The sequence below is a fragment of the Oratosquilla oratoria genome, unplaced genomic scaffold (genome assembly GCF_046742065.1).
Source record: "Oratosquilla oratoria isolate Oo_2021 unplaced genomic scaffold, ASM4674206v1 SCAFFOLD47, whole genome shotgun sequence".
Taxonomy (NCBI): domain Eukaryota; kingdom Metazoa; phylum Arthropoda; class Malacostraca; order Stomatopoda; family Squillidae; genus Oratosquilla; species Oratosquilla oratoria.
Window position 1 is genome coordinate 1398766 of NW_027467711.1, and position 72089 is coordinate 1470854.

The window sequence follows — 72089 nt, forward strand, 5'->3', positions numbered from 1 at the left end:
CCCTGCCTAACCCCAACAACATCATGGAGAGTGGTCGGAGCCCTTGGCTCTGACCACCTTCCAATCATCATCACCACCAAAACAAGATGCACCCCAGCTGGCCACAGACACACTTACACCAATTACAAGAGAGCTAACTGGGAAGCCTTTACTGAAGAGACAGAACAACATTTTGAAACACTTAACAGTACACCAATCACAAACATAAACAATGCTGTGCACGCTTTTAATACAATCATACAAAACGCAGACAAGAGATACATCCCTAGAGGCAACAGAAAATCACACAACCCCAACTTCACACCAGAAATCCAAGGCCTCATCAGACAACGTGACACACTTAAACACGATACCCCTACACCTATCCCTGTATGGACAAGTTGAATCCTTCAGTTGCAAAAAACAAACTAAACAGATTCATCCTGGAGGGGAGTTTTAAGTTTGTAGTGTAATTAAAACCCCTTTTATTCATTAGAGGTAAACCAAATGAAGAAACCAACCTTTCCATAGGAGGACTTAAACAAGGTCCAACTCTGTCCTCCACTAATTCCTTGTTAATGATAGAAAACTGGGCTCCAGTGTCTAATAAAAAGAGACATTGTGTAGTTGTCTTGCGTCTGCTGACTGGAAGGGAAACCAAAGGAACAATCGAATCTGATAACGAATGGAAATTATACATTTTCCCATCGGAAATAGGCAACTTATTAGCCATAGGACACATGGCTCCATGGTGCTCAGGTTTGTTACACACAAAACATTTATAAGGCAGAGCGGCCTTTAACCCGTGGCATTCCAAAGAGTCATGTCATTCAAACATCTGTTGCAGAGTCCTAATTGAGCTGCTCTAGCTTTTCTGTTTTCAAGGGAAATAAAGGAAGAGCACTTTGAACTTGCATGGTCAGAAGCAGGGCAAAATCTTCGTCTGTAAATAGACTTCTTAATTGAATCTAGATTGACCTTAAAGGAGTGACTAACTCCCTTGCTAGATTCAACAGGTTTTTTCAAGGAATTTTCCTTGAAGGCAAGGGAGCTGGTAGTATCACTTCGTTTGGGTTTGACACTGAGGTCATCAGATCCCATTTTAAGTCTAACTAAAACTGATTGATAAACTTTTTTAAGCTGATTAAAATAGGGGTGATTTGAATCAATCACCTGAGACAATTCAATCAAGAAAAATTTAGGCAATTTATTTAGAATTAATTTATTGATCAAAAGGAGGCCGTCGCTTCCAGCCTTAGTAAAGTCAACGCCAATTCCCTTAAGGTTCTTGTAGTTTGGAATCAACAGACCTAATGTAACTTTCTAGGTCCTTTAACTTGGAGATCTCAGGTGGATTAATAATAGAAATCAACACTTTGTCCAGGATTTCCTCCATATTAAAAAACAACTCATCAAGAAGAAGGAACGCAGTGTCATAGTTCGAATCATCCACTGGTAAATTCTCCACTAAGTGAAAAGCCTCCCCTCTGAGATATCCCTTTAAATTAATTTCTGACTATTGGTCAGATTGGGGATACCAGCAATGGCATTCAGAAAACCCTTTTTAAAATTGAAATAGGCAAAGGGATTGTGTAAATTGTTCTCAAAGTGTTGAAGAACAGTAGGAGGGAGAGGAAGTTTTATAGACTGAACTCCAGTGGACCTGCTAGATTCATCAACTTTAGAGTTAAGAACTCCCTTTAATTCTTGTCTCCATCCCTTAAAAGGAGACAATTCTAGAAGGACAGACAGGCGGTAAACCCTGGACTTTTCCATGTCCTCGTCCCTTCCTTCCTCAGGGAGTAACAAGTAAATATCTTCATCAGAATTTTGTATTTCTGTTAGGAAATTTTCAATCTGACATAATATGCTTTCATGGACTATTAGCGATAAAGATTGGAATTAAATTTTTTTAAGAGCTTTTATGTCCTTTGAGATAAGACCCTTTTTATGGGCTCTTTGTCTTAGGACTTTTTTTAAGTCCTCGGACTCAGAAAATGACTTTTCGTCGCTAGCCATTTTGAAACAACAACCCCAACTCAAAGTGTACGACTATCGTACCGAAAACTATTTTATAGTCCAACCGATAAGATTTATCTTAGAGAAATTTCATCAAGATAATAAGTAAATACAAAATTTTTTAAACTGTAAGGAGCATAAAGAGCAGACAAGGCAAGGGAAACCCCGATTTTAAGCAATAGAGACCACCAATTTCAAAGAATAATTTGATAAACTTCGGAAGAATATGGGTATAATAGTGCCCCCTTGTGCCAGTAACTTTCCCTCAAAGAGAAAATAAGGGCCTCAAACGAGGAAATTACCAAGAATCCGAACAAACTAGGTATGAAGAAACATCAGGAAACCGGACCTCGTAACCACCTATCGTAACTTTAAATAAAGTGCTAGATAGCGGCTTATGACATAAGGGGGGATATAATTCAAAGTCGAAATCGACTGCGAAAGAGAAGTTGAATTAGAATATTAAATATTAAATTCTCAAATTAGAGAAAATTGACTAAGTTTGAAAGAATTAAACAATTGTCTGAGAAAACTAAACCTATGGTAATTACGGTTTAGCAAATACAAGAATGTCTGAGAACTTACTTGGTAGCGTTCTCAGACTATTGGTCTGAAATAATGTAGAACTTGAAGGCTTCTTATGTGAAGACGTAAGAAGGTCCCTTGCCAACTGGTTTCAAGAGTGGTCAGACTGGTACCAGAGCTCTGGGTGTTCTGTTCAGGCCGACAATAGTGGCCATATTCAGCGGGACTCTTATGTGTTAAAAAAAAAAAAAGCTTGAAGCCACGGGTTAACTTTTACCTTAAGCAAATTCTCAAAGTTTTCCAATTTTTAAACCAAAATTACTTCATAGATTCAATAAATAAAAGGGAGAGGAATTTTAATTGTCATCCCTGCACCTTGTCCACCAGGGCAGTGGACAAGGTGCAGGGATGACCCGTCATCCAGGAGGTGCTAAGATGAGAGGGAGGGTGGAGGGGTGTGGAGTGAATTCAGGGATGGAATAGTTGGAAGTAATTTTTTGCCTTTTCCTTTTTGGCTATTTCCCTTGTAAGGGGGAAAAACCCTTGGTATATGTATGTATTTAAAGTTACGATAGGAGTGGTTCAAAGTCTCAGGAAAGGCTCCTGAATCGAAAGAAATTGATACTTTGAGGGAAAGTTCCTGAACCGAGGTAAGCACTAATGTTCCCCCCCCCCGAGGCCCAGTACTTTGATGTAGTGGGGGGGCTTGCGTGTAGTAAGGACGGGCTGAGCTGTGCCAGCCAGGTGCAACCATACTGGAGAGGTCAGCCCCGAGCTACCAGACAAAAACTGAGCCAAAAGATTTTTTTTTTTTCTAGGGTAGTGAATAGATAGGGGGTCCCTCACCCTTTTCCTTTGTGAACTCCCCTATCCCTATCCTTCATATTTGCTACCCTACTCTCCTTTTTCACCATCTTTCTCTAATACTTGTTAAGGAAGGTTCTGGTATCTTGGTGCCTCCCAAGCTACATGTCTGAACCCAGTCAAATGGGGATGTATACCGCGAGGTCACTACTCCCTGCGAGGGCCGAAAGCTCACCGACTGGGGAATGCATGTTTGCGAGGCAGGTACTAGGCTACCGACTTCCTTTCTCCCTAGCCAGTACACATGCAGAGTGACTACGCCACACCCATCCTAAATGGGACAAAACAAAAGAGGACAAACTTCCGGGTTGACAAAGTCTCTAACTCGCCTCCGAGACCCTGCATGTGTAAATAGTCGTTTCTGGAACTTCCCGACTCTGCAGAGACTTTTCTTTTATTGCTTGAGGCATCAGGCAACTGCAGTATCTTCTTCTATGTACTGATCCTTCTCAATATATGGTGTGGCTTATAAATATATACGATCATGGCAGCTGTTGATGCTACACATTCTAAACCCCCACCACTACCTGATCCTCCTCCTAAACCCCCTGATCCCTCTCCTAATATTGCCACCCCAGGAGTAGGAGCTCCTAAAAAAACCCAAGATAACCTGCCATGTACTGTACCAAATGGAGACGAAAAAATTCTTTATATTAATTCTCTCCCCTCAAACTTGAATTGTTCCAAATTTTTGGAGGTGTTTGGAAAGTTCGGAGAAATTAAAGTTATAAAGTATTGTGAAACTAGAAATTTTGAATCTTGGGGAATATGGATAGAATTTGCTTCTCATAAGGATGCCGTTAATGCTTTTAAGCATACATCTTCGGAGAGCTTAAGATGCAATTTAATTCAAAAAGTTCCCTACAATATTAATGTGGACTTATTTTATCTAGATAGAGTTAATGAGGAAACAACAGAAAGAAGTGCAGAGAGGATACCTCTACCTGCCAGGTGGCTAATTGTTTCAACAAATTCAGAATTTTGTAATATCTTCCATTTCAAAAAACATTTGAGATCAATGGTAGGAACAATTAACAACTCTGATATTACCAGGTTAGGAAAGAACAGATTTTTGGTTTCTACAAGGTCTTATAGACAAGGGCACATGATTTCTAAACTTAAAAACACAGATATAATAAAAGAGGTCAAACCACACTATAATTTTAGTTATGCCAAGGGAGTAGTTTTCAGTCAAGATTTATATGACCTGTCTGATGAGGAACTACTTGAAATATGTGATGATAAAATTTGGAAATTTTTCAAGGTACCAAAGTCAAAAATGATTAATTTTACATTTAAAAATGATCAAGTTCCAGAATATATATACACTGACAGAGAAAGATTTCATGTCAGAACTTTTAAGCATAGACCACTACAATGCTTCAAGTGTTTTGGCTATGGTCACTCATCAAAGGTATGCACAAAAGATCAGCTATGTGCAACCTGTTCATTACAAAAACATGAAGATGATTGTTCTAATCCTACATTATGTATAAATTGTAAGGGAAATCATAGTGCTAGATATAAAGAATGTGAGTCATTTAAAAAGGAAAAAGCAGCTATAGAGAAAGCTCAAGCAGAACATCTAAGCATTGGCCAGGCAAAAAGACTTCTGTTCAGTAGACCTCAATATAGTGATGTCCTAAAAAATGGAAATTCAATTAAGAATCAACCTATAAAATCCAATCCCAATCCAAAACTTCAGTCTTCCCCCTCTGAGCTTGAAGTGCATTCAACTTCTCAGACTTCATCTCGGAAAACTCCTTCCTCCCCTCTCCAGGGGACTCCAAAGGCCTCTCAGAAGGCCTCTCAGGCAGCTATACTGCCTGATCTGGGTAATTCCCAGAATGACACCTTGATCAAAACCTCTCTCCAGGGGACTTCTCAGGCCTTACTAGACCTCCCAGGCAGCTTTACCGCCTGATCTGGGTAATTCCCAGAATGACCCCTTGATCAAAACCCCTCTCCAGGGAACTTCTCAGGCCTCACTAAAGACCCCCCAGGCAGCTTTGCTGCCTGATCTGGGTAATTCCCAGAATAACCCCTTGACCAAAACCCCTCTCCAGGGAACTTCTTAGGCCTCACAAAAGACCTCTCAGACAGCTTTACCACCTGATCTGGATAACTCCCAGAATGACACCTTGATCAAAGGAACTCGTACAGCTCAGGTGCAAGATGTGGAGATGGAGCCTCAAAGACAAAAGAGACCCCGTACTCCCTCACCATCAACTAAATCTTCACATCATGGTAGGACACCAAAGAAAGGAAATAGCAGAACTCTCGAGAACCTGTCATATTTCTCTACAAAACGTAAACCGAATCTTCCCAAAACAAACCATTCCATACCTGGAAAACCAAATAAAAAACCATCCAATAACAAATAATGGCCCTATGTCAATGGAACATGCGAGGTTTCCATTCAAATAGAGAACAGATCCGGGTTCTTTTTAAAGAACATAATTTAGCCGCCATTTGTCTACAAGAAACTAAACTGGGCAATGTTGTACCCAACTGTGGACACAACTTTACATTCTACAAATCTCCACCTCCTGTAGGTGAACGTGCTCATGGTGGCACAAGTATTATTCTGACCAAGTCATTTCCACAAAAAGCTGTACAATTAAACACGATACTACAAGCTTGTGCAACACAAATCTTCATTAATAAATGGATCACTTTGTGCTCCCTATATCTAGAACCTGACTTAGAATCTCAATTAGTGGACAGAGATGGTAATCCAAGGCAATTAGAAGTTAACGATTTACAATCACTTTTAAACCAACTACCTCAACCTTTCATTTTAATGGGGGATTTTAATGCAAAGCATACATTATGGGGAGAAAATAGATGCGACCATCGTGGACTTTTAATTGAAGAACTACTAGACTATAATGATATAGTTTTAATGAAAGATGGTTCCCCCACAAGGTTTGATGTAGTCCAAAACTCCAATTCTGCAATTGATCTTACAATATGCTCATCATCTTTAAGACTAGATTATCAGTGGTCAGTGGATGATAATCCCTATGGAAATGACCACTTTCCCATACATCTTAAGTATGTCCAAAATATACCCTCCCCATGTTTGCCCAAATGGAAGACAAAGGAAACAAATTGGCAACACTATGAAAGATCCACCAAAGTCACTCGTAAAGCTAATGATTTCCCTAGTCCTTCAGCTGCATATGAATATCTAACTAGTATAATGACTGGAGGAGCTATGCTATCAATTCCCAAAACAACAGGGAAACCTCGACGTCCACTGATACCATGGTGGAATAGTAATTGTGCCTTGAGCAGAAAAATTACTAGAGCCTGTTACAAATGTTATCGAAGACATCCAATCCTGATAAACAGGTTGATATATAAGAGAAACCTTGCTAAACAAAAGCAAATTTGCAAAGAAGCAAGGAGAGAGACGTTCATAAGATACATATCAGAATTAAAGTATAATTCCCCACTTATTTTAGTTTGGGACAGAATACGCAAACTATCAGGGAAATTTTCCCCCTCCCCCCTGCCCATTCTAAAAATCAATTTAGTTGTTATATCAGATACAAGAGAAGTGGCAGAGGCATTTGCACAGCACTACTCAAATATCTCAAGTGCCAGTCACTACTCCCCTGAATTCCACAGTATAAGGAACACAACAGTAGTTACTCCGCGTGCTTGCACTAATGCTGAGGCATATAACACTCCATTTAACATAATTGAATTTGAACATGCCTTATCTTTATCTTCACCAATAGCACCTGGAGAAGATGATATCACATATGCAATGATTTCCCATCTACCCCAGGAGTCTAAAAAATTCTTTATTGATGTTTTTAATGAATTTTGGTGTTCAGGAACCTCTTATAAGTTGTGGAAAAACTCTGTTATAGTTCCACTTTTGAAACCTAGAAAAGACCCTAGTGATCCCAAAAGTTACAGGCCTATAGCTCTTACCAGCTGTATTTTTAAGATCTATGAATGAATGGTGAATATTCGTTTGGTGTGGCTCCTAGAATCAAAGAATTTATTATCAGAGAGGCAGTATGGCTTCTGCAAAAACAGAAGTACTTTGGATCCCCTATTATATCTCACACGTGAGATACAAAATGCTTTTGCAATCCGAAATCAGACCATTTCAGTGTTCTTCGATTTGGAAAAAGCTTTTGACACTACCTGGAGAGCCGGTATTTTAAAACAGCTAGCAGATTGGAATATCGTTGGCAATATGTTTAACTTTGCCAAAGATTTTTTATCAAATCGATATTTAAAAGTGCGAATAGGCTCTACCCTATCATCAGAATATCTACAGGAAGAAGGTACCACAAGGAAGTGTCCTTAGCCCAACCTTCTTTAGTGTTGCCATTAATGGATTACTTGAACAACTCCCTGTCGGAGTAATTGGCCAAGCATTCGCAGATGATATTGTTTTTATATGTAGTAAATCTACTGCAGTTGAAGCCTGTATCAAAATTCAGAATGCAATTAATGCTGCTACTAAATGGGCAAATAACAAAGGATTTATATTCTCTACCGAAAAAACTAAAGCTATATGCTTTTGTAGAACACAAAAAAGGGAAGTACATTATTTGTAGAAGACTCAATTATAATATATGAAGACAAAGTTAGATATTCAGGAATTGTTTTTGACAAAAAATTAACTTTTGCTGACCATATAAATGAGACAGCAATTAATGTCAAACAACAATGTAACATTCTTAAAGTTGTTAGTGGCATGAATTTTGGAGCTGACTGTACTACACTATTAAGATTATATCAAACCATATGCCTAAGTAAGATTGATTATGGCTCTCAGGTTTATGCCTCAGCATGTAAGACACTATTGAAAAAACTGGATGTAGTACACAACATGGCGCAACGTATTTGTACTGGGGCTTTTAAGACTTCTCCTGTTGAAAGTCTTTATGTGGACTCTGGTTTTCCCCCTCTTTCCATTTGAAGGGAAGAACAGGGTCTCAGATATATGTCAAGAGCACTAACTACACATTCTAATCCAAACTACAAGTATATAAAACAACCTATCAGCAGAGCACCCACTAAACCTACTTTGCCTAAGCCCCTTGAAGTGAGATTAAACAATATTACAAGAGAGGTAGGCCTTATTCCTCCTCTAGTTATGGAAATCACTTTTGCAAAATACCCTCCGTGGTGTAGGCCACCTATAAACATTTGCCAAATGGAAACCAAAAACATCAACTCAAGTGCTCAACTGAAAAGTAACTTCTTAGCCCATATTTCTGAACACAAAAACTCGATTGCTGTATACACTGATGGGTCAAAAACGGCTACTGGAACTGGATGTGCTATCATCCTTGGAGAAAAAATAATTAAAAAGAGCCTTCCCAATCAATTCTCAATTTTTAATGCAGAAATTTATGCTATCTATAGCTGTCTAAAATTTATTTTTAACACAAGCAGAAATGAGGATTCATATATCATTTATTGTGATTTCCAAAGTGCATTAACAGCGCTACAAGGATTGATACCCTCTAATCAACTTATCCAAGAGGTGCAGAATTGGCTGGTCCTCCTGCACTCTGGAAAACAAGTTGACATAAAGTTCTGCTGGGTTCCTTCACACGTGGGAATTCATGGAAATGAGCAAGCTGATACAGCTGCCAAACAGGCAGCTTCCACCCCGGGTACCCGCTCTATAAAGGTTCCCTGCGAAGACCTAAATTTTTTTATTAGATCATACTGTAGGGTCAGGTGGCAGGACCAATGGTCCAACACGAACAATAATTTTGAACTAAAATCAATCAGACCTTCTGTCAGCCCCTGGACCTATACAGGGATGGACAGAAGGTCCAGCATAGTTTTAACACACCTACGTATAGGGCACACATACCTAACCCATAAGTACCTCCTAACTAGCGGAGCAGAGAGACAGGTCCCCCAGTGCTCCAATTGTAATATTAACATCACAGTGAGGCATATACTTACTGAATGTCCTCTCTATTCTGATCAAAGAAGAAAATTCAGTTTAGCCAATAAACTGCTAACAAGTATTTTAGGAATAGATGCCCCTGTAGGAAAGGTTTGCAAATTTTTAAAAGAGACAAATTTATTTTATGATATTTAGTTATATAGTTTATGTTTGTTGTGAATGATTAGGATATACTTCTGTTTGTTGTAGATGAGTAGAGAAGTAAACCTTACTTGTTATGAATGTGAAAAATAGCATCTACATATTTTAAATATATAGAATAACTTTTATGATTTTATAACTAAAATAGATTGTATATTAGTATTTTAATGTATAGATAACTGGTTGACATATATGCGCTGAATGGCCTTTGGCTCTGGCGTGTGGTAAATAGCCACAAACTTCATAAATTCAATTCAATTCACTAATGTTCCCAATAATAATTACCACAAAGTGTTATTTTCTTCAATTCAGGAGCCTTCAAACCATGCCTATCATAACTTTAAATAAGATACAATTAAACTCCCCTCCTCTTTATTTTGTGTATTAAATCTATGTAACAATTTTGGTTTAATAAATCGGGAATTAACTTTGAGAAATTACTTAAAGTAAATATTAACCTGTGGCCTTCTTTTTTGGAAACCTGTAACCAAGGGATCACATCTTTGGTTCAGAAGGCCTTAAAGAATTTTAGAATTTCTAAAACATCTACATTTAGAGAATTTACGCTGGTTAAAACAAAGGTGACCAGTAAGTTCTTAAATGTAATTTCTGAAATGTTAAACTGTAATTTTCATAGGTTTAATCTTCTCTAAATGTAGTCAATTTAATCTTCTCTAATATGAGAATTTAATCTACAATGTTTGAATTTAACCTAATTTATTTGCAGTCAGTTTTGACTTTAACTTAATCCCCCTCCCCCCCTTTGTCGTAAGCTACAATCTATCGCTTTATTTAAAGTTATGACAGGAAAGAATCGTAGTGGAGAGTTGATGGTGGAAATGTGTCTAGAAAGAGAGTTGATGATAGCAAATACAGTGTTTCGGAAGAAAGTCAAGCATAAGTACACATGGGAGAGGGTGGTGGAGGGAAGGGTGGTAGATAGAGCGCTAATGGATTATGTAGTGGTAAATAGGATTATGATAGGAAGAGTTAAGGATGTACATGTGCTAAGGGGAGAGGGTGGGGGAATATCAGATCATTTTTTGGTGGAAGGTAAGTTGAGAGTGGAGGATAGATGGAGAAGGAGGAAAGGGAGAAAAGGTAGGGAGGTTCTTAGAGTGAACTCCTTGAATGAAAAGGAAAAGGAGAAGGAGTACGAAAAGAAGCTGAAGGAGGAGTGGGAGGGAGTAAAGGATAGAGCAGAGATGGGTGTGGAGGAGGAATGGGGATGGTTCAAGGAGGGAGTCTTAAAGTGTGCAAGGATGGTGTGTGGAACAAGAAGGACAGGGGGAAATAGAAGAAAGGGTAGTGAATGGTGGGATGAGGAAACAAAGAAGGTTGTAGAAGAGAAGAAGCGAGCATTCACAGATTGGTTACAAAAGAGGACAGGGGAGTCATATGAGACGTACAAAGAAAAGAAAAGAGAAGTAAAGCAAAAGGTAAAGGAGGCAAAGAGGAGAGCAGATGTGAAATGGGGTAGGAGTATGACAGAAAATTTTGAAAGTAATAAAAAGATGTTTTGGAAAGAAATTAAGAGAGGAAGAGGAGGCGAATCAAGTAGGGAAGAAAAGGTAAAAGGTACAGATGGAGAGTTGATAATGGAAGAGATGGCAGTGAGGGGAAGATGGGCAGAATATTTTAGGGAGTTGCTGAATGTGAAGGAGGATAGGGAAGGAAAGATAGCTGCAGTGGGAAATACGAAGAAAATGAGAGTGATGAGTGAGGAGAATGGAGGAGAAATAAGGAAGGATGAGGTGAAGGCAGTTGTAAAGATGATGAAAGCAGGTAAGGCACCTGGTCTGGATGGATGTCATGCAGAATGTCTGAAAAAGGGAGGTTCAGTGATGGTGGACTGGTTGGTGAGATTATTTAATGTTTGCTGGAGAGAGGGTAGAGTACCGGAGGACTGGAGTAGTGCCTGTATAGTTCCTCTTTACAAGGGAAAAGGGGACAAGTGTGAATGTAGTAATTTCAGAGGGATTAGCCTGTTGAGTGTAGTAGGGAAGGCTTATGGGAGAATCTTAATTGAGAGGATTAGGAGAGGAACAGAAGGAGTAATTGGTGAGGAACAGTGTGGATTTAGGACGGGTAGAGGTTGTGTAGATCAGATCTTTGTGGTAAGACAGATATGTGAGAAAGCTATAGGAAAGGGGAAGGATGTTTTTTGGGCTTTTATGGATCTGGAAAAGGCTTATGATAGGGTAGACAGAAAGGCACTGTGGGAGGTTATGCAGATTTATGGGATAGGAGGAAAGCTTTTGGGAGCTGTCAAGAGTTTTTATGTGAGTATTAGAGCATGTGTTAGGATTGGAAATGAAGAGAGTGAGTGGTTTGAAGTAAAGGTGGGACTTCGTCAAGGATGCGTTATGTCGCCCTGGCTGTTCAACTTATACATGGATGGGGTGGTGCGAGAGGTGAATGCTAGGGTAGTGAGTCAGGGATTGGAGATGGTTAAAGAAAATGGAGAAAAGTGGGAGGTGAGCCAGCTGTTGTTTGCGGACGACACTGCGCTTGTGGCAGGGTCAGAGGAGGGATTGAGGAAGCTGGTGGCAGAGTTTGGGAGAGTATGTGATAGAAGAAAGCTAAAGATAAATGTGGGTAAAAGTAAGGTGATGAGATGTACAAGGGGTGAAAGTGGCAGTAGACTGGAAGTGAACATTAAGGGAAAGCGACTGGAGGAAGTGGATAGTTTTAGATACTTGGGTGCAAGTGTAGCAGGAAAAGGTGGAGTGAAGGTGGAGGTAGAATGTAGATTGAGAGAAGCGAGTAAATGCCTTGGTGGTTTAAAGAGTGTAATGAGAAATAGACATTTGGGAATGGATGCGAAGAGGAGACTGTATGAAGGAGTGATTGTGCCAACAGCACTGTATGGGGCAGAAACGTGGAACATAAGAGAAGAAGAGAGAAGGAGTTTGAATGTGTTTGAGATGAAGTGTCTGAGAAGTATGGTGGGGGTTACTAGGCTAGATAGAGTGAGAAATGAGGAGGTGAGGAGGAGAATAGGGGTGAAAAAGGATTTGGGAGAGAGGGTTGATGAAAGAATATTAGGATGGTTTGGACACATGGAAAGAATGAGTGAAGAAAGACTAGTAAAAGAGGTATGGAAGGCAGATGTGGCGGGAGTGAACATGAGGGGACGTCCTAGGATGAGGTGGATGGATGGGGTGAAGGGGGCTTTGGGGAAGAGGGGAATGTCTGTTGAGGAAGGAAGGGAGAGGACGGAAGACAGAGGTGAGTGGAGAATGGTTGTATATGGATGATGTTGTGACTGCATGAGGAGAAATGGGCGGGGTGGGGGGTGGGGTAGTATGTGTGAGTAAATTTTGACGCAGCCCGAAGGGATTTCTCCCCGTCCTCTCCTTATATGCAAAGGGGGACGGAGAGGGGGGGTCGACGATTAAATGAAGCGGCCTTGCTGTGGATGTACTGTGTCCTGCGACACTGCTTCTGACCCAGGGCGGTGGGCAGGGTGCAGGGATGACCCGTCATCCAGGAGGTGCTCAGATGAGAGGAAGGGTGGGAGGGGTGTGGAGTGTATTTAGGGATGAAATGGGTGGGAGTGTTTTTATGCCTTTCCCTTTTTGGCTACCTCCCTTGGAAGGGGGAAAAAGCCTTGGTATATGTATGTATGTATGACAGGTGGTTATGAAGGCTGGCCTCCTGATATTCTCTCGTTACGAGTTTGTTCAGAACTTGGTCATTTCCTCGTTTGAGGACCTTATTTTCCCTTTGATGGAAAGTAACCGGCACTGAGGGGGCGCTTATTATTCCCATATTCTTTTACGAAGTTTATCGAATTGTTGTATTGAACTTGGTGGCCTCTATTTTTTCTAATCATGGTTTCCCTTGCTTTGTTTGTTCTTTTCCATTTAAATTATCTCTTGGTGAAATTACTCAAAGATCTGTCTTATTGGTTGGTCTATAAGACAGTTTTCAGTACGACAGTTGTATACTTTTGAATTGGGGACGAGTCTTTGTTTGGGTTGTTGTTTCAAATGGCTAGTGACAAAAAGCCATTTTCTGAGTCTGAGGACTTAAAAAAAGTCCAAAGACAAAGAGCCCATAAGAAATGTTTAATGACTAAGGACCTTAAGGCATTAAAAAATTCACAACTGACACTTTGTGTGTCTGTCCTTGATTCTATGTTATCCCAAATTGAAAATTTCCTCACGGAAATTCAAACATTTGATGATGACATTTACTTGTTACTCCCTGAATAAAGAAAGGATGAGGATATGGAAAATTCCAGGGATTACCGCCTGTCTATTCTCCTAGAATTGTCTCCTTTCAAGGAACGGAGACAATGATTAAGGGGAGTCCAAGGTTCTAAGGTTGGTGATTCTAGCAAATCCACTGGAGTTGATTCAGTAAAACTTCCCCTCCCTCCTATTGTTCTTCAACACTTGAGAGCAATTCTCACAATCCCTTTGCCTACTTCAATTTTAAAAAGGGTTTTCAGAATGCCATTGCTGGTATTCCCAATCTGACTACATACATAAATACATATATCAAGGCTTTTCCCTCTTACAAGGGAGGTAGCCAAAAAGGAAAAGGCATAAAATCATTCCCACCCATTCCATCCCTGAATACACTCCAACCCCTCCCCCCTCCCTCTCATCTTAGCACCTCCTGGATGACGGGTCATCCCTGCACCCTGTCCACTGCCCTGGGTCAGAAGCAGTGTCACAAGACACAGCACATCCACAGCAAGGCCGCTTCATTAAATTGGCGACCCCCCCTCTCCGTCCCCCCATTGCAAAAAGGAGAAGATGGGGAGAAATCCCTTCGAGCTGCGTCAAATTTTGCTCACACATACTACCTCACCCCCCATCCCCCCACCCATCACAACATCATCCATATACAACCATTCTCCATTCACCCCTGTCTTCCGTCCTCTCCCGTCCTTCCTCAACAGACATTCCCCTCTTCCCCAAAACCCCCTTCACCCCATCCATCCACCACATCCTAGGACATTCCCTCATGTTCACTCCCTCCACATCTGCCTTCCATTCCTCTTTTACTAGTCTTTCTTCACTCATTCTTTCCATGTGTCCAAACCATCCTAATACTCTTTCATCAACCCTATCTCCCAACTCCCTTTCCACCCCTGTTCTCCTCCTCACCTCCTCATTTCTCACTCTATCTAGCCTAGTAACACCTCATCTCAAACACATTCAAACTCCTTCTCTCTTCCTCTCTTACGTTCCATCTTTCTGCCCCATACAGTGCTGTTGGCACAATCACTCCTTCATACAGTCTCCTCTTAACATCCATTCCCAAATGTCTATTTCTCATTACACTCTTTAATCCACCAAGGCATTTACTCGCTTCTCTCAATCTACATTCTACCTCCACTTTCACTCCACCTTTTCCTGCCACATTTGCACCCAAGTATCTAAAACTATCCACTTCCTCCAGTCGCTCTCCCTTAATGCTCACTTCCAGTCTACTGCCACTTTCACCCCTTGTACATCTCATCACCTTACTTTTACCCACATTTATCTTTAGCTTTCTTCTATCACATACTCTCCCAAACTCTGTCACCAACTTCCTCAATCCATCCTCCGATCCTGCCACAAGCGCAGTGTCGTCCGCAAACAACAGCTGGCTCACCTCCCACTTTTCTCCATTTTCTTTAACCATCTCCAATCCCTGACCCACTACCCTTGCATTTACCTCTCACACTACCCCATCCATATACAAGTTGAACAGCCAGGGCGACATAACGCATCCCTGACGAAGTCCCACTTTTACCTCGAACCACTCACTCTCTCCATTTCTAATCCTGACACAAGCTCTACTACTCTCATAAAAATTCTTGACAGCTCCTAGAAACTTTCCCCTATCTTGTATATCCGGAAAACCTCCTATCTCGTATATCCGCTAAACCTCCCACAGTGCCTTTCTGTCTACCCTGTCGTAAGCCTTTTCCAGATCCATAAAAACCCAAAAAACATCCTTCCCCTTTCCTATAGCTTTCTCACATATCTGTCTTACCACAAAAGTCTGATCTACACAACCCCTACCCATCCTAAATCCACACTGTTCCTCACCAATTACTCCCTCTGTTCTTCTCCTAATCCTTTCAATCAAGATCCTCCCATAGGCCTTCCCAACTACACTTAACAAGCTAATCCCTCTGAAACTACTACATTCACACTTGTCCCCTTTTCCCTTGTAAAGTGGAACTATACAGGCACTCCTCCAGTCCTCCGGCACTCTACCCTCTCTCCAGCAAACATTAAATAACCTCACCAGCCAGTCCACCATCACTGTACCTACTTTTTTTAGACATTCTGCATGGCATCCATCCAGACCAGGTGCCTTACCTGCTTTCATCATCTTAACAACTGCCTTCACTTCATCCTTCCTTATTTCTCCTCCATTTTCCTCACTCATCACAGTCATTTTCTTAGCATTTCCCACTGCAGCTATCTTTCCCTCCCTATCCTCCTTCACATTCAGCAGCTCCCTAAAATATTCTGCCCATCTTCCCCTTACTGCCTTCTCTTCCATTATCATCTCTCCATCTGCACCATTTACCTTTTCTTCTCTACTTGATTTGCCTCCTCTTCCTCTCTTAATTTCTTTCCAAAACATCTTTTTATCACTTTCAAAATTTTCTGTCATACTCTTACCCCATTTCACATCTGCTCTCCTCTTTGCCTCCTTTGCTTTTTGCTTTACTTCTCTTTTCTTTTCTTTGTACCTCTCATATGACTCCCTCGTCCTATTTTGTAACCAATCTGTGAAAGCTCGCTTCTTCTCTTCTACAACCTTCTTCATTTCCTCATCCCACCATTCACTACCCTTCCTTCTATTTCCTCCTGTCCTTCTTGTTCCACACACCATCCTTGCACACTTTGTGACTCCCTCCTTGAACCATCCCCACTCCTCCTCCACACCTAGCTCTACTCTATCCTTCACTACTTCCCACTCCTCCTTCAGCTTCTTCTTGTACTCCTTCTCCTTTTCCTTTTCATTTAAAGAGTTCACTCTAAGCACCTCCCTACCTTTTGTCCCTTTCCTCTTTCTCCATCTATCCACCACTCTCAACTTACCTTCCACCAAAAATTATCTGATATTCCCCCACCCTCTCTCCTTAGCACATGTACATCCTTAACTCTTCCTATCATAATCCTATTTACCACTACAAAATCCATTAACGCTCTATCTACCACCCTTGCATCCACCACCCTCTCCCATGTGTACTTATGCTTGACTTTCTTCCGAAACACTGTATTTGCTATCATCAACTCTCTTTCTAGACACATTTCCACCATCAACTCTCCACTACGATTCTTTCCTGGAACTCCACATTTCCCAACCACTCCATCAATCGGACCATTTCCTACCCTAGCATTAAGGTCTCCCAATACTATTACATTGACATTTCTCCCTAAATCCTCTATGCACTCATTTAAATCTATCCAAAAGGCCTCCCTTTCTTCTACACTCTTCTCACTGCCAGGCCCATATGCACTTACAAAGACCCACATCTCCTTTCCCAGTTTCACCTTCATCCACATTATCCTTGAGGAAACCTCCTTCCACTCCACTACATGTTTACCTATCTCTTCACTTACTAGAATAGCCACCCCTTCCCTCCCTCGCCCTCTCTTCACGCCTGATAACCTCTCACTTACACTCACCCTTCCCTTTCAACTTAGTTTCAATCAAAGCCAACACATCCATCTTTCTTCTTACAAACATACTACCTATCTCTTCCCTTTTACTCTCATCTGTACCACATCCACGCACATTAAAAGACCCAAACCTCAGGGTGCTGGTCGGAAAAACTCCCACACCCTCTTATGCCTTTGCTTTTTCTTTTAGGAATGTCCCCGTCCCTTTCATCTCACCTCTTATGATCCAAGTGGAATAACTTGGTGGCAGTATTCTTTTCCCCCACCTTACTTTTACCCATATTTATCTTCACCTTTCTTCTATCACACACTCTCCCAAACTCTGTCACCAACTTCCTCAATCCCTCCTCTGATCCTGCTACAAGCGCAGTGTTGTCCGCAAACAACAGCTGGCTCACCTCCCACTTTTCTCCATTTCTTTAACCATCTCCAATCCCTGACCCACCACCCTTGCATTTATCTCTCACACTACCCCATCCATGTACAAGTTGAACAGCCAGGGCGACATAATGCATCCCTGACGAAGTCCCACTTTTACCTCGAACCACTCACTCTCTCCATTTCTAATCCTGACACAAGCTCTACTACTCTCATAAAAACTCTTGACAGCTTCTAGAAGCTTTCCTTCTATCTCGTATATCCGCAAAACCTCCCACAGTGCCTTTCTGTCCACCCAGTCGTAAGCCTTTTCCAGATCCATAAAAACCCAAAAAACATCCTTCCCCTTTCATATAACTTTCTCACATATCTGTCTCACCACAAAAGTCTGATCTACACAACCCCTACCCATCCTAAATCCTCACTGTTCCTCACCAATTACTCCCTCTGTTCCTCTCCTAATCCTCTCAATCAAGATCCTCCCATAAGCCATCCCAACTACACTTAACAAGCTAAACCCTCTGAAACTACTACATTCACACTTGTCCCCTTTTCCCTTGTAAAGTGGAACTATACAGGCACTCCTCCAGTCCCTCGGCACTCTACCCTCTCTAAACATTAAATAACCTCACCAGCCAGTCCACCATCACTGTACCTACTTTTTTTTAGACATTCTGCATGGCATCCATCCAGACCAGGTGCCTTACCTGCTTTCATCATCTTAACAACTGCCTTCACTTCATCCTTCCTTATTTCTCCTCCATTTTCCTCACTCGTCACAGTCATTTTCTTAGCATTTCCCACTGCAGCTATCTTTCCCTCCCTATCCTCCTTCACATTCAGCAACTCCCTAAAATATTCTGCCCATCTTCCCCTTACTGCCTTCTCTTCCATTATCATCTCTCCATCTGCACCATTTACCTTTTCTTCTCTACTTGATTTGCCCACTCTTCCTCTCTTAATTTCTTTCCAGAACATCTTTTTATTACTTTCAAAATTTTCTGTCATACTCTTACCCCATTTCACATCTGCTCTCCTCTTTGCCTCCTTTACTTTTTGCTTTACTTCTCTTTTCTTTTCTTTGTACCTCTCATATGACTCCCTCGTCCTATTTTGTAACCAATCTGTGAAAGCTCGCTTCTTCTCTTCTACAACCTTCTTTGTTTCCTCATCCCACTATTCACTACCCTTCCTTCTATTTCTTCCTGTCCTTCTTGTTCCACACACCATCTTTGCACACTTTGTGACTTCCTCCTTGAACCATCCCCATTCCTCCTCCACTCCTAGCTCTACTCTATCCCTCACTCCCTCCCACTCTTCCCTCAGCTTCTTCTTGTACTCCTTCTCCTTTTCCTTTTCATTTAAAGAGTTCACTCTAAGCACCTCCCTACCTTTTGTCCTTTTGTCAGAAATTAATTTATTTAAAAGGGTATCTCAGAGGGGAGGCTTTTCACTTAGTGGAGAATTTACCAGTGGATGATTCTAATTATGACACTGTGTTCCTTCTTCTTGATGATTTGATTTTTAATAAGGAGGAGATCTTAGACATGGTGTTAAATTCTATTACTAATGCACCTGAGGTCTCCAAGTTGAAGGACCTAGAAAGTTACATTAGGTCTGTAGATTCTAAACTACAAGACCTTAAGGGGATTGGAGTTGACTTTACTAAGGCTGGAAGCGAGGGCCTCTTTTTGATTAGCAAGTTAATTTTAAATAAATTACCTAAATTTTTTCTTGATTCAATTGTCTCGGGTGATTAATTCAAATTACCTCAATTTTGATCAACTTAAAGAAGTTTATCAATCTGTTTTAGTTAGACTTAAAATGGGATCTGACGACCTTAACGTCAAACCCAGACGAAGTGATGCTACCAGCTCCTTTGCCTTAAGGAAAATTCTTTGAAAAAACCTGTTGATTCTAGCAAAGGAGTTAGTCACTCATTTAAGGTCAAACCAGATTCCGTTAAGAAGTCTATCGTCAGATGTAGATTTTGCCCCACTTCTGACCATGCAAGTTCAAAGTGTTTTTCCTATATTTCCCTTGAACACAGAAAAGCTAGAGCAACTCAATTAGGACTGTGTGACCCATGTTTGAATCATGGACATGACTCTTTGGAATGCCCCGGGTTAAATGCTGCTCTTCCTTATAAATGTTTTGTGTGTAACAAATCCGAGCACCATGGAGCCATGTGTCCTATGGCTAACAAGTTACCTCTTTCCGAAGGGAAAATGTTTAATTTCCATGGTTTATCAGATTCAATTGTTCTTTTGGTTTCCCTTCCTGTTAGCAGAGGCAAGAGAACTGCCTAATGTCTCTTCCTATTAGATACTGGAGCTCAGTTTTCCATTATTAACAAGGAATTCTTGGAGGACAGAGTAGGACCTTGTTTAAGTCCTCCTATGGACAAGTTGGTTTCTTCATTTGGTTTACCTCTAATGAATAAAAGGGGTTTTAATTATGCTGCAAATCTCAAACTCCCCTTTGGGTTAAAACTGTTTAGTTTGTTTTTTGCAGTAGAGGGGCTCAACTTGTCCATACAAATTCCTTCATTATCCTCTGTACTTCAAATTATGAACAATCATGAATTTTATGTTTCCCCTAGTTTTCCCAAGGTGAAGGGAGATCAGCTGAAGGTTTTAGGCATCATTGGAAATGACATTCTGCAAAACTTTCAGCAGTTTTCTATTGAGAGAGCCCCCTTATATGGTAGCCCATCTTGCAAGGTTATTAAACTTGGTGATGGTTTCTTTCCATATGGGACCGGGGTTCAATATATCCCTCCTAGTGAGAAACCTTTCTATATAAGGAGAATGATAAAGGGGGTTTCTGAAATGCCCTCTAATGAAGTACAAAATTCTGATAGCTTCAAATTTAAGGAGGAACCTTTGGGGATAAATCCTGAATCTGACCTTGGAGTCGATTTGTTAAATTGTATTGAGGAATACAATGGGGATTCTCTTATTTTCCACAATTCTTCTTTAAAGGCCAATGGAATTTCTCTAAAGAAACCTGAGAAGGAAGTTTCCCATACTCTGTCTAAAAGGACTGTTAAATACTTTCCTCCCAAAAGGTTAGGCAAAGAAAAGTTACTTGTCAATTTCTGGTTAGAACCAGTAAGTTTACAATTTGATCCTTTGCAGGAAGTCTTTGTTAACTCTAATGTAGAGTATGGTCTTGATAATTCTTATTCTTTAGAAAACATTGGCATTAAAGAAGAACAAACCCCTGACATTGATGCTTTGGAAGTTGATAAATTTAAACAGTCCATTTCCTTCGAGGATGGGCACTATTATGTAAAGATCCTGTGGAAAAAGGATTTGGTGCACCTTGTTCCCTCAAATCTAAAGATAGCCTCGGCAGTGGCACAAAAGGTCTATGACAAGCTTGAGCAAAGGGGCCTTAGGGAAGAGTATGAAGCTGTGTTTGACCAGCAAGAGACCTTGGGTATTATTGAATCAGTTATTAAAAGAGTCCCTAGCCAACTTTTTATACCCGATAGACATGTGCTCAAGAATAATGATCTTGCCACCTCTAAAATAAGACCTGTTTTCAACTGCTCTCTCAAAATAGGAAAAGCCCCTTCCTTAAATGAAGCTGCATTCCCAGGAGTTGATTTGATGAACAACCTCCTCTCTCTCTTATTGTACTTCAGAACCAACAATTTTGTCATTTTAGCAGATATTATGAAAGCCTTCTTGCAGATCAGTTTGAAGGATGAGGGTGATCGTAATAGGTTCTGTTTCTTTAGGAGGATTAACGACCAATATATTCCTTACAGATATAATACTATCATTTTTGGTTTCATCTGCTCTCCCTTCATTCTGAACTTCATTATACAACATCATCTTTCCATGCAGCCCGACACTCTAACCAGGGCTGTGGAGTCGGAGTCGGAGGGAGTCGGAGGTTTTAGCTGGAGTCGGAGTCGGAGTCGGATTTCTAAGAGTACTAGGAGTCGGAGTCGGATTTTTTTTATCCGACTCCGACTCCTTAAGTCCAATAATATATATATATTTTTTTAACATGGTTTCCCTGTTTGGTTTTACCAGTTGCACAATTTAACATTTTTTGTATGGTTTTGCTTTTATTTTTGGAGGCAATAGTGAGTGTGTGCAGTGTATATGTACACTAAGTGGTCTCTCCAGATGGAAACAAAAAACAATCTATCAATAATAAAAAAAAAAAATACACAATACTGACAAGCTATCGTTGTCAGTCTGGGTAAAAGTGTTTGTGGTCATGTATTTGTAGTTGTTTCCTGTAAGGAGAGTGAAAATATATATATATATATATATATATATATATAATATTTTGTACTATACTGCAATGCTTTTACTTCAACATAAATAAACATCAATTCGTGCTGCCACCATGTGACGGCATTGTGTGCTACTAGTACTAACTAATGTAAAAAAACAGCTGCAGATTCTGCCTGAAGCAGTGTCTCCCAGTGAATTTACTTTTCCTTCATTTTCGGTAGTTTTATCGCATTTTCCTTTAATAGAAATATGCTAGATTATGATAAAGCTACTTCAGAATATGAAAATCATACATTTATCAAAGAAATTTAGTGGTTTGAAATATACGAAAAAGAAACAGGCTACTGATCATGGTTACTAGTGAATACAATAGGCCTACAAGTGAAGCAATGAAAAATAGAAATCAGAGTAAAGAAAATCACGAACCATTTTAATCTAATTCAAAACTGATTATGCTATAAAGACAATTGCAAATTAGGCCTAAGTGTACCAGATATTTATGCTTTAACTCATAACCATAATTCTATCTATCTATATACAAAAGGCTTTTTCCCCCTTATCAGGAAGGTAGCCAAGTCAAAAGGTATAAACCCACTCCCACACATCATATATCCACTACGTATGCACTATGCACGTACGTCTTCATGTATGTAAAAGTCAACGGAAGTGCCCTGAGATAAACTTTGACCAGTCTCAGAGGCCAGATAGGAATGACATTAGAGCATATGTCACAGCATTTGATGATGACTGAAAAGGGGAGGAACAACAGCAGATATGAACAGTGTGCACAGGGGAAGGTTGTCTCTCTCTTTCCTGAACTGATTCCTGGTTTTTATGATAACATGGTGAAATTAATTCTGCAGTAACTACTAAGTAGGGCATCCTCCATTAACCTTTCCTCATCATGATTTGTCACATTTTTTTCCTAATATTGTGATAGAAGGTTTATGAGATTGGACAAATGAAATAACAGATGATTTTTTTTTTTGGGGGGGGAGGGGAGGGGCACAAAGGAAAAAGAAAATATCTAGCTTGAAGTGGCAACTCTGCCATGACAGATCTGAAAGTGCTAATAAGCTGGTAGATGATCATGAGCATAAATAATACCATTATATATTTAATATATATATGTTTATACGAATATACGTGCTTGTGTGCATATACATATATAAAGCTGGTTGAGTGTATGTGTGAGCATATTTATCATACAAGTGAATGTTTCACGTAAAAAATAATATACATGAAAAATATAAAATGCTTGCTGAATAGGTGTGGGAGGCTGGTATATGGATCTGCAGAATAGATTTCCACATAGGGGTCAAGGAGTTAAGGAGTCGGGAGTCGGAGTCGGAGGAATCAAAGGAGTCGGAGTTGGAGGAATCAAAGGAGTCGGAGTCGGACCTTATACCATCCGACTCCGCAGCCCTGACTCTAACTGCCTCCTTAATTAAGGATAAATTGTATGTAGACAATCTGGTCTACACTACCAATGAATTTTGTTCCCTCCCTGCTATGGTCGAGAGGATTAATGAGATCATGCTTAATGGAGATTTACCTCTCAGGGAGTGGACATGCAACCAGACTTCTGTTCTTTCTGTTCTTGAACAAGAATTCATTTGCAATAAGGAAGAGGTAAAGGTGTTGGGATATATTTATAATAAAAATTATGATACCTTAAGAATCAAGGAAACAAACACACCATGCTCAGATAAGAGGGAGGGTGGAGGGGTGTGGAGTGTATTCAGGGATGGAATGGGTGGGAATGATTTTATGCCTTTTTCTTTTTGGCTACCTCCCTTGTAAGGGGGAAAAAGCCTTGGTATATGTATGTATGTAAGAATCAAGGATGTTTCCCTTAACAAAGATGCCTCGACCAAAAGACAAGTTTTGTCTTCTTTGGCTTCTATATTTAATCCATTATGTCTTTTTTCTCCTGTGTTATTACAAGGAAAAATTCTTATTAGAGAGATGTGCCAGAAAATGGTAGATTGGGATTTGAAATTGGATAGCGAGTTGCTTACAAGATGGAAGAAGTTATGCAAAAAATTTAGGGAGGTTAATGACTTATTCTTTAAAAGGAAAACTTTGTGTTCTGAATCTCCCCTTAAGTTATTTGTTTTTGCTGATGCTTCTAAGGAAGCCTATGGATGTGCCATCTATGTAGGGCAAGAAAGAAGAGAGTTAAGGGAGTCTAATGGATCTCTTCTACTTGCCAAGGTCAAGGTGGCTCCTATTAAACAAAGAACATTACCTTCTTTGAAGCTTATGGCAGCTTTACTATCTTTAAAATGCCTCAAAACTATTTTTGAAGAAGGACTGGTGTCTCCCCCACTGGTTGATTCTGTTGTACTCCTTGTTGATAGTCAAGTTGCTCTTTCTTGGATCCTGACCAACAAAGCTCCTAAGAAGAATATATTTGTTAATAATAGATTGAAGGAAATTTCCAATCTTTAGGAAAATTTCAAAGCTAAGTATACTCCTATTTCCTTTACCTATGTTCCTTCTGGACATAATATGGCTGATTTTATAACCAAACCTTGCGGTGCTAGGGTGTTCAAGGATAAGTTTGATTGGTGGGTTTATGGACCAGAATGGTTAATGTTGCCACCTCATACATGGCCAAAGGGTCACTTGGGATGTATTCCCTCCAGCATCAAGGGAGACATTGTCAATGCGGCTGTTGTGCAAGTTGACACTCCTCCTCTAATTGATGTCTTAAAGCTTTCCTCTTACAGCAAACTTTTACATCACACTTCTTTGATCTTTAAGGCTGTCTTTTTGTTTAAGCAGTCTAATGCTGACTCAGTTAAGGTCGCTTCTAATTATTTGATGGGTATAATGCAAAGGGATTCCTTCCCTACTGAAATGGCTTATTTACAGAACTCCAATACTAATGACATACCTCCTTTAGTAAGTCAAATGAACTTGTTCAGTGGCAATTCTAGGACTATGAAAGTGGGAGGGCCAACTGAAAAACTGGGGGGGGCCAACTGAAAAACTGGGGTGGCCATGGTTTTTACAAAAAGCCCTTAGTAAGGCCAAAATTAGTTTTTACAAATCAGATTCTCATTCTGCCATGAATCATAAGTAGGATAATAGTTGTATAAAATTACCTTATAATAAATCAATTAATGACTTGTCTCATTTGTTACCAAAAGAAAAAGTAAATTTTATCTTCAATTATCCTAACAACTTGTTCAGTAAAGTTGTCAATATACATCATAGATCCAAGAGTAATACAACTCCAGGAGTTTATAAGTTACCTTGTTTAGAATGCAAGGATGTATATTGGGGACAAACGGGTAGAGACCTTACCACCAGGGTCAAAGAACACAAGAACTCTGTAAAATATGGGCAAGAAAATTCCTTTGTATTTCAGCATGTCACCAACAAAAACCATCAGATAAATTGGGATGCTGCTGAAATAATTTACAAATCTAAATGCAGTTTCAGAAGAAAAATGGTAGAATCCTCTTTGATGAATAATTTTCCAAATTATGATATTTCTTATGGTCAGTGGTCACCAGATTGTATATCTTCATTTGCAATAAATAAAATGTTACCTTCTACATTAGCAGTGGACAAAATCCACCAAGGTCCATGCAACGCCGGACATGTGACCTGAGCCATGTCCCTTCCTGCTTACCTCACTACTTCTGTATAAATACACATTGTTCTCTACTCTGTAATTCACATCTGCTGAAGAGGATCACAGTTAGTGATCGAAATATACAGATCTTATACTTTCGCTTATTCTTCTCCGAAAGTGAGCTGCTCAGATGGGGTGGGGGGGGTGGAGTGTATTCAGGGGTGGAATGGGTGGAAATGATTTTATGCCTTTTCCTTTTTGGCTACCTCCCTTGTAAGGGGGAAAAAGCCTTGGTATATGTATGTATGTATGTTCTCCGAAAGTGGGTTATCAGTATTATATATATATACAGGTACTCCTCGTTTAACGACGACAATTGGGACCAGCGAGCCGTCGTTAAGCGAAAGTGTATACATATACGTACATGTACTGTATGTACAATGTCCAGCAATACATGTATCTTTATTTTCGTGTATTTTCCCTCTTTTATACAGTACATTAAAGCTTTATTTACTGTTTATTTACGGTGGTTAGATTCCTGAAATTACCGTATATGACCAAATCCGCATATGCTGACATTCCATATTGAATACCGGGGTATTTTTTTAGTTTCGACCATGGACGCAATATAGCAATAGAAATTTAATTATTAATTTTGTAAATTAAAATGTATCAACGTAATATGCAATTTTGTGGGCGGAAATGAAAGTAAAAAATACCATGCTACAAGAAAATATGCTAATGAACGAAGTCGGTAGCATAGGATCGGGACGCCATCTTGTCGTCTGCCAACGTCTCTGACGAGGACGAGCCGGATGACATTTAATTTGCAGGTAATGATTTATCAAACACTGGTTAGGTTAGTTTAGTTTAGGTTAGAAGGATTTATCATCCTTTCATTTCTTCAACATCGGCATCTATCATAACAAACATGGTGTACCATTCGTCCGACATGACTTCGTTGCTTACAAAATTTGTTTTAGCACCTATTTTTTCCGCTCACAAAATTGCATATTACGTTGATACATTATAATTTACAAAATTAATAATTAATTTTCTATTGCGCCCTTGGTCGAAACTAAAAATTTACCACTACTGGTATATACTGTACCCCAGGTAGTTTTTTCAGCTTGCAGGATGGTAATGTAGACCTAAGCTTCAGAACACTTTACCTCACAGATAATATCCACCGTTTAAGTTCATTTATAACATCATACAAATTTGCCTCAGCCAACTTAATTATCGTACACGACGTCGTAACTTCGGGAGATTTACGTTAAACGAATGTCATAAAGCCCGTCGTTACTCCGAGTTGTCGTTAACCAAGTAGGTCGTTAAACGAGGAGTACCTGTATATATATATATATATATGTATGTGTATATATATATGTGTATATATAATTCAAAAATAGGATATGCAAAAAAAATAGGGGGGCCAATCTGGGGGCCAGCTGAAAAACTGGGGGGGGGGGCACTGAATTGCCACTGAACTTGTTCATGGACAAGAATGGTTTCATAAGGTCCAAGGGCAGAATTGACAAGAACATTGACCTCAAATATGAGGTAGTGAATCCCCTTTTTTTGTCCAAATCCCATCATTTGACTAAACTCTTGATATTATTTGCTCATTGCCAAGTAATGCACATGGGACTGCAAGCTACTCTTAATTTCCTTCGCATGCATGGATTGTGTATCTTTAAAGCCAGACAAGCTGTTTTAAACATTTTGAAGGGTTGTATAGTTTGTAAGAAATATAATTCCTGTGCTGTTAACTATCTTTCTCCTTCCTCTTTACCTGCCTCTACAGTAAATTTAAGTGTGCCTTTTGCCTATACTGGTGTGGATTACATGGGGCATTTATGGGTTAGAGACAGAAATGGAGATGAAGTCAAGGCTTACATTTTGATATTTACTTGTTTTAATACTAGAGCTGTCCATTTGGAAGTTGTGGATTCTATGCCCACTGCTGAGTTCATTTTGGCTTTCATTAGATTTACTAACAGATGGAATTCCTTCAGTAGTTTATTCTGATAATGCCAAATCCTTTATATAAGTGGGAAGTATTATTGGACAACTTCTATCATCTTCTGAATTTGAAGAGAAGTTTAAAACTTCCCCTGTTCAGCATAGAACCATCCCTGTTTATGCTGCCTGTTATGGTGCCACATGGGAAAGGTTGATTCAGACAGTGAAACAATGTCTCTATAAGGTATTGGGTAGGTCTGTTCCTTCCCTGACAGAGATTACCACTTTTTTGTCCGATGTTAAAAAAAAATTGAACAATAGACCTCTCACTTATCGTTCCTGTGAGAACGAAGTAGATGTTATTACCCCTAATCATTTCCTTATGGGAAGGACCATTCCTTCCTTGATGTTCGGCGACGTAGAAACAAATCCCTGAATGGGAATCGGGAGAAGACTATCCTTCTCTTCTTAACTTAGTCATGGATTGTAGGGATTATTTTTATGAAGAGTTTAAGAAACGATGACTGACAGAGTACTTGGTCAGCTTAAGGGAAATGGATAGAGCTGTGCACCACAGTTCTAGAAGCTGGGAAAAGGGTGACATTGCTTTTTTAAAACTGCCTTTCAAAACCAGACCCTTCTGGCCCTTAGTTCATGTAGTTGAAACTTTTCCTGACCAAGACCATGTGATACATACAGTCTCTGTCATTAAGCCCGATGGAAACTATCAAAGTTAACATTAGACTTTTAATCCCTCTAGAGCTCCATGCTGAGTTACATTCCTGTCATGAGGATGAATATCCTGGGGATCCTATTTTGCAGGCTAGCGAGTTGGAGCCCTTTGAAGAGGACTCAAACTTGGAGGAGGTTATTTCTTCGGAAAATGACTGTGTTGCTCCAGAACCTACCTCTTTGAGACCTTCTCGTAAGACTGCGCTATCCTCTAGGGACCAAGTAAGGTCTCTAGCTCTTAAAAGGTTATTGTAAATTTTCCTCGAAAGTGTTGTATTCATTAAGTACTTTCTTTTTGTTGTTGGAGAGGTTGTGGTAATTGTTATTAGGAATTTTAGTGTTTACCTTAGTACGGGAAACTTTCCCTCAAAGTGTTATTTTCTTTGGTTCAGTAGCCTTTCCTGAAACTTTGAACCACGCCTATCGTAACTTTAAATAAGATACAATTAAACTCCCCTCCTCTTTATTTTGTTTATCAAATCAATGTAACAATTTTGGTTTAATAAATCGGAAATTAACTTTGAGAAATTCCTTAAAGTAAATATTAACCCATGGCCTTCTGAGCTCTTTTCGAACTCGTAAGAGTCCCTTGGAACACTGTGTGCACTAACGTCAGAACAGTGATCAGATTACCCTGAGCTCAGGACGAAGAAGGACTTCTTTTTTGGAAACCTCTAACCAATGAATCATGTCTTCAGTTCAGAAGGTCTTCAAGAATTTTAGAATTTCTAAAGCATCTACATTTAGAGAATCTATGCTGGTTGAAACAAAGGTGACCGGTAAGTTCTCAAATGTAATTTCTGAAATGTTAAACCGTAGTTTTCTTAAAGGAAACAAAGAATATATAGAAGATGTAGAAATGGCTGAAGTAATGACCAGACACTTTAAGTCTGTATTTACAATTGAAAGCTCACAAATGTGGGATGAAGGGCAGCGAGAAGGATCCCTCAAAATGAAAGAAAAAACGGTGACACAGAAATAAGGGACCAAATAAAGAACCCTGACATCAGAAAGTCATATGGGCCTGATGGAATAATGAACTGGATATTGAGAGAGTGTATCGATGAATTTACAGATAAAATTAACAAGATAATTGACTTCTCACTCAAAAAAGGAAGGGTGCCACAAGATTGGAAAATTGCAAACATTGTACCAATATACAAAGGAGGAGATAAAGAAAATCCAACAAACTATAGACCAGTGTCCCTTACAAGCACAATTGCAAAAATATGTGAGAGTTATTAAAAATAAATGGATTAAACACTTAGAAGAGAACAACATACTAAGCCCCAAACAATTTGGATTTAGAAGTGGAAGATCATGTACTACAAACTTAATATGCTTTTACTCAAGATTAATAGAAATAATACAAGGAGATGATTTGGCAGACTGTGCCTTCTTGAACTTACAAAAGGCTTTTGACAAAGTACCACACATAAAGCTACTAAAAAATTGAAACAATAGGTGGAATACAAAGAAAATTATTGGAATGGATGAAAGATTTCTTGAACGGAAGAAATATGAGGGTGGTACTTAGAGATAAGAACTCAAATTGGGTAGATATGATAAGTGGAGTCCCTCAAGGCTCTGTATTGGCTCCAATAATGTTTGTTGTTTATATAAACAACATGGATGAAGGCGTGGAATGTTATATGAACTTTTTTGCAGATGATGCAAAACTATTGAAGAGAGTAAGTACAGAAGAAGATTGCAAATCTTTTCAAGAAGACCTGGACAAAGTCTGGAAATGGAGTAAAAAGAATGAAGTGAATTTCAACATTAAGAAATGCAGTATGGAATTTGGAAAAAGCAAAAATAGAATATCGGGTCAATATAAAATTGGCACAAAAGAAGTTATAAAAGTAAACTTAGAAAGGGACATAGGAGTAATTATCTCAAATGACATGACACCAGACAAACGTGTTAACAAAATAGTCGGAGAAACTTGTACATACATATACCAAAGGCTTTTCCCCACGTACATGGGAGGTAGCCAAAAGAAAAAGGCATAGAAACCACTCCCACCCATTCCATCCCCTACATACTCCACTCCCCTCCACCCTCTTCCCTCCCTCTTATCTTGGCACTTCCTGGATGATGGATCATCCCTGCCTCTTGTCCACTGCCCTGAGTCAGAAGCAGTGTTGCAACTTATAACTTAATAAAATCAATGAAAGTGGCCTTTGACTACATGGATGAGGAAATGATAAAGAAGATACCAGTTACAGTGGTAAGACCCTAACTGGAATATGCAGCATCTCTATGGACACCTAAAAAAAAAAAATAAATAAAAAAAATAAACTAGAAAGAATTCAAAGAGCAGTGACAAATATGGTACCAACACTTTGTCACTGAACAGAAATTGGACAAATTAACTTGTAAACCCTGGAACAAAAAAGAGAAGGAAGTGATTTGTTAACCATCTACACAATTATGAAAGTGATGGAAATTCTTGATAGGGATGACCTATTAAAATGGGACAGAAGAAATACAAGAGGACACGAGAAGGAACTTAAAGACAGTTACAGAAGAGATCTAAAAAGAAAAAACAGCTTTTCACACAGAGTAATACATGGAACAAACAGACAGTTACAGAAGAGATCTAAAAAGAAAAAACAGCTTTCCACACAGTAATAGATACATGGAACAAACTGAAAGAGGAAACAGTGAGTACTAAAATTATACATGAGTTTAAGAAAGAACTGGATGCAGAAAGATACAACTGTGGGTCACTACAAGCATAGCTCTCCTCCTGCAAAATACAACTAGGTAAATACATATACCAAAGGCTTTTTCCCCCTTACAAGTGAGGTAGCCAAAAAAATTAAAGGCATAAAATCCACTCCTATCCATTCCATCCCCACACACTTCACACCCCCATTCACCCCCCCCTCCCTCCCTCCCTTTTATCTCGGCTCCTCCTGGATGATGGGTCATCCCTGCATCTTGCCCATTGGCCTTGGTCAGAAGCAGTGTCACAAGGCACAGCACATCCACAGCAAGGCTGCTTAATTTAATCAGTGACCTTCCCTCTCTGTCCACTCATGCAGAAAAAGAGAAGACAGGAAGAAATCCCTTCGGGCTGCATCAAATTATTTTTCACACATACTCCTTCACCCCCCCATTGCCCACCCACTCCCTTTCATGCATCACAGCATCATCCATACACAACCATTCTCCATTCACCCCTATCTTCTGTCTTCTGTCCTTCCTCAACAGACATTCCCCTCTTTCCCAATGTCCCTTTTACCCCATCCATCCATCTCATCCGTGGTTGCCCCCACAGGTTCACTCCATCCACCTCTGCCTTTCACACCTCTTTTACCAATGTTTCATCACTCATTCTTTCCATGTCTTCAAACCATCCCAATACTCTTTCATCAACCCTATCTCCCAACTCCCTTTCCACCCCTGCTCTCCTCACCTCCTCATTTCTCACTCTATCCAGCCTAGTAACCCCTATCATACTTCTCAGACACATCATCTCAAACACCTTCTCTCTTCCTCTCTTATGTTCCATGTTTCTGCCCCATACAGTGCTGTTGGTACAATCATTCCTTCATACAATCTCCTCTTAGCATCCATTCCCAAATGTCTATTTCTCATTACATTTTTTAATCCCCCAAGGTATTTACTTGCTTCTCTCAATCCATATTCTACCCTCACCTCCACTACTCCCTTTCCCACCACGTTCACACCCAAGTATCTAAAACTATCCATTTCCTCCAGTCTCTCTCCCTTAATACTCATTTCCAGTCTGCTGCCACTTTCTTCCCTTGTACATCTCATCACCTTACTTTTACCCACATTTATTTTCAACTTATACATGGATGGGGTGGTGCGAGAGGTGAATGCTAGGGTAGTGAGTCAGGGATTGGAGATGGTTAAAGAAAATGGAGAAAAGTGGGAGGTGAGCCAGCTGTTGTTTGCGGACGACACTGCGCTTGTGGCAGGGTCAGAGGAGGGATTGAGGAAGCTGGTGGCAGAGTTTGGGAGAGTATGTGATAGAAGAAAGCTAAAGATAAATGTGGGTAAAAGTAAGGTGATGAGATGTACAAGGGGTGAAAGTGGCAGTAGACTGGAAGTGAACATTAAGGGAGAGCGACTGGAGGAAGTGGATAGTTTTAGATACTTGGGTGCAAGTGTAGCAGGAAAAGGTGGAGTGAAGGTGGAGGTAGAATGTAGATTGAGAAAAGCGAGTAAATGCCTTGGTGGTTTAAAGAGTGTAATGAGAAATAGACATTTGGGAATGGATGCAAAGAGGAGACTGTATGAAGGAGTGATTGTGCCAACAGCACTGTATGGGGCAGAAACGTGGAACATAAGAGAAGAAGAGAGAAGGAGTTTGAATGTGTTTGAGATGAGGTGTCTGAGAAGTATGATGGGGGTTACTAGGCTAGATAGAGTGAGAAATGAGGAGGAGAACAGGGGTGAAAAAGGATTTGGGAGAGAGGGTTGATGAAAGAATATTAGAATGGTTTGGACACATGGAAAGAATGAGTGAAGAAAGACTAGTAAAAGAGGTATGGAAGGCAGATGTGGAGGGAGTGAACATGAGGGGACGTCCTAGGATGAGGTGGATGGATGGGGTGAAGGGGGCTTTGGGGAAGAGGGGAATGTCTGTTGAGGAAGGAAGGGAGAGGACGGAAGACAGAGGTGAGTGGAGAATGGTTGTATATGGATGATGTTGTGACTGCATGAGGAGGAATGGGCGGGGGGGGGGGTAGTATGTGTGAGTAAATTTTGACGCAGCCCGAAGGGATTTCTCCCCGTCCTCTCCTTATATGCAAAGGGGGACGGAGAGGGGGGGTCGCCGATTAAATGAAGCGGCCTTGCTGTGGATGTACTGTGTCTTGCGACACTGCTTCTGACCCAGGGCGGTGGGCAGGGTGCAGGGATGACCCGTCATCCAGGAGGTGCTCAGATGAGAGGAAGGGTGGGAGGGGTGTGGAGTGTATTTAGGGATGAAATGGGTGGGAGTGTTTTTATGCCTTTCCCTTTTTGGCTACCTCCCTTGGAAGGGGGAAAAAGCCTTGGTATATGTATGTATGTATTTTCAACTTCCTTCTTTTGCACACCCTCCCACACTCCATCAACAACTTCTTCAATTCCTCCTCTGATCCTGCCATAAGTGCAGTGTCATCAGCAAGCAACAACTGGCTTATCTCCCATTTTTCTCCATTTTCTTTAACTATCTTCAATCCCTGACCCTTGCATTTACCTCTTGCACCACCCCATCCATGTATAAATTGAAAAGCCAAAGCAACATAATACATCCCTGATGAAATCCCAACTTTACCTCAAACCACTCTATCCATATCTGATTCTAACACAGGCTCTACTACTCTCTTAAATATTCTTGACTGCTCTTAACAGCTTTTCTCCTATCCCATATATCTGTAATACCTCCCACAGTGCCTTCCTGTCTACCCTGTCATAAGCCTTTTTCAAATCCAAAAAGTCCCCCCAAAAAATCCTTACCTTTTCCTAAAGCTTTCTCATATATGTCTTACCACAAAAATCTAATCCACACAACCCCTACATGCCCTAACCCACACTACCCTAAACCCACACTGTTCCTCATCCTCTGTTCCTCTCCTAATCCTCTCAATCAAAACCCTCCCATAAGCCTTCCCAACTATACTTAACAAACTGGTCCCTCTGAAACTACTACACTCACACTTGTCCCCTTTTCCCTTGTACAGTGCAGCTATACAGGCACTACTCCAGTCCTCTGGCACTCTACCCTCTCTTAAACAAACATTAAATAACCTCACCAGCCAGTCCACCATCAATATACCTCTCTTTTTTAGACATTCTGCATGACACCCATCCAACCCATGTGCCTTACCTGCTCTCATCATCTTAACAACTACCTTCATTGTATCTTTCCTTATTTCCTCACTCATCACTGTCATTTTCTTAGTGCTTCCTACTGCAACTACCCTTCCCTCCCTATCCTTCTTCACATTTAACAATTCCCTAAAATACTCTGCTCATCTTCCTCTTACTGCTGTCGCTTCCATTGTCATCTCTCCATCTGCACCTTTTACCTTCTCTATTTGATTTGCCTCCTCTTCCTCTTTTAATTTCTTTCCAAAACGTCTTTTTACTACTTTAAAAATTTTGTCATACTCTAACACCATTTCACATCTGCTCTCCTCTTTGCCCCCTTTATCTTATGCTTTACTTCTTTTCTCTTTTCTTTGTACCTCCCATATGATTCTCTCACCCTATTTTGTAACCAATCTGTGAATGCTTGCTTCTTCTCTTCTACAACCTTCTTTGCCTCCTCATCCCACCACTCACTACCCTTCCTTCTATTTCCTCCTGTCCTCCTTGTTTCACACACCATCTTTGCACACCTTGTAACTCCCTCCTTGAACCATCCTCATTCCTCCTCCACTCCTAGTTCTACTCTATCCTTCACTCCCTCCCACTCTTCTCTCAGCTTCTTCTTGTATTCCTTCTCCTTTTCTTTCTCATTTAAGTAGTTTACTTTAAGCTAAGCACCTCCATACCTTCTGCCCTTTTCCTCTTTCTCCACCTATCCTTCACTCTCTGCTTTCCTTCTACCAAAAATTTATTTGATATTCATATATGTGAACTCTACTTAAGTATTTGCTCACACATACTACCTCACCCCCCATCCACCCGCCCATTCCACCTCATGCAATCACAACATCATCCATATACAACCATTCTCCATTCACCCCTGTCTTCTGTCCTCTCCCGTCCTTCCTCAACAGACATTCCCCTCTTCCCCAAAGCCCCCTTCACCCCATCCATCCACCTCATCCTAGGATGTCCCCTCATGTTCACTCCCTCCACATCTGCCTTCCACACCTCTTTTACTAGTCTTTCTTCACTCATTCTTTCCATGTGTCCAAACCATCCTAATATTCTTTCATCAACTCTATCTCCCAGCTCCTTTTCCACCCCTGTTCTCCTCCTCACCTCCTCATTTCTCACTCTATCTAGCCTAGTAACCCCCATCATACTTCTCAGACACCTCATCTCAAACACATTCAAACTCCTTCTCTCTTCTTCTCTTATGTTCCATGTTTCTGCCCCATACAGTGCTGTTGGCACAATCACTCCTTCATACAGTCTCCTCTTAGCATCCATTCCCAAATGTCTATTCCTCATTACACAAGGACAAGGTGCAGGGATGACCCGTCTTTCAGGAGGTGCTAAGATAAGAGGGAGGGTGGAGGGGTGTGGAGTGTATTCAGGGATGGAATGGGTGGGAATGATTTTATGCCTTTTTCTTTTTGGCTACCCCCCTTGTAAGGGGGAAAAAGCCTTGGTATATGTATGTATGTATGCCTCTAAGCATCCATTCCCAGATGTCTATTTCTCATTGCAATTTTTAATCCATCAAGGCATTCACTTGTTTCTCTCAATCTACATTCTACCTCCACCCCCACTCCTCCCTTTCCTGCCACATTCGCACCCAAGTAAAAAACTTATCCACTTCCTCCAATCTTTCACCCTTAATGCTCACCTCCAGCCTGCTGTCACTCTCTTCCCTTGTACATCTCATCACCTTACTTTTGCTCACATTTATCTTCAGTTTCCTTTTTTCGCACACCTTCTCAAACTCTGACACCACATCCATGTATAGATTGAACAGCCAGGGCGACATAACACATCCCTGATGAAGTCCCACCTTTACCTCAAACCATTCACTCTCTTCAGTAAAAGAGAACAACATTTTGAAACACTTAACAGTACACCAATCACAAACATAAACAACACTGTGCACACTTTACAATCATACAAAATGCAGACAAGAGATACATCCCTAGAGGCAACAGAAAATCACACAACCCCAACTTCACACCAGAAATCCAAGGCCTCATCAGACAACGAGACACACTTAAACACAATACCCCCACACCTATCCCTCAAAACATAGCAGACCAAATACAAACACTAAACACTGTGATTGCCAATAAAATACACGACTAAAAAACACAAATTTGGCAAAACTTTATCAATACACTTGATCACAAAACAAACACCAGCAAATTGTACAAAACACTCAACAGCATTACACTATCCAACAGTAACACAACATGCTCACACGCAGCAATAATCACAACAACAGACAATCTACCCTCAAACAGACAACAAGCAAACACACTCATAAATCATTTTGCACAGACAAGCCATCTCACTTCTCACCCTGACAACCGACGCACTATTCAACGTAAGAAAGACTTTCCCACAGACTCAGACTATACACCCTTCATAGACAGTCAGACACACTCACAAACATTGTGAACTACAGCTATTCACACATCACTATACCCGACATCTGGAAGCATGGTAAAATAATCACCATTCCAAAATCGAACAAAGACCCAACAATCCCAACATCGTACCGCCCAATCACACTTCTCTGCACCCCCTCTAAAGTCATTGAACGCCTAATACTTCAACTTGTCACACCACATATTCCCCTTGCTGACTCACAACATGGTTTTAGGCCACTACACTCCACAAACACTCTTCTGATAAACCTCACACAAAGAATTTTAGATGGCATCAATTCAGATAGGCCCCACCACAGAACATTTCTTATAACATTAGACATTAGTAAAGCTTTTGATGCTATCCCCCGCCACAACCTAACAAATAAAATATATAACACAGACATGCACAATAACACCAAAAGATGGCTGGCCAATTATCTGGCAGGTAGGAATGCTTATGTGTCATATAATGGCCAATCATCGCACATCAGAAACATTAAGAATGGAGTACCACAGGGCTCTGTTCTATCCCCCACGCTCTTTAATCTATACCTTCATGACATACCCACACCAGACACCTCAGAAATACAAATCTCTTCTTACGCAGACAATATAACAATCACATGCACACATCGTAACACAGACAAAGCTGCAGAAATAATCCAGCCATACCTTGATACACTCAACACATGGTTCATCACAGACTCAAAATAGCTCCAACCAAATCTACAGCAACACTTCTCACCAACTGGACACAAGAACACAAATACATACCACATCTCTACATCAACAACACTCTAATACCACACACAAACACACCGAAAATTCTTGGTGTAACATACGATACATCCATGTCTTTCAAACAACACATCACAAACATAAAAAACAAATGCACACCTAGACTTAACGCACTTAAGTCAATCACTGGAACAACATTTGGACAAAACAAAGAAACTAATACAACAATATACAAACAATGCATACGCTCATTGATGAATTATGCGAGTCCTGCATGGGCTCCTAATCTCAGTGAGACACACCACAACACCCTTCAAATCATACAAAACAAAGCCCTAAAAACAATTACAGGCTGCACAAATACAATACCTACAGACCATTTACACCATGAAACAAAAGTCCTCAAAGTCAAGGACCACCTCAACATGAGTGGCATACAAACACTTGCTGCAGCCACCACAAACACATCACACCCGCTACACTACCTGGCAGAACACCCACACACACCAAGAAACATTAAAACAACACCCAAAGACCTGTATCATACACAGATACTCTCTTCTCTTCCTCCACATCCACCAAATACTAGCCTCCGGAAACATATTCATAATCATATCACTCACCGCTCCATTAACACACTGAAAGACAACACACTGCTGCATGCCAGACCCCCTGATATCCACCCTTCTGAATCCTCTCTCCCACAAAAGGACAGAGTCCACCTGGCCAGACTGCAGTGTGGCCACCACCCAGCACTTCTAAGTTACCCGAAGAGGCTGGATGACCGCATTGTGAACAGCTGCCCAGGATGTAACACTTCACCCCATACCATACAACACATAATGGAAGACTGCATTATACACAATCATGCACGCAAACAACACAACATACACTCTATAAAGGATTTGTGGGAAAACCCAGTTTCGGCTGTGACATTCCTTGGGGAGACGGGACTGCTCGGACAGACATTCTAGGGAACGACGACAACAACAACAACAACAACCATTCACTCTCTCCATTTCTAATTCTAACACAAACTCTACTACTCTCATAAAAAATCTTGACTTCTCTTAACAGCTTTCCTCCTATCCCATATATCTGCAGTACCTCTCACAGTGCCTTCCTGTCTACCCTGTCATAAGCCTTTTCCAAATCCATAAAAGCCCAAAAAACATTCTTACCTTTTCCTATAGCTTTCTCACATATCTGTCTTACCACAAAAATCTGGTCTACACAACCCCTACTTGTCCTAAAACCACACTGTTCCTCACCAATTACTCCCTCTGTTCCTCTCCTAATCTTCTCAATCAAGACCCTCCCATAAACCTTCCCAACTACACTCAACAAGCTCCCTCTGAAACTACTACACTCACACTTGTCCCCCTTTCCCTTGTAAAGCGGAACAATACAGGCACTCCTCCAGTCCTCCGGCACTCTACCCTCTCTTCAGCAAACATTAAATAACCTCACCAGCCAGTCCACCATAACTGTACCACCTTTCTTTAGACATTCTGCATGGCATCCATCCAACCCAGGTGCCTTACCTGCTCTCATCATCTTAACAGCTGCTTTCACTTTATCTTTCCCTATTTCTCCTCCATTTTCCCCACTCATCACTCATTTTCTTAGCATTTCCCACTGCGACTACCTTTCCCTCCCTATCCTCCTTCACATTTAGCAACTCCCTAAAATACTCTGCCTACCTTCCTCTCACTGCCTTCTCTTCCATTATCATCTCTCCATCTGCACCTTTTACTTTTTCTTCTCTACTTGATTCACCTCCTCTTCCTCTTTTAATTTCTTTCCAAAACATCTATTTATTACTTTCAAAATTTTCTGTCATACTCTTACCCCATTTCACATCTGCTCTCCTCTTTGCTTCCTTTATCTTATGCTTAACTTCCATTCTCTTTACTTTGTACCTCTCATATGATTCCCTCGTCCTAATTTGTAGCCAATCTATGAAAGCCTGCTTCTCTTCTACACCCTTCTTTGCTTCCTCATCCCACCACTCACTACCCTTCCTTCTATTTCCTCCCGCCCTCCTTGTTCCACACACCATCTTTGCACAGCTTATGACTCCCACTTTGAACCATCCCCATTACTCCTCCACTCCTAGTTCTACTCTATCCTTCACTACCTCCCACTCCTCTTTCAGCTTCTTCTTATACTCCTCCTTTTCTTTCTCATTTAAGCAGTTCACTCTAAGTACCTCCCTACCTTCTGCCCTTTTCCTCTTTCTCCACCTATTCTCCACTCTCAGTTTACCTTCCACCAGAAAATGATCTGATATTCCCCTCCATTCTCTCCCCTTAGTACATGTACATCCTTAACTCTTCCTACCATACTCCTGGTCACCACTATATAGTCCATTAACACTATCTGCCACCCTTCCATCCACCACCCTTTCCCATGTGTACTTATGCTTGAATTTCTTCCTAAACAGTGTATTTGCTATCATCAACTGTCTTTCAAGACACATCTCCACCATCAATTCACCACTACAATTTTTACCTGGAACTCCATACTTCCCAATCACTCCGTCTATTGGCTCGTTTCCTACCCAGGCATTAAGGTCTCCCAATACAACTACATTGACATTTCTCCCTAATTCCTCTATGTACTCATATCTACCCAAAAAGCCTACCTTTCTTCTACGTTCTTCTCACTACCAGGCCCATACGTACTTACAAAGGCCCACATCTCCCTTCCCAACTTCACCTTCATCCACATCAACCTTGAGGAAACCTCCTTCAATTCTACTACATGCTTACCTATCTCTTCACTTACTAGTATAGCCACCCTTCTCTCCCTTGTCCCCTCTTTACTCCTGAGCACCTCTCAACTACACTCCCAAACTCACACTCGCCCTTCCCTTTCATTTTAGTTTCACTCAAAGCCAGCACATCCATCTTTCTTCTCACAAACATACTGCCTATCTCTTCCCTTTTACTCTCATCTGTACCACATACATGCTCATTAAAAGATCCAAACCTTAGGGTACTGGTTGGAAAACTCCCAGACCCTCTTATGCCTTTACTTTTTTTTTTTTTTTTTTTTTTTTTTTTTTTTTTTTTTTTTTTTTTTTGGGGGGGGGGGGGTACAGGATTCCTAGTCCTAACCCCCGTCCTGTTTTTTGTCGCCTTTTATGACTCAAGTTGGAAGACTTGGTGGTAGTATTCTTTTCCCCCACCACAGGGTAGGCAAAAAAAAGGAAATGAATATTCAGAGAAATGGTACAGGACAGTAACAAGGGGTTGGGGGACAGCAAAACGGAGGGACAGTCATAGTATAAAAGTGTCATTATTTCTCTATGAACAGAGTTTTCCTCTATCACATACAAATTTATGTGTGGCTCTGGTTCATAGGGGCACCCCATATAGACCCTAAAGTATAAACTGCATGCTGCTTTGCCACAATAACATGCAACCAATACCCAATACTACTTTAGAATATATATTTCAGTGTGATTAATTTTGTAGGGACACATTGATCTTTCTTTGTAGAAATGAAAGAGATAGATATATTCTTTTGCTTGCTTCCCTTTACCCTGGCCTATGCTTTACCTCCACAGGAGACTTATTTGAAAAGGAAGAAGACATTGCTGATGAGACGATTTGGAAGTATGTAGCTGGCAGTGAGAACCCTACACAGCAGGCCAAACACAGGAGGCATATATTGAGTATTGCAGACTACATTGTACCAGGGCATGGTCCTATGTTCCCTGTTACACCAAATATGCGGAAAAGTGTCAGTGAAGTTAATCAGGACTGAAAAAATATAATCCCAGTGGAGATTCATAGATCTTGTGATTATTAGAAACCATGGGAAAATGTGAGTTATTAGAACGACTAAATTAAATAGTATTGATTAACTTATGTAATTTTGTTGTCCTTGCAAAGACATTTAAAACCATACCAACTGTACAGAATGATGTATTGGGAATGTGTACATAAATCAAAATCCTGTCCATAGAACACCATATGAAAATGATAGATTTCAAAGTTTTATGCAAGAGCCCTCAACCTTATTTGCCCATATCGTTAGGTCACACAAGCACAACAGCTGAATACAACAGAAAAACTAAACTATACTCGCTGCATCAAAAACTGGCCGCTAGGGCGGAGCACGGGGATTCCCCTTGTGTTGCCACATATCTTATAATTTTATCTTATTATCATATAATTATAATTTTTTGTCACACACCACCACTGAGGTAAAATAAAGCAATGTTTTCTATACAAAGGTTTCATTTCCTCAAGTCGTGGACATGGCATATGAGTGGGAGAGAGCGACATTGCCACTCCATCCCTTCTCTGGCCACACCCCCACACTGCATTCAGAAAGCATTGCTTCCACACGCACGTTCTCGCCATGGATAAATACATTATATATATATATATATATATACATATATATATATATATATATGTATATATATAGAGAGAGAGAGAGCGGGCGGGTGGGTGGGTGAGCCGTGCGGACCGTGTTATCTGTGGAGATGTGGCAACACCGGGAAATTCCCTAACCCCGCCTTAGCGGCCACTTCTCGTTGTGTCTACTATAGCACCACACTACTTAAACATCTACAACAAACTTACTCCTTCACCACACAGTACATCCACATAAAAACACTTTTAATCTCAGATCAAAAAAACAAAGGCCAACTACCAAACACCCCACTCCATGAAACCCCTCCAGACATTAGCTATTGTATCTGTATATACCAAGGGCCTCTTTCCCCTTGTAAGGGAGGTAGCCAGCCAAGGCATGCACCCACCTTATCCACTGCCCATTGTTTCTCTCTCAGCTCTTTATGGATGAAAGTTCATTCCTTCCTCCTGCCCACTGCCCAGGTCAGAGACAATGCAGCATGACTCAGCACATCTACTATAATAATTTGAAGGACTTCTGTAGGACCCATCATTGCAGGTAAAGTATCCAATAGACCTATTCAACTATTTATTGATACGGGATCTGTAGTAAATGTTATAACCAGTAAAGTTTTAAACCAGTTGAAACTGTGAGTGAAATTTTGGAACTTCACTCCTTCAAAAGTGAAATTGTAAACATTGCCTTACATGTGTCTCATTCATTGATGAAGTAGAAAAGAAATCCCAGTAAAAGAAAGGGAAACCTTACAGGTCAAATAGATGTGTTTTTAAGAATTTATACACTGGCCAGATAAAGATTCCTATGAAAGATGCCAGAACCTGTTTTCCCTTCTCCCCCTCTCTGTGCATAAGTTTATTGATTTTAAGGGAATTGATAGTAATATGAATGTGTACAAATAAACAGACACTTCCATCGAGATGGAAGTGATGGCATCCAGGGTAGGGGAACCAAGTGTGGTTACATTTTGAGTACTTCCCTGGCTGCAATGAAGGCTGTGTCAGTTTTCAAGTTCCAGGTGAGTGTGATGGAACATCCTCTTTTGCAAGGAATCATCATGGAGTAGAGTGATTGGAGGCAGAGGGTGCAGCATGGGATGAAGTAATTGCAATAATATAACATTCGTAAGAGCTGCTTGAGCTGGCACTGTGTTGTTAGCTTTGAAAATTCCTGGATGGCATCTCGAAAGCAGCAACTCAATGTGACGTGACGCGACGTTCCTTGAATTGCCTTTGATAGACAAAGCCAGAGTGAAATACTTACTAATTGAGTGAGCAGGGGCAAGCAATGCTATTTCAGGGTTACAATAGGGACAAAGTATTGCAGGTTTCAACTTTAAGATAGATTTGGAGTTTCTCCACCCCTTGTCACCACTGTCACCACCACTATCGGTCCTTGATCATTACGCTTATATTTGACTTATAATACCACTCGTCTCGAGTCCCCTTGCCTTCGTTACGTGAGTTTCACTAAATATTCAAGTTCCTCTTAAGCAGTAGGCCCAATGCCTTGTATTTCCTGTAGTCTCACTATTTTCTAGGCCCCGTGCCTAGTTCTCTCGTCCTTTGGGTTAATAAAAGGGTGGTGAATTTTCTTTCTTCTTTCACTGTAATTTCACCGTCTTGTTACACTCAGGATCTCTTTCTCTCGTCTCTACATCGTCTCTCTCGATCGTCTCCCTAGATCGTCTCTCTAGATCGTCTCTCTAGATCGTCTCTCTAGATCGTCTGACGAGATCCCGTATCCTACGCTAAGCTACCTTCGTCTGACGTCACTAATTTTTCTAATCCAATCTCCTATGTCTTTTCAAATAAATGTCACTCCTTATGGGCGTGACTTTGAATTCATGCACCAATAGTTTTTTTCTCCTTCTCCACCTTGCACCAATCCGGAAAGCCATTGCAATGCCACTAGCAAAATCGTTTACCTCAGCATTAGTCAAACGAAGCTAACCTGCGCTTACAGAGTTTTGATTACATCATCGATTATAAAACAGTCACCACCGTCGGTGTGTTTACATAGACATAGCGTCACCTCAATGTTATCAAAACAGCAGGCGAGCAGGCAGGCTCATTTCCATTCGTACAACTACCGGCCTCTTACAGGAGGAAAAATAGTGATCTTTGTCACGACTTGACGATGGTGATACGAATTGACCACTAGATTTGCTTATCAAGTAAAGCTAGATTAAAATGATTTGTGAATTGAATAGATAGGGGGAAAACAAAGCTATTCAGGGTCACAGTAGAGCTAAAATGTTGCTTATTTCAACGTTTGAAAAGAGAAAGGGAAGGAAAATAGTGAGTGGCCTTCATCTCCGAAGTTGCTCACAATAGAAAATAAAAAGATAAAATTTAAATTCTAATTTTGTTTACATCACAAAGTGTTGTCTTTCATTGCTATATCTACACTATAATGAATGATTTTGAAGGCTTCACAACCAAAAAGGTACATACATATACCAAGGCTTTTTCCCCCTTACAAGGGAGGTAACCAAAAAGGGAAAGGCATAAAAACACTCCCACCCATTTCATCCCTAAATACACTCCACACCCCTCCCACCCTCCCTCTCATCTGAGCACCTCCTGGATGACGGGTCATCCCTGCACCCTGCCCACCGCCCTGGGTCAGAAGCAGTGTCGCAAGACACAGTACATCCACAGCAAGGCCGCTTCATTTAATCGGCGACCCCCCCCTCTCCGTCCCCCTTTGCATATAAGGCGAGGACGGGGAGAAATCCCTTCGGGCTGCGTCAAAATTTACTCACACATACTACCCCACCCCCCGCCCATTCCTCCTCATGCAGTCACAACATCCATATACAACCATTCTCCACTCACCTCTGTCTTCCGTCCTCTCCCTTCCTTCCTCAACAGACATTCCCCTCTTCCCCAAAGCCCCCTTCACCCCATCCATCCACCTCATCCTAGGACGTCCCCTCATGTTCATTCCCTCCACATCTGCCTTCCATACCTCTTTTACTAGTCTTTCTTCACTCATTCTTTCCATGTGTCCAAACCATCTTAATATTCTTTCATCAACCCTATCTCCCAGCTCCTTTTTCACCCCTGTTCTCCTCCTCACCTCCTCATTTCTCACTCTATCCAGCATAGTAACCCCCACCATACTTCTCAGACACCTCATCTCAAACACATTCAAACTCCTTCTCTCTTCCTCTCTTATGTTCCACGTTTCTGCCCCATACAGTGCTGTTGGCACAATCACTCCTTCATACAGTCTCCTCTTCGCATCCATTCCCAAATGTCTTTTCCTCATTACACTCTTTAAACCACCAAGGCATTTACTCGCTTTTCTCAATCTACATTCTACCTCCACCTTCACTCCACCTTTTCCTGCTACACTTGCACCCAAGTATCTAAAACTATCCACTTCCTCCAGTCGCTCTCCCTTAATGTTCACTTCCAGTCTACTGCCACTTTCACCCCTTGTACATCCACCTTACTTTTACCCACATTTATCTTTAGCTTTCTTCTATCACATACTCTCCCAAACTCTGCCACCAGCTTCCTCAATCCCTCCTCTGACCCTGCCACAAGCGCAGTGTCGTCCGCAAACAACAGCTGGCTCACCTCCCACTTTTCTCCATTTTCTTTAACCATCTCCAATCCCTGACCCACTACCCTAGCATTCACCTCTCGCACCACCCCATCCATGTATAAGTTGAACAGCCAGGGCGACATAACGCATCCTTGACGAAGTCCCACCTTTACTTCAAACCACTCACTCACTCCATTTCTAATCCTGACACATGCTCTACTACTCTCATAAAAACTCTTGACAGCTCCCAAAAGCTTTCCTCCTATCCCATAAATCTGCATAACCTCCCACAGTGCCTTTCTGTCTACCCTATCATAAGCCTTTTCCAGATCCATAAAAACCCAAAAAACATCCTTCCCCTTTCCTATAGCTTTCTCACATATCTGTCTTACCACAAAGATCTGATCTACACAATCTCTACCTGTCCTAAATCCACACTGTTCCTCACCAATTACTCCTGTTCCTCTCCTAATCCTCTCAATTAAGATCCTCCCATAAGCCTTCCCTACTACACTCAACAGGCTAATCCCTCTGAAACTACTACATTCACACTTGTCCCCTTTTCCCTTGTAAAGAGGAACTATACAGGCACTTCTCCAGTCCTCCGGTACTCTACCCTCTCTCCAACAAACATTAAATAACCTCACCAACCAGTCCACCATCACTGAACCTCCCTTTTTCAGACATTCTGCATGGCATCCATCCAGACCAGGTGCCTTACCTGCTTTCATCATCTTTACAACTGCCTTCACCTCATCCTTCCTTATTTCTCCTCCATTTTCCTCACTCATCACTCTCATTTTCTTCGCATTTCCCACTGCAGCTATCTTTCCTTCCCTATCCTCCTTCACATTTAGCAACTCCCTAAAATATTCTGCCCATCTTCCCCTTACTGCCATCTCTTCCATTATCATCTCTCCATCTGCACCTTTTACCTTTTCTTCCCTACTTGATTCGCCTCCTCTTCCTCTCTTAATTTCTTTCCAAAACATCTTTTTATTACTTTCAAAATTTTCTGTCATACTCCTACCCCATTTCACATCTGCTCTCCTCTTTGCCTCCTTTACCTTTTGCTTTACTTCTCTTTTCTTTTCTTTGTACGTCTCATATGACTCCCCCGTCCTCTTTTGTAACCAATCTGTGAATGCTCGCTTCTTCTCTTCTACAACCTTCTTTGTTTCCTCATCCCACCATTCACTACCCTTTCTTCTATTTCCCCCTGTCCTTCTTGTTCCTTGCACACTTTAAGACTCCCTCCTTGAACCATCCCCATTCCTCCTCCACACCCATCTCTGCTCTATCCTTTACTCCCTCCCACTCCTCCTCCAGCTTCTTTTCGTACTCCTTCTCCTTTTCCTTTTCATTTAAGGAGTTCACTCTAAGAACCTCCCTACCTTTTGTCCCTTTCCTCTTTCTCCATCTATCCTCCACTCTCAGCTTACCTTCCACCAAAAAATGATCTGATATTCCCCCACCCTCTCCCCTTAGCACATGTACATCCTTAACTCTTCCTATCATAATCCTATTTACCACTACATAATCCATTAGCGCTCTATCTACCACCCTTGCATCCACCACCCTCTCCCATGTGTACTTATGCTTGACTTTCTTCCGAAACACTGTATTTGCTATCATCAACTCTCTTTCTAGACACATTTCCACCATCAACTCTCCACTACGATTCTTTCCTGGAACTCCACACTTCCCAACCACTCCATCGATTGGACCATTTCCCACCCTAGCATTAAGGTCTCCCAGTACTATTACATTGACATTTCTTCCTAAACCCTCTATGCACTCATTAAAATCTATCCAAAAGGCCTCCCTTTCTTCCACGCTCTTCTCACTGCCAGGCCCATATGCACTTACAAAGACCCACATCTCCTTTCCCAGTTTCACCTTCATCCACATTATCCTTGAGGAAACCTCCTTCCACTCCACTACCTGTTTACCTATCTCCTCACTTACTAGAATAGCCACCCCTTCCCTCCCTCGCCCTCTCTTCACTCCTGATAACCTCCCACTTACACTCCCAAACTTACACTCACCCTTCCCTTTCAACTTAGTTTCACTCAAAGCCAACACATCCATCTTTCTTCTCACAAACATACTACCTATCTCTTCCCTTTTACTCTCATCTGTACCACATCCACGCACATTAAAAGACCCAAACCTTAGGGTGCTGGCCCGAGGCCCTCCAGCACCCCTTATGCCTTCACTTTTCTTTTTAGGAATACAAGCCCACCGGCTTCGCCGGCCAGGCTTCGCCTGGGGGCTTGGCCTTCGGCAAAGCTCGCTTCGCTCGCGGGGCGCTTCGCGCCCTGGGCTTCGCCCACTTTTTGGACAACAATGGTATTTTTATTCAACAACATCTTTACAATCCCTTTGCTTCTTTGATGATGGAGGCGAAGACGACCCATTTTCCTCGGCGATTTTGTCGTCTCGGGTAACTTCTTCGTCCTCTGAAGACCGTTTTCTCTTCGGTGATCTGCTGTCTTCATCGTCGCTTTGCCGCTTTATCGTCTCTTTGATTTCAAACAACGCTTGGTTGCTGTCGTCGATTCTCTTCTTCAAATAAGCAAACATCTCTTTAACACTTTCCGGAGATGTGGCTTCTTTGTCCTCTCCTTTACTTACAGCTTCTTCCTCTTCAACATCATCGCGCATGACCCAATCTGGCATTATCATTTTGATAGATTCCTCTTCCGTAATATTGTGGATATCTTTTGGGATATCTTTTGTTTCGAGTTAGACTTCTTCTTCAAAAAGAGTTTTATTCTCGACAGCGTCTCTCGATGGCTCCTCATCGACAACAACGGTCTCGTCTTCAATGAACAACTCCTTATATACCCTATTGTGAGCTGGCCTCTGTACAATACCTTCGTCCCCTTTGCGCCATCCTGTGTAATATATCAACGCATCCCAACTGGTAACTCGTGAACATGCCACATATAGTTGTCCGTGAGCAAAACATTGGACAGAATCAAGTAGTAGCCCACACCGCTCAAAAGTTTGCCCTTGACTCTTGTTAATAGTCATGGCATAACTTAGTTTGACCGGAAACTGTTTACGTTTGAAGTGAATTGGTGTGTCCTGTGATTCCAATACTATACGGGGTATTAGCACTTGTTCACCTCGGTAACTGCCTCCAAGTATCTTGCCGACTATTACATTTTTCTTCAAGTTGGTTACCATTATTCGAGTGCCATTACAAAGCCTAGGAGGACAAATATTTCGGATAATCATCAGAATGCTTCCTACTTTTACCTTCAGAGCGTGTAGGGGCAACGATGGGCTTGTCATCGCGTTGAAAACTGATGCCTGAACATCAGTTTCCTCTTCCACTGGTGTGTCAACACTAGTAGATCCGTTCCTTTTCTTTATTGCTCTCATGTATCATCTGGTTGACACTGTCGACATCATCGTTTGTGGGTGAGACTATTGCTCTTATTTCAAAGTAAGACATGTTCAAGTGGTTTTCCTCAAACTCATCGTAAACTTTTGACACCAACTCGTCTCGTGAGTGTGCCCGTACACCAAAATCCTTCTCAAAAAAGATGTCACCGTCTTTATGGGTGCCAATAGCTAGAAGCTGTTTCGCAAACTTTTTATTTTTAACATCACCCTTCTTAAGGCGTACATTTTCTGTTAATTCAAGCTTTGTTAGCCCCTCCCACATGTAGCTCGACTTGATGCAATAAGCGAGTTCCTCCGCCTTGCCTCCGCCTCTTATAACTGGCAGGATTTGTCGAAAATCGCCTGCGCAGACAAACGCTTTCCCTCCCATAAACTTGTCGTTCTCCATAATGTCTCGCAGAGTAATATCTAACGACGTTAACATGTTTTTATTGGCCATCACAACTTCGTCCCACACTATAAGGCAAGTTTCTTGTAGTAATCTTGCCATTTCTGTGTTTTTCTTAACACTACACGCTCTTATTTCATCATGTTCCATCAATGGTATCTTGAACATGTTGTGGGCCGTTCTTCCTCCTGAAAGAACCGTAGCTGCAATCCCAGAGGAAGCAACAGCTAAGGCAATCTTTCCTTGAGAACGAACAGTATCCAACAAAAGATTCAAAACAAACGATTTCCCGGTGCCTCCAGCAGCTTTAACAAATATACCGTTGTTGTTATAAAGATACCCCTTTTCCACTCGCTTCATAACAGTCTCATAAACATTTCGTTGCTTGTCATTTAGAAGCTTCATCTTTTCGTCGACAGTCTCCTTAAGTTGTTGCTTGTTGTAAGCTTTTTCCCTTCTGATGACATTAGATGACCGTATGCCACCTCTAGAAGCCGGCAATCCGTATTGCGTAATCGATCCTCCACCGCAATTCCACACGTGTTGTTGAATGTTGTCTAAAGCATCCAGATAGATTTCATCGTTGTACTCTGTCAATTTAGCCTTGTGTAAGTAATCGCTGGAAAAGTAGTCTTTAACTTCTTCCCATATACCGGACTGGTCCTCAAGATCTGAAAAGACTAACATACTCGCGTAAGTTTCTCGAAGTTGATTTCTGTCATTGGTGTGGTTGATGAAATCGTCTCTTTCCAAGTTTCTTCATCACTCAGTAACCCTAACGCTTTAACGGCTTCTCTACTTGTCCCGTACATGACTCCGTCAATAGTGCGAAGGTCTTCAAACGATTTTGGGCCCTTCTTATGTGTAAGCAGGAGCCTCAGGTAGAACAGTTCTACTGTCTTGGTGGTTACAGCGCGAATGCGTCCCAAACTATACGTACGCCCTAGGCGTTCCTCCCAAATAGCCTTTTGTGCATCATAAACGTAATGAAAGGGCAATTGGCTGTAATACAATGTCGCTGCAAACTCATCTTTCTTGCATAATTTAAAAAAGGCGGTTAACTGAGTGTCTTTTTGTACCTTAGAAGTGAGCTCTTTCTCTGACACTTTTTCACTATAAAACACCGAATTTTCACCCTCTAAGTGTATATCTAACGGAAATACCGGAGGAGAAGACTTATGGATATAAAATTTGAATATTTTCCACGTTGCCTCATTGGCGTTGATGTAACGTGCTTCTTGGAAGTTCTTGACTTCGTTCACAACATCATTTTCTCCCGAAGTTTTTGTAAACAGTATTCGATCAGAACCTTTATTGACATACTTGGTCACATAAGCGATTGCTTTAATCGAGTTGGAGCATTCTACGTTGATATGCGCGTCGTATTTCACGCAGAGGAAGGGGTTATAAGGAACAACCCATGAATTGTCTATAGTTTTGATCCCGTCTTTCAATTTTAACTGAAAAGAGTGTCCCCCTTCTCCAATCGAACGTCTAATATACTCCGGGTAACCGTTGTTTCCAAACAATAGGTCATTTCTGCATGTTTTAGGGAATCCTTTAGCACACTGGCCGGGTTTTGAGCTCTTTCCGTGGCAACACACCTGAGACTCATCATAGCCTTTGCAAGGACCATGTATCATACAACGTGTTACTGTCTCGTACAGCCTAGGCTCCTTCTCTTTATCAGGTATCTCCGCTCTTATTACCTGTGAAACTGTGTCTGCAGTTACACGAACCGCCATCCAAAGTAATATATGGGCATGAGGTAAACCACGTTTCTGCCATTCAACGCTGTAAAGATACGCCTTAACAGGCCCAAAGGCATTTTTTCGAGTCAAATCATCGATCAGACTATCCAATTTCAACTTGAAGACCCTACTCACAATATCTGGGCGGTCGTACGGCTGTGTTCCCGGCCCGTTGAATTTATCTAACACTTCCGTGAGATCTGGCCATTTTGGGTTCATAGTAAACGTAATGAAATAGTCGGGAGAACCATAAGCTGTCACATATGCTAAAGCATCCTGCTGGCGCTGCTTCATATACCTTGGACCTCCTACAAATGTTGGAGGAGGCACAATCCTTTGCCCTGTGTTGTTTTTATCGCTTACTCGTAAAAGATCTATCCTCTCTTTACGTATGTTGGTGTGGTTGTGTTCTAAAAATAGCAACCTACTTGTCTCGATTTTCACATAGTTATCGATGACAAACTGTTGAAAAAGCCGTCGTCCTCTTAAAATGTAATTGAAAACCCCTTCTCTTTCCATATAAAGCGCCGAATAGTACATCAACGCTGAAAGCCTCTTACTGCTTTCTTTCTTTTCCATTTTAAAACTGTAGCCTCTGTCTCCATTAGGTAACAACAATGGATATTGGAAGATATCGTAAAAGAAATTGGTCGAATGCATCATTCTAAGAGCAAACTTTGATTCGGGGAGAGGAGATGCGATTGTAACTCTTAAAGTATCCTTTTCTGGCCCCAGATTGACTATAGCCCCAACCTGACAGGAAGCTGTTGGTAGATGGTAGACGCCTTTGTGCTCTTTTGTTGTAACCTTTTCTGCAGTTTGCAAACTTATTGTCATGTCTGGTATCGTCTTCCTCTTTTCAATGTAAGTCTGAATCAACTTCTTTGCTGTTTTTATCTCTTCTAACATACCCTTCAGGGAGACGTTGTTGTTTGTCAAGTAATCGTAAAGTTGCTCGATAATGTTTTCGTTCCTTAACAACTCAGCAGTTTCCCGCCGTCTTCGTTTAACGGTTTCATCACACACCTCTTTTCCTTTGTGTCTATTACCGGTGTAGCGTTCAAATCTATCACATCGTAACTTTATCTGCTGTTCTTTATCATGGTAAAAGTACAAATCGAGAAAATTCTCCGAAGACTTCCAAAACGGCCTATCCGGTTTGTCATTTTGTTGCTCTGCTAACAAACTTGGCTTCATTAGGCCCAATCTGTGGTAAATTTTGCCTTGGATTTTGTAACACATTGCCGACTCACTTTTATCATTTAACGAACCTGAAGTTGCAAAGGAAGTAAAACAGAAGATGTTGTTAAACGCTACAATGTTTTTGAGAAAGTAATTTGAAAGCGGAGAACTACCGTCGTAAAGCCCCTCAATGCTATCCCCCAGTTTTGTCAATGCTAGTGTTTTCATGGGAGTTTTTCCTCCGTTGCAGCATATGGTCTTACGTTCTCGTTTAAATAATAACGCTTGACACACCTCACACCTAAACGCGCCTAAATCACCAACCGAGTGAGTCGGCACTTTAATTTCAACGGACTCTGTCATGTAGCCACAATACGATAACGCCAACCGCTCCTTCATCTCTAGGAACTCAGGCTTTTTGCCAAGGTTTTTACGTTCTTGCCGCATTTTGTCTATCCTTTCAAATGCTCCAGATGAAACATCCGAGTTGGCTATAGAAGCTAAGAAGTTATCCCTCTTCATGAACTTCACCTGCTGCATTATAGCTTCCTTACGTTTTTTCTCCTCTGCTCTCTTAACTTTGTCTGCTTGAATCTCCTCTTTTGTTCGTTTTCTACGTCTCAGTGGGTTACTTTTTGTTGCTGCTCTCATTTCTGCTTTAGTTTCCTTCAGGGTTAGCTTTATCTCCTCCAGTGTGTTATCAGCATCTAACGGAAGTGGCTCTGGTGTCACGACATCAGTTGATAAGCTTGAGGTCACTGGGCCAGTTATGACATCTGTAGAAGGGCCTCTGTCTTTTTTTTCCACTTCAACCGTAGAAGAGCTACTGTCTTTTTCTTTCACTTCACTTACAGGCTTTGGGTTTTGTTGGCATGCTCTTTTTATGGCATACTTTTTTGCTTTGTCTAGCCTCCTTTGAGATTGAAAAGTTCTCTGCAAATAGTGTTTCTGGTACTCTGTGTGATCAGATTTACCTCCATGCTTAGTGAAACTTTTATAACCGGCAAAATAGTGTTTTTCGAACCCCTCTGTTCTCTCTTTAGGTATTTCACCAACGTAAACCTCCAAGGAATCTAAAACCCCATCACTATAATCGTAATGTTTATCTTCACTTAACTTCTTATTGAACGTCCAAAGCTTTTGTTGAAACACTTTTATCATTTCTTTTACATTTGAGACCTTAGTTTGTTGATATAGGTGTGGGAACTTGGACATGTGTTCATTTTTTATCATTTGGTTCAGTTTCTTATTGGTGTTTAACTATCCTTTAGTGAACTTTTTTTCTCTCGTAATCCACCCCCAGAAGTGACGGTTCCTCTGCATCTTTAACTTTGACGAATCTTTACCCATCTTCCTGCGCAATATTTAACACAACCCACATAGTAAAACGGTTCAAACCTTGCACACCCGAGAAACGTGGATAAACCCTTACACCCAACCGGGCCCGAGCGTGTGACCGTTTTGCCACGGTCCGAGATAAGGGAACATTATTTTCTTTTTATATAGATGCACCGTGGGGCTACAGGGAGAAGGATGCCTAGTCCCTCTCCCCGTCCCTTTCTTCTCGCCTCTTACGATCCAAGTGGGAAACTTGGTGGCAGTATTCTTTTCCCCCACCAAAAAGGTAAACCCATAAAAAACTAATCAATATAGTACAGAGAATAAATACTCTGCCATGGAATTGGAAAGATTAGAGACTTAGTTTGCTCACATGAAGCTAGATTGCATGATCTGGAAAATAAATTTGAGCAGGAAGAGGGAACAGATCTGGCTCAAAAAATAGAGATTGATGAATATTGAGAAGGGAGAATGAAACTATGATAAATGATAGAAAAAATCTAAGCACCATGGAGGAAAAAGAGGATAGGCCAACAACAAATGAGGATAGGAGAAATAGAGTAACTTTTAAAGAGATCATGGAGCAACAGGAAAGAGATAGCCTGGAAAAAGGAATAGTAAAGGTTATATATATATAAAAAAAGAGAATCTCGTCAAATGTTGTAGACAAGTCCAAATGTGTCTTACTCTTTGGATACCAAGAAGAATACCACACCTCATGGAAGTTATGTCAAGAAAAATAAATGCAAAGGATTAGGGAAATTACATCAACAGCTCTAGGGAAGGACTTGAATGTAACGGACCAGATTGGTAGTATGTATAGGTTAGACAAGTATAAGAGAAATTGTTGTGCCTGTCCAATGAAAATAAAGTTCAAGTCACAAGCCATGGCAGAAGAAGTAATCAGCAAGTCTTGGAAGCTAGCATGAGAAGAAAGATTAAAAAATATTTGGATTAGGAAATATTTCACAACAAAGAGGAATGAGCAAAGACACGAAAGCTTTTTAGTAGAAGTTAAAGCCAAAAAATGATAGGACTGAAGAAGAAAAATATATATATATTTTTGAGAGTTGTCAATCAGAAGGTGAGGAAATTATTTCTAAGAAAACAGAAGGGCAGTATTGCAAAGTAAGCACTCTAAGTAAACTTAGAATAGCATATGCTAGTGTTGGTTTACTATCGGCTAAGTTGGAGATAAATGACTACTTAAGGATAAATGAGCCTGATATATTGTTCTAGTAGAGACTAAACTCCCAAAAGATGTTGATATACAGTTGGGAACAATAGATACACCTGGAGAAGAGACAGAAGATAAAAAGGGTGAAGGAGTAATGCATGTGGTGAAAAGTGACAAAGGTGGAAAAAGCAAATCTGAGTGAAGGCAGGACTAAAGCAATTCACCTAAAGATCAGTACTAAAGAACACAATGAAAGAGACTTCATGGTGGCATATGTACCCCCCAAGACAAGAGCATAGGATGAAACTGGGTATCAAGAAATGTCAAAGGATGCAACTCTTTTCCTAAAGCAAAATATTGAACAAAATAGTAACATAGTCCTTATTAGAGATTTTAATTGTGGTTACATCAACTGGGAGGAGTGGTAAGCAAGCGACAAAGCAGATTCTTGGGGAAATACACTGTTGAGTATAGCAGTGGAGAACACAATGACCCAGTGGGTAAAGGAAGTGACCCGGGAAAGAGGAGATGACACTCCCACAAGATTAGATATATTACTAACCAAAGAGCCAGGCATCATCAGCTCCTTGAACTACCTTTGCCCAATAGGAAAAAGTGATCATGAATTTCAGCTGGAGTTTGAGGAAATAGAGCCAAGGAATGAATCACACAGGCAAGGGAGACTCAATTTTAAGAAAGGAGATTAGGGTTGAAAAAATTCTTTGAAGAGACAAACTGGAAGGAATTTATGAGTACCACAGGAATAAGGAGGAAAAGGGAAATCTTTCTTGAGATTTACAACCTAGCAGTGAACAAACATGCGCCAAAGACTAGAGAAAGGAAGAAGCTGATTTTTTCTGTGTGATATCTAGGTCTGAGGAAACCTTCACAGCATGAGTTTTATTCAGATCTGACGAGTAGTTTATTATCTTTTAATAAAAAACATAAAAAATACCATATTTTTGGGCTTCTTTCAAATCCTATCTCCTCTTACAATTTTTATTCGATGTCTTTCATTTTACAGCAAAAGAATCTTCTACATATATAAAAAAACAAAATAGAAAGCTTTTTTTAATATATTTGTTTAACGCCGAGGGAAAAAAATATAAACAAATTATCGAAAAAAAAGCAAAATTTTGACTTTGACACGTTATTAAAAAAAAATTATTTAACATATGCAAAAAACTCTCTATTTTATTTTTTGTCATTTGTCTAGCTATTAATAGAGACCTCATATGCAAAAATCGGTTGAAAATTGAGGGAGGAGATAGACTTTGAGTATCAAAAACTTACATTTTTCAGAAATGAGTGTTAAAGTTTTTTTTTTCCTTAGTTTGACTAAATTTTACATTGGACCTCCTAAGACCCATTGAAAACAGGTTCCATTGTATTTTCATGATGATTTTGCATCTTTCAAGTAACTCAGGCACTTTGTACCCTCCTACAGTGTAGGATATTATTCACTCAAAGTGAGGGTCTCATAAGCCGCCACCTCACTCTTTGTCGCAAAGTTTGAGTTCTTGGTCTAGAATGACCCAGCAAGGTAGTCTGATTGCTGGGATTCAGCTCTCTTTCTTTTCTTGGGTTTCCTTTCTGGTGTTGGAACAGGCTCTTGCTACAATAGGGACATCACTGTGAGGTTTGAGACTCTAAACCCAAGGTGTTGCAACTAGGAGGCATCCTTGTAGCCATTTGTTAGCAAACAGTTGTTTGCGTAGAGACAACTTGTCTGATATAGGTGTAGAGGACAGAGGATCAGGTGCTGAGGATGTGGATGTAGATGGAAGGGAGAGAGCTGCTGGAGGGAGTACTAGTGGTGGTGGCGGAGGTGGTGATAACAAAGTTGATGCTGGGGTTCTTTCTTTCTCCCCTTGAGTTGCTAATGTAGACGTTCTTATCTTCTGCAAGTGTGCCTTTTGTTTAGATAGCTTAGGCATGGCTAATATCTTCAAATATCTCTTCACTGAAAAATAGATGCAAATTTCACACGGCAAATTAGTGAACGCGGCAAGCTAACGTGTACATGTCCTTTACTTTGTAAGGCTCAGGCCACTGCCAGTCGTGCAGGCTGAACTTCCTCACACCACATACTCACGTGCATGCCGGATGTATGAGAAAACTTTATGAATGTATCAAACGCAAAAAAATAAGGTAAAATATGGTCAAAACGTATGTAAACAATGGTCGTGCGCAGCATGTGGCTGCCGGGGGGAGGGAGGATAGGCCCTTTAAACCCTTTAAAAATGGCGGTACGATAAAAACACTTTACCAGCATCTAGAGCAAGATCCCTACTATGTATTTATGCAATAAAAAAAAATCGAATTTTTCTTAAATCTTAACAAAAAGTGTGAGATTGTGAAAAAGGCCTGGGATGTGGTTTGGGGAAAATGGAGAAAGAAGAGAATCAATAAAACAAAAGAAGCTTACAAACAAGCTAGGAATGACTATACAAGAATTTGCAGGGAGGAAGAAAGCAATTTTGAAAGAGGTGTAGTAGATAAATGCAAAGATGAATCAAAACTGTTTTGCTGGTTCATCCAGGAGGTGCTCAGATAAGAGGGAGGGTGGAGGGGTGTGGAGTGTATTCAGGTATGGAATGGGTGGAAATGATTTTATGCCTTTCCCTTTTTGGCTACCTCCCTTGTAAGGGGGAAAAAGCCTTGGTATATGTATGTAATAAATGGTAAATTGAGACACAGGGAAGAAATCACCAGGTTAATAGTAGATGGTGAGGTCTTTGAAGAGGCCTCAGCTCAGGCAGAAATAATGAATGGAGGTTTCCAATTGGCTTTCACAAAAGAGCACAACTTTTTTGAGAAAAGCAAGGTGAGCAAAAAACCAGGTTTGGCAGATATAAATGTAGAAGTGAGGGAAGTCCTTAATCTCCTGGAATCACTGGATGTGACAAAAGCCTCAGAACCTGACGGGATCTCAAACTGGATACTTAAAGAATGTAGGGAACAACTATTGGACAAGACAGTTTTATTACATGTTCATTGAAAGAAAGCAATGTGTCATTTGATTGAAAAAGGGCAAGCATGGTGCCAATTCACTAAGCTGGAAACAAGGAAATACCACAAAATATAGACCAGTATCACTAACCAACACAATAGTGAAGTTATGTGAAAGGAGTGTGAAAGATCAATGGACCAAATATCTTGAAAAGATGAACATTCTGACAGACAGTTTGGTTTCAGATCTGGAAGGTCGTGTTTTGAACCTTTTAAGCTTTCACTCAAGAGTGATTGATGTACTGCAAAAGAGAGAGGGGTGGGTGGACTGTATGTACCTGAAGCTTGAAAAGGCATTTGATAAAAATACCTCACAGTGGACTTATGTGGAAACTGGAGCATGTTACAGGACTGAGAGGTAAACTATTAGAATGGATTAAAGACTTTTTGAAGGAAAGGTAAATGAGGACTAGTAAAGTACAAGATGTCAAGTTGGAGAGCAGTAATGAGTGGAGTTCCACAAGGTTCAGTGCTTGCATCAATAATGTTTCTTGTCTATGTTAATGATGACATGATGGAAGGAACAACAAGCTATGCCAACATGTTTGCAGATGATACAAAATTAATGAGAAAAGGGAAAAATGAGGAGGATGGTAGAATATTGCAAAAAGATCTAGATACTAGTTTTGCATGAAGCCAAGAATGGGAAATGAAGTTTAATAAAAAAAAATAATAATAAAAAATGCAAAGTGCTTGAAATGGGCAATGTTGGCAAAAGGCCATCCTTAAACTTTCCTTAGGAAGTAAGCACATTACAAAAGCAAAAGAGGAGAAAGAATTGGGAGTGCTGATAAAATACAACCTGTCACCTGACAGACATATCAGCAGGTATGTGAGCGAGACATACGGACTACTGCAGAAGATTAAAGTGGTGTTCTATTGTATGGATGAAGAGATGAAAAATCTCTTCACAAAGTGAAGGATATAAGCAAGATTGAGAGAATACAAAAGGCAGCAACCAAACTGGTCCCCAGCCTGGCAGATAAACCTTATGAGAAAGAGGTGACATGACTACAGTGTTCAGGTCACTAAAGGTGATATATTGCATTGATAGAAGAGGTCTTCAAATTAAATATGGGAGGGCTTTATGAGATCATAGAAGTAAATCAAGGAAGACCACATGCCAAAAGGATACAAAAAAAAAATGCCGTTTTTCATATAGATGTATAAATATGTGGAATAGCTTAGATGATATAGCCTAAGCTCAAACAATACATGAGTTCAAATGTAAATATGATAATTGGAAATTAAAGCTAAAGAATAAGTTGGAACCATACATGATTTTGTGTCTAGGTATGTTAGAAAATTAGAGAATAGGAGGCAAGGCCTTACAAGCATTGCTACTTTCCTGTATAGTATGATTAGATAAATACAACCAGATAACTAAACAATTCCTTTGATAAAGACTGCCAAACTCAATACTCCAACAACAACTCCCAGATACAAGTCCGACAGAGAAACCCTCCTACACCTGACAAGAACCATACTGGCACACTATTGCTCAGGACACCATCATTCATTAAGACAGTACTGTGCCAATACAGAATAGGCCTGACCAGATTCAAACTGCTCCAAATGCAATCCCCACTCAGAAGATACAGACCATCTTATACATGCGCCATACTAACAATCCTTAGACAACAGCACAATACCTCTTCCCTAAGTGACTTATGGTCCCATCTGGGACCCGTTGCTGGTTTTCTGGAGGCCAGAGGTCTTCTGCAAGTGGGAATGGGGGTTAATGAATTGATTGATTGAGATCCTCCCCGCAACTGGATAAAATAATCTGGTATCTGCCAGAACATAATCAGAGAAATGTGTCACCACAGTGAAAGTGAGAGGTTTCGTGTTTATCTTGCTGCTTTACAGTGATCTCCAAATGTCACAGTGATATAATTTTTTCCAGTTGTGGTACCAGTTAATACTTTATTATCATTGTACATATACAGCTTTTCAGCTAGTATAATACAAACACACACACACACACACACACACACTTCAACAAACGGATGGCTTGGAAGACGTTCTGAAGAAAATTGAAGATTGTGGACCCCAACGCAAAGAGAAGTGCCTATTGTATTTACAGGGTGGGGGGGAAATTGCTTGTGAGGTAGTAGGAAAGTAGGGAAAGAGGAGAAGGGGAGGGATTACTGAGGGAAATGGAAGGAAATGAGGAAGGAGTAGACTTGGCCCAGACAGACAGGCGAAAGGTAAACAAAAGACCCCCCGACGACGATGAAATGTCTAATAAAAATGTAAAGATTAGAAGTATAGATAAGAGCAATACAGTAGAAAGTGACGAGAATATTTTCCAGGGATTTAAAGAGGGTGGGGGGGGGACACAAATTGAAGGAAATTGAGGAAAAATTCAGGCTCGGAAAGTATAGTAAAGATAAGACCAGACCAATTAAGATTAAATTCAGGTCACAAACGACGGGAGAGAATATCTTATCCAAAACAGAGAAACTAGCAACAAGTGAACAATATAAAAAAGTATGGATAAAAAGGGAAATGAATAAAGAGGAAAGAGAGGAAGAAAAGCAGAAAAGACTTGAAGCTAAGACAAAAAACGAGAACAGAACGGAGTCAGAGAAAGAGAGGTTCTATTGGAGAGTAGTGAATATGAAACTAAGGCAGTTCGACATACAAGAGAAAAACAAAAGGGAAACAGAGAACACAATGGAAGTGACAGAAAACTAAGAGTGTCTTACACAAATATAGATGGATTAATAACAGGATTGAATGAGCTGAATGATTATTTGAAAGAAAAAGAACCGGACATAATGGGAATTGTAGAAACAAAATTAAAAGGCCCAATACCACCCAACAGTGTAGGACATGATGCATATAATCACTGGATTAAAAACAGAGAGAAAAAGCAAGGGGGTGGAGTTATGTTCCTGACTAAGAAGGATATAAACGTGAAGGGTGTCATATATGGAAAGAATACAGTAGAGATGATTATGATAGAAGTGGAAGATAGAGATAAGAAGAGCAGAAAATTTGTGATAAATTATGTGCCACCGAAAACAGCCTCATGGGAGGAGAGTGAACATAAAAGTATGTTAGAGGACACAAAGATAACATTAAATAAAATAATGGAAGATGGAGGAAGAATAGTTATAATGGGCGACTTTAATTGCAAAGAAATCTGCTGGGAAGAAATGACAGTAAAGGGTGGAGACGGCTCATGGGGAAACGCTCTACTTGAGATGATTACTGACCATACAATGACACAATGGATACAAGAGAACACCAGGTATAGAAATGAAGAAGAACCATCGAGACTAGACTTAATAATTACATCTGAACCTAGAATAGTGGACAAGATTGAATATAAAACACCAATAAGCAAAAGTGACCACATATTGATTGAACTGGAACTTAATGAAGAAAAACATAAGAAAAGAAATGAGCAATATAGAAAAGGAAGAATGATGTATGAAAAAACAAACTTTGATAAAATAAGAGAATTCTTTCAACAAGAAAACTGGGAAGAAATATACAAAGAAGAAACAACAGTGGAAGAGCAATGGAATATTTTGAATTTTTTTTTACAAAAAAGTAGTGGAAAAGTATGTCCCAAGACAAAAACAAGAAAAAGATTATGTAAAATGCTGGTACAACAAAAGTTGTAGGGAGCTAAAAGACAAAAGAGACAAAGCCTGGACCAGATGGAAAAAAGACAGAAGACCTGAAAAATGGAAAATATATACCGGTTATAGAAATGAATATGTACAAACGTGCAGAGAGGAAAAGAGAAAATATGAAAAAGATGTCATAGAAAAGTGTAAAGATCAATCAAAACTGTTCTACAGATTTGTAAACAATAAACTGAAAAACAAACAAGACTTGGAGAAATTAAGACAAGAGGGAGTTGAATACACTGAGGAAATGGAAATGGCGGAAATTATGAACAAACATTTTAAATCAGTGTTTACAAGGGAGAACATACAACCTGAAGAGATTGAATGGAAAGAGAAAGTCCCCCCTATGGAAGAAATAGAAGTAACAAAGAATGAAATATTGACACACTTGAGTAATCTTGATGTCAGAAAATCGCATGGACCAGATGATATAGCAAACTGGATACTGAAAGAATGCAGGAATGAACTGGCAGACAAAATACATAGCATACTAAACAGTTCCTTGAAAGAAGGAAAAGTTCCAGAAGATTGGAAAAAAGCAAATATAGTACCTATATATAAAGGAGGAAATAAAGAAGAACCTACAAACTATAGACCAGTCTCCCTAACAAGTACAATAGCAAAAATTTGTGAAAGAATTATCAAAAGTAGATGGGTAAAATATTTAGAAAAAACAAAGTGTTAAATCCAAGGCAATTTGGATTCAGACAAGGACGATCATGCGTCACCAATTTAATATGTGTCTATTCAAGGCTAATAGATATAATACAAGAAAGAGATGGATGGGCGGACTGTGCATTTCTAGACCTAAAGAAAGCTTTTGACAAAGTACCACATAAGAAGTTGCTTAAGAAATTAGAAACTCAAGGAGGAATACAGGGAAAACTACTAAATTGGATGGAAGACTTTTTGCAAGAAAGAAAAATGAGAGTAGTGATAAGAAACCAGCACTCAAAATGGGATGAAGTAATAAGCGGTGTTCCGCAGGGAACAGTACTGGCCCCAATAATGTTTGCTATATATATTAATGATATGGATGAAGAAATAGAAAGCTATATGAGCTTCTTTGCAGATGATGCAAAACTACTGAAAAGAGTGAACACGGAAGAAGATTGTGAATCACTACAGAGAGATCTAAATATAGTACAGGAATGGAGTAGGAAGTGGGAGATGGAGTTCAATACAAAAAAAGTGTAGTATAATGGAATTTGGAAAAAGCAAAAACAGAATAACAGGAGCATATAAATTGGGAGAAGAAGGAATAAAAAAAGTAGAAAATGAGAAGGACCTGGGAGTCATTGTTATGAATAATATGTCACCTGAGAAACATATAAATAAGATTTTTGGAGAAACTTATAATTTAATAAGAACAATCAAAGTTGCATTTACATACCTGGATGAAGAAATGGTGAAGAAAATCCTAATCACCCTGATAAGACCAAGATTGGAATATGCAGGAACGATATGGTCACCAAGTACAAAAAAATGTATAAAAAAACTTGAAAGAATACAAAGAGCAATTACAAAACTGGCACCAACGCTCTCAAAACTATCATATGAAGAGAGACTAGAAAAACTTGAACTACAGACACTAGAGCAAAGAAGAGAGAGAGGAGATTTGATAGCTATTTACAGAATCATGAAAGGCATAGAAATTACTGATAGAGAGAATCTGATAAAATGGGATAACAGAAATACAAGAGGACATGGAAAGAAAATAAAAAAAGATAGCTATAGAAGAGACTTGAAAAAGAACAGCTTTCCTCACAGAGTAATAAACAGTTGGAACAAATTAGATGAGAAAGTGGTGTGTGCAAAAACAATACATGAATTTAAAAATAGTTTAGATAAAATGAGATATGAAGAGGGGACCCCACGAGCATAGCTCCCCTTCCCGTAAAATACAACTAGGTACAACTAGGTAAATACACACGTCGGTCGGAGTGGCAGCGAAATTCGGGCTCCGGAGTTATCCAAGAATTTCGAGGATCAGAACGACAAGGAAGTACCTGAGTTGTATTCACAAGGAAGGGGAAAGCTCGTGGTGTAGTGGGAAGGTGAAGAAAAAGGAGAAGGGAGGGATTACTGAGGAAAATGGAAGGAAATGAGGGTAAAATTTTACTTTCGACCATTGTAGGAATATAGCAATACAAAATTAAATAGTAATTTTGTAAATTAAAATGTATGAACGAAATATGCAATTTTGTGTGCGGAAATGAAAATAAAGTTGCTAAAACAGATTTCTTAAGTAACGAAGTCGTGTACGACGAATGGTACGCCATGTTTGTTATGGTAGATGCCGACGTCGGAGAAATGAAAGGACGATAAATTTGTCTAAACTAAACTAACCTAACCTGTGTTTAATAAATCATTACCTGCAAATTAGATATCATCCGGCTGGTCCTCGTCGTCGTCGTCGTGAGAGACGTTGGCGGGCTTTTCAACCACTCTCTCAGCTTTTGTATGGCTATATTCCTCCAATGGTCGAAAGTAAAATTTTACAGGTTAGGTTAGGTTACTTTAGGTTACTTTACTTTAGTTTAGACAAATTTATCGTCCTTTCATTTCTCCGACGTCGGAATCTACCATAACAAACATGGCGTACCATTCGTAGTACACGACTTCGTTACTTAAGATTTAAGAAATCTGTTTTAGCAACTTTTTTTATTTTCATTTCCGCACACAAAATTGCATTTTACGTTCATACATTTTAATTTACAAAATTACTATTTAATTTTGTATTGCTATATTCCAACAATGGTCGAAAGTAAAATTTTACCGAAATGAGGAAGGGGACGAATGGGCCCAGGATCTTAGGAAAGGTGTAAACAAACGGGGGTCGGAATATACAGACAAACAACAAGGAAGCAGAGGTGTGAAGAGCAGAAATATAGATAATAGCAGCTCAACGGAAAGAGATGATAACTGCTTTTATGGATTTAAAGAGGGAGGAGGGGACAACCTCTCCCGACTAGTAAATTTAGAGGAGAATCTAAAAAAAATGAACGAAGAATGGAAGGTTAGGTTTGACCAATTAACTCTAGTTGCCGAGAAAGTTGATAAACTGGAAGAACTAAGAAAAAGGAATAAAAATCTAAAGAAGTAGAAGAATTAAAAAGACAGTTAAGAGAAGTAAAGGAAGAGAATAAGGAATTAAAGAGGAATAACAAAGAAAATAAAGAGTCCATAGCAAAAGAAGTGGTTGGAAAAAGGTCCAGGAGAATAACAAAATTGAATTTAGAGATATAGTGAAACAACAGATGAAGGAATAAAATGAAGACACAGTTATTAAAATGATGAGAGAGAAGGAGAATATAGTAAGAGACTTGGCAGATAAAAAGAAATGTATAATTATATTAGGGATGGAAGAGGAGTATAATCTAAATAGAACTACAAGAATAAAGGAGGAAAAGGAAAGAGTAAATAGTATATTAGAAGTAGTTCAAGAAGATGAATCAGAAATAGTGAAACAAATAGAAGAAATGTCTAGGCTCGTGAAATACAATACTGATAAGACCAGACCAATTAAGGTTAAATTCAGGTCACAAACGACAACAGAGAATATCTTAGCAAAAACAGGGAAACTAGCAGACAGTGAACAATTTAAACAAGTATGGATAAAAAGAAAAATTAATAAAGAGGAAAGAGAGGATGAGAAAGCAAAAAGACGCTAAGGGAAAAAACGAGAAAAGAACAAAGACAGAAAAAGAGAAATTCTATTGGAGAGTAGTGAATATGAAAGTGAGGAAATTGTTCATAGCAGAGAAAAACGAAAGGGAAACAGAAAACACGATGGAAGTAACACAATATTAAAAGTGTCTTACACAAATATAGATGGCTTAATAACAGGCTTGAACGAATTGAATGATTACCTGTAGGAAAAAGAACCGAACATAATGGGAATTGTAGAGACAAAATTGAAAAGTCCACTATAACCCAACAATGTAGGACATAGTGCATATAATTGTTGGATTAGAAACAGAGAGGTAAAACAAGGGGGTGGAGTTATGCTCCTGACTAAGAAGGATATAAATGTGAAGAATGTTACATATGGAAAGAATAGAGTAGAGATGATTACGATGGAAGTGAAGGACAAGGAGAAGAAGAGCAGGAAGTTTGTAGTAAATTATGTGCCTCCTAAAACGGCTTCGTGGGAAGAGAGAGAACACAAAAATATGTTAGTAGACAACAGGATATCACTAAGATAATGGAAGATGGAGGACGAATAATTATAATGGGTGACTTTAATTGTAAAGAAATTTGCTGGGAAAAGATGACAGTGAAGGGTGGAGATGACCAATGGGGAAATGTATTACTTGATATGGTTATTGAACATACAATGACGCAATGGATACAAGAGAATACTAGGTATAGAAATGAGGAAGAACCATCGAGACTGGACCTAATAATCACATCAGAACCCGAAATAGTGGACAAGATCGAATATAAACACCAATAAGTAAAAGCGACTACATATTAGTTGAACTGGAACTAAACGAGGAAAAATACATGAAAAAAACGAACAATATAGAAAGGGAAGATTGATGTATGAAAAAAAAAAACAATCTTTGACAAAATGAAATAATTCTTTCAAAAAGCTGACTGGGAAAGAATACACAAGGAGGAAACAACAGTAGAAGAGAAATGGAGTATTTTGACAAAAATTTATAAAGGAGTGGAAAAGTATGTGCCAAGACAAAAGCAAGAAAAATGATATGTAAAGTGCTGGTACAACAAAAGATGTAGGGAGTTAAAAGACAAAGGCGATAATGCTTGGATGAAATGGAAAAAAGACAAAAAACCTGAAAAATGGAAAATATATACTAGTTATAGAAATGAATATGTACAGGTGCGCAGAGTAGAAAAGATAAAATACGAAAAGATGTCATAGAAAAATGTAAAGATCAACCAAAACTATCTTACAGATTTGTAAATAACAAACTGAAAAGCAAACAAGAATTAGAGAAACTACGTCAAGGAGGAGTCGAATACACAGAGGAAATAGAAATGGCAGAAATTATGAATAAGCAATTTAAATCGGTGTTTACAAGGGAGAACATACAACCTAAAGATATCGAATGGGAGGAGAGAGTTCCCCCTATGAAAGAGATAGAAGTATCAAGAAATGAAATAGTGAAACACTTGAGTAATCTCCATGTCAGAAAATCGCATGGACCGGATGAAATGGCAAACTGGATTTTGAAAGAATGCAGGAATGAACTGGCAGACAAAACACATAGCCTAATAAACAGTTCATTGAAAGAGTGAAAAGTTCCAGAAGATTGGAAAAGAGCAAATATAGTACCTATATATAAAGGGGGAAACAAGGAAGACCCTACTAACTATGGGCTGGTCTCTCTTACAAGTACGATAGCTAAAATCTATGAAAGAATGATCAAAATTAGATGGGTAAAACATTTGAAAAAAACACACATACATACATATACCAAGGCTTTTTCCCCCTTACTAGGGAGGTAGCCAAAAAGGAAAAGGCATAAAATCATTCCCACCCATTCCATCCCTGATAACACTCCACACCCCTCCACCCTCCCTCCCATCTTAGCACCCCCTAGATGACGGGTCATCCCTGCACCCTGTCCACTGCCCTGGGTCAGAAGCAGTGTCGCAAGACACAGCACATCCACAGTAAGGCCGCTTCATTAAATCGGCGACCCCCCCTCTCCGTCCCCCCATATAAAGGAGAGGACGGGGAGAAATCCCTTCGGGCTGCGTCAAAAATTTGCTCACACATACTACCTCACCCCCCATCCCCCCGTCCATTCCACCTCATGCATCACAACATCTTCCATATACAACCATTCTCCATTCACCCCTGTCTTCTGTCCTCTCCCGTCCTTCCTCAACAGACATTCCCCTCTTCCCCAAAGCCCCCTTCACCCCATCCATCCATCTCATCCTAGGACGTCCCCTCATGTTCACTCCCTCCACATCTGCCTTCCATACCTCCTTTACTAGTCTTTCTTCACTCATTCTTTCCATGTGTCCAAACCATCCTAATACTCTTTCATCAACCCTATCTCCCAACTCCCTTTCCACCCCTGTTCTCCTCCTCACCTCCTCATTTCTCACTCTATCTAGCCTAGTAACCCCCATCATACTTCTCAGATACTTCATCTCAAACACATTCAAACTCCTTCTCTCTTCCTCTCTTATGTTCCATGTTTCTGCTCCATACAGTGCTGTTGGCACAATCACTCCTTCATACGGTCTCCTCTTAGAATCCATTCCCAAATTTCTATTCCTCATTACACTTTTTAATCCACCAAGGCATTTACTCGCTTCTCTCAATCTACATTCTATCTCCACCTTTACTCCACCTTTTCCTGCCACATTTGCACCCAAGTATCTAAAACTATCCACTTCCTCCATTTGCTCTCCCTTAATGCTCACTTCCAGATTACTGCCACTTTCACCCCTTGTACATCTCATCACCTTACTTTTACCCATATTTATCTTCAGCTTTCTTCTATCACACACTCTCCCAAACTCTGTTACCAACTTCCTCAATCCCTCCTCCGATCCTGCCACAAGCGCAGTGTCGTCCGCAAACAACAGCTGGCTCACCTCCCACTTTTCTCCATTTTCTATAACCATCTCCAATCCCTGACCCACTACCCTTGCATTTACCTCTCGCACCACCCCATCCATGTATAAGTTGAACAGCCAGGGCGACATAACGCATCCTTGACGAAGTCCCACATTTACCTCAAACCACTCACTCTCTCCATTTCTAATCCTGAGACAAGCTCTACTACTCTCATAAAAAACTCTTGACAGCTCCGAGAAGCTTTCCTCCTATCCCGTATATCTGCATAACCTCCCACAGTGCCTTTCTGTCTACCCTGTCGTAAGCCTTTTCCAGATCCATAAAAGCCCCCAAAAAATCTTTCCCCTTTCCTATAGCTTTCTTAATATATCTGTCTTACCACAAAAATCTGATCTACACAACCTCTACCTGTCCTAAATTCACACTGTTCTCCACCAATTACTCCCTCTGTTCCTCTCCTAATCCTCTCAATCAAGATCCTCCCATAAGCCTTCCCAACTACACTTAACAAGCTAATCCCTCTGAAACTACTACATTCACACTTGTCCCCCTTTCCCTTGTAAAGTGGAACTATACAAGCACTCCTCCAGTCCTCCGGCACTCTACCTTCTCTCCAGCAAACATGAAATAACCTCACCAACCAGTCCACCATCACTGTACCTCCTTTTTTAAGACATTCTGCATGGTATCCATCCAGACCAGGTGCCTTACCTGCTTTCATCATCTTAACAACTGCCTTCACTTCATCCTTCCTTATTTCTCCTCCATTCTCCTCACTCATCACTCTCATTTTCTTAGCATTTCCCACTGCAGCTATCTTTCCCTCCCTATCCTCCTTCACATTTAGCAACTCCCTAAAATATTCTGCCCACCTTCCCCTTACTGCCTTCTCCTCCATTATCATCTCTCCATCTGCACATTTTATCTTTTCTTCTCTACTTGATTCGCCTCCTCTTCCTCTCTTAATTTCTTTCCAAAACATCTTTTCATTACTTTCAAAATTTTCTGTCATACTCTTACCCCATTTTACATCTGCTCTCCTCTTTGCCTCCTTTACCTTTTTCTTTACTTCTCTTTTCTTTTCTTTGTACCTCTCATATGACTCCCTCGTCCTATTTTGTAACCAATCTGAGTAAGCTCGCTTCTTCTCTTCTACAACCTTCTTCATTTCCTCATCCCACCATTCACTACCCTTCAAAAAAACAAACGTAATAAATCCAAGACAATTTGGATTTAGACAAGGACGATCATGCGTCACAAACTTAACGTGTTTCTATTCAAGGCTAATAGATGTAATACAAGAAAGAGATGGATGGGCTGATTGTGCATTTCTAGACCTGAAAAAAGCTTTTGATAAGGTCCCACATAAGAAATTGCTTAAATTAGAAACTGCAGGAGGAATACAAGACAAACTACTGAAGTGGATGGAAGACTTCTTGCATGAAAGAAAAATGAGAGTTATGATAAGAGACAAACACTCTAATTGGGATGAAGTGATAAGTGGTGTTCCACAAGGAACAGTTCTGGCCCCAATAATGTTTGCTATATATATTAATGATATGGATGAAGGAATTGAAAGTTATATGAGCTTCTTCAAGTGAACAATGAAGAAGATTGTGAGTCACTACAGAGTGATCTCAATAAAGTATGGGAATGTAGTAGGAAATGGGAGATGGAATTCAATATCAAGAAGTGTAGTAAAATGGAATTTGGAAAAACCAAAAAAGAATAGTAGGATCATATAAATTGGGAGAAGAAATAAAAAAAAAAAGTACAAAAAGATTACAAAGGCGGAGCATGCCGACAGGAGACCTTTTGATCCATATCTAGGTCGGATGCGAAAAAAAATCATATTAATAATAAAACAATAAATAAAAAACTATAATAATGTAAATAACAAACAAAATACATAAATAAATGCATAGGTATAGTTAAATAATAAACAAACAGGTAAATAGTAAATAATAATAAATTGACATATAACTAATAATAAATGAAAATCAGACAGACAAATGATAACAAAACAAAAACAAATAATATAAGATAAATTATAATCATTACAGCATCTTACTTAGGTATTTATCTAACTGATTCTTAAAGCTTCGAACTGAACTACATTGCACTACCTGTGCAGGAAGTTTATTCCATTCATTTACTACACGGTTGGCAAAGTTGTTTCTACCTACTTCTAAATTGAATCTATTTCCGGATAGTTTGAGACCATTGTTTCTTGTCTGATTCTCATTCAATGTGAAAATTTGGTCACTTTTGATGTTGTCAATTCCCTTTAAAATCTTAAAGACCTGTATCAAGTCACCTCTGAGTCTACGCTTTTTTAGGGAAAACAGATTCATGTGTTTTAGTCGATTTTCGTATGATTTATTTTTGATATTTGGAATCAGAAAATGAGAAGGACCTGGGAGTCATTATTATGAATAATATGTCCCCTGAGAAGCATATAATTTTTTTTTTTTTTTTAGAAACTTATAATCTAATAAGAACAATCAAAGCGGCATTTACATACCTGGACGAAGAAATAGTGAAGAAAATACTAGTTATCTTGATAAGACCAAGACTGGAATATGCAGCGACGATGTGGTCACCAAGTACAAAAAAATGTATAAAAAAAATTGAAAGAATACAAAGAGCAATTACAAAACTGGCACCAACAATCTCAGAACTATCATATGAAGAGAGACTAGCAAAACTTGAGCTACAGACATTAGAGCAAAGAAGAGAGAGAGGAGACTTGATAACTATTTATAGAATCATGAAAGACATAGAAACTGTTGATAGAGAGGATCTAATAAAATGGGAAAGTAGAAATACAAGAAGACACGGAAAGAAAATCAAGAGACAGTTGTAGAAGAGATCTGAAAAAAAAACTTTCCACATTTGTAACAAGTTAGATGAGAAAGTGGTGTGTGCAAAAACAATACACGAATTTAAAACAGTCTAGATAAAATGAGATATGGAGACGGGACACCACGAGCATAGCTCCCCTTCCCGTAAAATACAACTAGGTAAATACAACTTGGTAAATGCACACACACACACACGCATACACACACACACACACACACACACACACACACACACACACACACACACACACACACACACACACACACACACACACACACACACACGATCGTCGGATTGACGGCGAAGATTGGAACTCCGGAAAAAAACACACACGTAATTTTCGTGGATTTCAACGACGATGGAGTACCTGTGTTGTATTAATAGGTAAGGGGAAAGCTCGTGGTGTAGTGGGCAGGTAAAGAAAAAGGAGAAGGGGAGGGATTAGTGAGGAAAATGGAAGCAAATGAGGAAGGGGAGGAACGGGCCCCGGACGTTAGAAGGGGTGTAAACAAGAGATGTGCAGAGGACACAGCTGAAGTCGAACAAGTCAGTAAAGGCATTAAAACTAGAATTATAGATAAGAGCAGCTCAATAGAAAGTGGAGATAATTATTTCTATGGATTTAATGAGGGAGGAGATGACAACCTCCCCCGATTAGCAAGTCTAGAGGAAAAACTATAAAAAAAAAAAAAAATTGAACGGATCATGGGAGGTTAGGTTTAGCCAACTTGCACTAATTACACAAAGAGTTGATGAATCGGAAGAGCTAAAGAAGGAGAACCAAAATCTAAATAAAGAAATAAAAAGACAGTTAAAAGAAGTAAAGGAGAATGAGGAATTAAAGAGGAATAATAAAGAGAAAATGTGAGAAAGGTGAGAATAAAGAGTCCATAGCAAAAGAGGAAAGTGGTTGGGAAAAGGTTCAGGAGGATAATAGAATTTATTTTAGGGATATAGTGAAACAACAGATGAAGGAACACACTAAAGACGCAGTTATTAAAGTGATGAGAGAGAAGGAAAATATAGTAAGAGAATTAGAGGATAAAAAGAAATGTATAATTATATTGGGAATGGAAGAGAAGCATAATCATAAATAGGATTACAAGAGTAAGAGACGAGAAAGTAAAAGGAAACAAGGCATTAAAACTATTTCAAGAAGGTGAACAGGAAAATGGGAAAGAAATTGAAGAAATACATAGACTAGGGAAATACAGTATAGACAAGACCAGACCAATTAAGGTTAAATTTAGGCCACAAACGACAGCAGAGAATATCATAGCAAAAACAGGGAAACTAGCAGAAAGTGATCAGTACAAACAGGTATGGATAAAAAGAGAGATGAATAAAGAGGAAAGAGAGGAAAAAAATTGAAGCTAAGAAAAAAAAAACGAGAACAGAACAGAGTCAATGAGAAACTCTATTGGAGAGTATTAGATATGAAAATGAGGAAATGTTTCATAGCAGAGAAAAACAGAAGGGAAACAGAAAACAGGGTGGAGGTAACAGAAAATTAAAAGTGTCCGTTACAAATATAGATGGATTAATAACAGGCTTGAATGAACTGAATGGTTACCTTGTGGAAAAGGAATCTGACATAATGGGAATTGTGGAGACAAAATTGAAAAGTCCATTACCACCCAACAGTGTAGGACATGGTGTATATAATTATTGGATTAGAAACAGAGAAGTAAAACAAGGTGGTGGAATTAAGTTCCTGACTAAGAAGGATATAAATGTGA